Source organism: Anastrepha ludens, chromosome 5, assembly GCF_028408465.1.
Source record: "Anastrepha ludens isolate Willacy chromosome 5, idAnaLude1.1, whole genome shotgun sequence".
NCBI classification, from domain to species: Eukaryota; Metazoa; Arthropoda; class Insecta; order Diptera; family Tephritidae; genus Anastrepha; species Anastrepha ludens.
In genome coordinates, this window is record NC_071501.1 from 29,551,611 (window position 1) to 29,602,624 (window position 51,014).

The window sequence follows — 51,014 nt, forward strand, 5'->3', positions numbered from 1 at the left end:
AATGATAGTTGTCTAGATCAATACCATCCAATTCCGGCCATAAAAAATCGTTAATCATCTCTCGATAGTGCAATCCATTCCAAAATAACACCTGTTATTGGAAAACCCTTTATATTACTTATCGCCTTTTACCACATATAAGAAAACATATCTGAAACTTACCATATTCAACGACTCTCCGCGCTATGCATTACGGGAGGCTGTCGTCAACCTAACACCTAACAATGATGTCTATGCAGAAAATCGGGCTGCAAACTCAGCTGTGAGACTACAAACAACCGATTAGTTTACCTCTAGTGCCTTCGTACATAGCTCTATTACTGGGAATGTGATGGCCAGTTCAGCGTATATGCTTACAGTTACGAGTTTTGGAAAATACCGTTATCGCAGACGATGGATGGCACAAAGGCTTAGTTCCGAGAAGTAACAGCATCAATGCCTTTACTGATGGATCAAAAATGGAAGAGGGGGTTAGCGCTGGCATATATTGTGCGGAACTAAGCTTCAAAAAGTCATTTAAACTCCCTAACTATTGTACTGTGTTTCAGGCTGAGATATTTACTGTAAAGAAGCGATAAAATCATACTGTGTAGTATCCAAAAATGCCCATGAATGCAGGGTAGCAATTAACAAGCTCGCTCATAATCGCAGGTTTTGTGTGCATTGGGTTCCGGGGCATAAAGGCATAAATGGAAATGATACAGTGGATGGAACAGCTAAAGAAGGCGCAAGACTTGCAGGGGATCAAATAAGTCAGGTACTTAAACCCCTATGCACAATTCAAACAGAACTAGAGGGGCACATGTTTAGGGAGACGAAAGGCAGACGGTTTAGTCTAACCAACTGCAAAGTTGCCAAGATCGTGTGTAAACACGCGTAAGATGACAGGTATACTAAATTGGTTATACCGTCCTATAGAAGGAACAGTAGAAGTCTAGTTGGTGTACTAATAGGGCACTGCCTAGCTGCAGCTCATGCTTACAAGCTGAATCTAAATCTTAACCATGCTGGCAGGAAATATAATGAGCCGCGCACAAGTGAAAAACCCCGAAGCTCTTTTATGTCCCTTTCCGGTTCTATCGAAAACTAGACTATGATAACTGCGCGCTCTCTGTTTTGGTGAACTAGAATTTATCTCTGAACAGTAGCTTGAGCGAAACCTAAAATTCAGGAACAGCACGCGCATCTTAAAATATGAATATTTTCGCTAAAAAAGAGACTCTAATCTGGTATCGCTATAGACCGAAATAGTTTCGGCATGGCTTCGGCCAGCCAGTATAACCTCACTTAGTTTAACTTCTTGGTTAAATCCGGATGCCTAGCGGAAGGTTTTAAAAAGAGTGTCCAACGGAGGATTAAAATTTTAGGTTTACTTATGTTTCAGCCATTATGCGAGGTGTGTTCAAAAATTAAGCGGAATTTTCAAATTTCGCGGGGTGCGTACCACCTTCCGCTCGATTATTATTTTTGAAGTGAAACTTCTTAGGCGTCGATGGACGAGCGAGAATGGAAAGTAAAATTTCAAGGACATGCAACGTTTTAGGCATTTTTCCTGAGTTTTTCCTTGTTGTTGCTAACTTCTAGTAAGAAATAACACTGCTTACTTTTGGGCGCTTTTTTGTTGGTACTTGTGGGAAATATATTTTTGGTGCCTACTTTTTGGCGTTATATTTCCTTGGTGCCTACTGTTTGGGACGTTTTTTGGTCCCAATTTTTTTGGCTTTTTTTTGGTGCCTACTTTTTGCCTCCTATTTCCGTTTGCCGGCTAGTGCTTGTGCGGAGTAGTGCGCGTTGTTGCCACGCTTTGTGTCCGACGTTAACCTACACCGGTCGACCCTTCACCGTTTTTTGTAAATTTTGTCAATTTGTATTCTCAGCAAATGTTGTGAATTCATTTAGATATATATTGTATTATTTCTCCCTCTCTCTCTCTCTCTCTCATTCTCTCTCGGGTCTCTCTCTCTTTCTTTGTCTGCCTTGAAAGTTTCACTTGTGTTATGTGCACTACGCTAAACGCACTTTTTTTTAAAGACAAGTGTTTTGCGTGTTCGGCATTTTTCTGCTATCGAAAAAAGTGGATCATAAAAGTTGCATCAAATTTTGTGTACAAAATGGAATTAAATGCTCAAAAATACTTGAAATGTTGACCGTAGCATACGGTGAGAGTACTCTGAGTGAAAAAAATGTTTAGAAGTGGTACAGTGGAGAAGAATTACGAGAGGATGGGAATTACAACGCTCTCGACGCCCCAGCACATCAACCACTGATGAAAATGTTGAGAAAGTGAAGGAAATTATTATGCAGAATTGTCGAATCACTATTAGAGAAGTTGCGGAGGATTTCGGCATATCGGCTGGCAATCTTTTCGGAAATTTCGGGCGTGCAGCGTTTGGCAGCGTAAGCTCGTTTCAAAATTGCTGAATTTCGAGCAAAACTGACGTCGCATGAGCATCGCTGAGGAATTGTTGAATGACGTCAACGATGATCCAGAGTTGCTTAAAAGGGTCATATTTGGTGACAAAATATGGGTTTATGGTTATGACATCGAAACCAAAGTCGAATCGTCCCAATGGAAGTGTACTGGGGAGCCAAGACCTAAACAAGCACGTCAACTTCGATCAAATGTCAAGGTTTTGCTCACTGTTTTCTTCGATTACCATGGCGTAGTGCATCAGGAGTTCTTACCATAAGTATTTCCTTGAAGTTATACACCGTTTGCGTGAAGCAATACGAAAAGAACGCCCGGAATTGTGGAAAAAATGCATGGCTTTCGCATCATGATATTGCACCTGCTCACTCATCTTTACTTATGAGAGATATTTGGCTAGAAACAACACTGTTAACATGCCACACATCCACCGTGTTCACCAGGTTTGGTCCCCTGAAACTTTTGCCTGCTCCCAATATTGAAGAGACCTATGAAAGGACGCATTTTCAGGAGATAAAAACCGAATCGCTGAGAAAGCTCAGGGATATACAGGGTTTGATTGAAAAGGAATGACCCTTCTCCAAGCGATCAATCGAATCGGCTGGTGGGGCAAATTGATCATTGGACCTTCCCCTTCCCAATTCGCTGGCAACAGCGGTGCAGTCAACATCGCTCCGCGCGTGAAAGCTGTTTTAAAAGTGTGTTAGGATTTTGCAGTGGCGAAAATGCAGCGATCGTTGGAGCAACGTTACTCGATCAAATTTTGCGGAAAGCTAAACAAAACGTGTACCGAAACCATTGGGCTTTTCAAGGAGGCTTACGGGGATCAATCTCTGTCCAGTGCCCAGGTAAAACGATGGCACAAGTTGTTCAAAGAAGGCCGGGAGGACGTCGAAGACGAACAGCGATCATCTTTTTCGACTCTAGCGGAAAAACCGCGTCATCTGGATTCGGCCCGACCTCGTCAACAATTGGACCCTTCATCACGACAATGCGCCGGCGCACACCGCCTTCCTCTGCATCTCTGCATTGGCCAAGATGGGGTTTCCGGTGCTTCCCCACCCTCCCTGCAGCCCAGACCTGTCCCCTCCGGACTTCTTCTTGTTCTCGCGCCTGAAAAGAAAGCTGAAGGGGGGGCGTTTCGACTCCATCGAGGCGATCCAAAAAACTGTGACAGGCCGAATTGAACGCGATTTCGGGGGATGAGTTTAAGAAATGTTTCCTGCAGTGGAAGCACCGCTACCAGCGGTGTATTGACGCGCAAGGGTTCTATTCTGAGCAATATTAGTTGTATAAGCCAAAAGGTTTAATAAAACTGCTTAAAAAAAATAAGGCTCATTACTTTTCAATCAAACCCTGTACCAAAAAGTGCATATCAGAACTGCTTCGAGGATTGGAAAAAATGCTGGCACAAGTGTATTATATCTGAGGGAGACTAATGAATAAGTTAGTGCGGTTTTACAACAGATGGCGTAACTTGATTATTATTCCATCGATCCACATTTCCAAACATTCATTGGAGAGCTACTGTCGTAAGGCACAAACGTCAGTATAAGTTTTTTATTTGAAGCGTAAACAACAATATTTTTACCACACTTGAAAATGTCGAATTTCGTGCCAAATAATGTGTTTTTGCGGGGAATTCTTCTTCATTATTTTAATATGAAGAAAAAAGCAGCCGAAAGTCATCGTATCTTGGTGGAAGTTTATGGTGAGCATGCTCTATCTGAGCGAACGTGCCAGAAGTGGTTTGCACGCTTTAAAAGTGGTGATTTTGGCTTGGAAGACGAAGAACGCGAGGGTGCGCCGCCAAAGTTCATGGATACCGAATTGGAGGAATTGCTCGATCAAGATCCGGCTCAAACGCAAGAAGAGGTTGCAAAAACTTTGGGAGTTGATCAATCAACCATTTCCAAACGTTTAAAAGCCATGGGAATGATCCGAAAGGTAGGCCATTGGGTGCCGTATGAATTGAAGCCAAGAGACGTTGAACGCCGTTTTATGGCATGCGAACAACTGCTTCAACGGCACAAAAGAAAGGGTTTTTTGCATCGAATTGTGACTGGCGATGAAAAGTGGGTCCATTACGACAATCCAAAACGTCGGGCAACGTATGGATACCCTGGCCATGCTTCAACATCGACGTCGGCGCAGAATATTCATGGCCTGAAGGTTATGCTGTGTATCTGGTGGGACCAGCTGGGTGTTGTGTATTATGAGCTACTGAAACCGAATGAAACGATTACGGGGGATGTCTACCGACGACAATTGATGCGTTTGAACCGAGCACTGCGAGAAAAACGGCCGCAATACGCCGATAGACACGACAAAGTTATTTTGCAACATGACAATGCTCGGCCACATGTTGCATAAGTGGTCAAAACATACTTAGAAACGCTCAAATGGGATGTCCTACCCCACCCGCCGTATAGTCCAGACCTTGCGCCATCCGATTACTATCTCTTCCGATCGATGCAACATGGCCTGGCTGACCAGCACTTCCGTAATTACGATGAAGTCAAAAAATGGATCGATTCGTGGATTGCGGCAAAACCGACCGAATTTTTCACAAAGGGAATCCGTGAATTGCCAGAAAGATGGGAAAAAGTAGTAGTAAGCGATGGACAATATTTTGAATATTAAATTTGTAACCATTTTACGTCAATAAAGTTTCAAATTTCGAAAAAAAACCGCACGAACTTATTCATAGTCCTAGTTTGAAGCAGATAAAATAAAAATTGATAAATAAATAAATATTTTTTGAGAAAATTGAGAAAATTCACCTTATTTTTTGAACACACCTCGTACAAGTTTTTTTAGAATATTAAAATTCAATTCATGTATTATAAATGTATTCTCTAACGTTTTAAATAACCCAAGACCACTTATGGCGCCATGGTTCCACCACCACTTCCAAACATTCATCTCGCCTCCAATTTACTTTTCTGTTGTTTCTGTTTTTTTTTTAATAACAATCAAAATAGGAAAAGATGTCAGTTTACATAAATATATAAGCTACATATATTAAGTGATAAATTTATAAACAAAATTAGATTATGAAAGACGTGACATGCTTGCACGCGCTGTTAAGTGTTTCTACCGGTGACCGGTTTATCCAAAAATACCCGTTATGCCATTACGAATTCTTATCTCACGTGCAATGTAACAGGCAAAGAGTACACCGAAGAACTGGAAAATAAGAGAAAAATAGCATTACAAAATAATTTATTTGAAAATATTTGCAAAGTTTCCATTCGGCAACGAACCTGAATGATGGCGAGGATAATACCGCACGCGCCCAAGCTCACTGCATGTGCCTCTATGAAATTGGAGAATTTGCTCAAACAACCGTCTGAATGACGATATGTATTCTCATTGCTGTTTGTACAATTGAATGCGCCGACCACACCATTGGGAATATTACAACAAGACAGAGGCAACTCATTGCCAAATGTGACATTCCAATTCGTGAAGTTAGTTACACCGCAGCAGTCATACTAATTTGAAGTTGCGCATAGATATGTATGTTATTTACATTTATTTGCATGTTTGGAATTTAAATCAAATTCTAAAAAAATTACTCAAATCATACTTACATTCCGTTGCACATAATCCCATGTGATTGTATATGCATTTGTGGGATCAGATTTGTTGTACAACTTCAGTGAGCCTTCCAAACTGCCTTCAATCAGACTTTCAGCATCTGAGCGCAATACATAACCACAAATACCGGCAGCTAATTCGAGAATGAAAATTAATCCCAACAAGCCGGAGAATATAAGAACTAGCGTGTAGTTCTCCTTGAGTGCACCCCAACAGCCGAAGATCGAGATGAGAATGACGAAGACGCCGATTACGATAAGGAAGCTGGGAACTGAGAAGAATCGAGCGGAAAGCACTGAGTCATAGTCATTGAATACAGCGGCCACGCCTACACCGACAGCGATCAATATAATGCCAGTAATCTGAAAAGAAGAAAGAATGATAAAGAAAATTTAAGAAAATTTCAAATTATTGTCAAAAGACTAAACAAAAATATATATATTATTAAAAAAAAAAAAATGTTTCTTCAATGTATTGGGCTGGGAAATAAGTTAATAGCGTTTTAATAGTCTCTTTTTTTTAAAACGATTTGTTGGCTGTTTGGCAAAGCGTAAGTATTCATTCGATAAAACTCTTTCTGCTCTACAAAACTATGTTGAAATTGAAATTGAAATTTGAAAAGGTCGAGCCAAGGAACACCAAGAGATTTGGTGGCTCCTAAAACACTCAAGTTAAAAAGCCAATTGTATTTAGAGCTTTGGAAATAGGTTAGATAGTCAAGGAGGGAAGGAGAAAGAGATAGGAAAGAATAGGGACAGAGATAGAGATAGTTAGTCCTGTGAGAAGTTTCCAGATTCTTTGGCAAATCTGTAAATATCCTCCAGTTTTAGAGAACGAATATTACTCATTCTCACGACATCGGAACCCAAAACTCGTAGCCGTGCTCTAGCAAAGGCAGGACACTCACAGAGAAAGTGCTCAGTGCTATCTGTCTCCTCCAAGCACGACAGGCACATTGGGTCCTCAATGATTCCAATTTTGGTCATATGCTGATCCCATGGGTTGTGTCCTGTAATGCTACCGACCATCAACCGAATGTCTTTCCTTCTTAGTTTTAGTAGAAAGTTTGACAGTTTTCTGTTCGGGCTTGTCACAAAGCATTTTGTAGTTCTGCAGCGTTCTAGACCGGACCATCGCAGCCCGGGATATTTGCGACGTGTATGGAAAAAGTGTCATAGGCGAGTCTACCGCACGGAAATAGTTTGCAAACTTCAAAAATGGCGACTTTGACGTCGATGACACGTCCCGCAGCGGAAGGCCTTCTGAATTGAATTGAAGAATGTCTTAAATCACTTTTGAAGAAGAACGGTCGACAAACAAGTCGTGAATTGGCGAAAGAAATGAACTGCGATCATAAAGCGATTTTCAATCACCTTTATTCAATGGGATTTACCGAAAAATTGGAAGCTTGGGTGCCTCACGAGCTCAACGTAAAAAACAAAGAAAGTCGCCTTGAAATTGCTTCTCAGCATCTCGCCCGCCATCGAGCAACACGCGACCGAATCGTCACGGGAGATGAGAAATGGTGCCTATACATCAATATGAAGCATAGAAAGAAATAGGTGGCTCCAGGAGATAAGCCAAAGCCGAGAGTCAAGTTGGATCTTCATCCAAAGAAGATCATGATATTTGTGTCGGGCGGGATTGGGAAGGTATGGTGCACTGGGAAATGCTCGAAAAGAATGCCACGGTCAACAAGGAACTCTAAATGGGCGAACTATACCGCGTGAATGAAGCTATTCCACTGAAAAGACCAGATGGGCATGGTCAAACCATATTCCTTCATGACAACGCCAGACCCCATGTAGCACAAGTGCTCGAATGGGAGGTCCTTCAGCATCCGCTGTATTGCACCGATTACCATCTTTTCCGCTCCCTGTCAAACCATACGGAGGGCGTTTTCTTTGATAACCAAGAGGTCCGCTGGCTCAACAACTTCTTCCACGCCAGAGCAGGCGATTTTTGGCGGAACTGCATCAACAAATTGGTCGAGAGGTGGGAAGAGATTGTAAACAGCAACGGCGAATATATAATTCATTAACTTATTTATATAATTATTGTTTTTGTTTAATTCAAAGTCTTCGGTATAAACGCAACTTATACATATTCCTCAGTCTAATATGTAACTTAAGGTTAGTATAGGTATATGGATGATCTGATCTGAATAGATCTTTCATAGACGAAAAGGCTCCGCAGTGTTGCCAATGTTGTTGGACTCGTATTAAACACAGTTTGTGGTATAGGTATGCGTTGGCGAGCTTTACTATTTAATATCTTTTAGAGTTAAAAAGTATACCGATCCCAGGCAGTTGTAACGACGTCTGCTTATAGCAGAACAATGACAAAGGAGGTGTTCAAACGTACCCCTTTCTTCTTCGCATAAGTCATTACACATGTCGTTAGGGACCAATCCCATTTTAGCTGCGTGATATGGAGTGAGGCAATGACCCGTCAGTACTCCGACTAATATCTTATATTCCTTCCTTGGGAGTGATCAAAACAGGTTGGTTTTTCTTGTGTTGCAAGTTCGTAGCATTATTCTGGTATTCCTGTGCAAGGTCGAGGCTTGCCATATAGACTGTGCTTCCAGAGTTAGTTCCTCGTCTAGTTCTGCCTTCAAAACTGAGAGTAAGGAATATATAAGTAAAAATCATTTTGTCATATTTTCTACTGTTTGTAATCTAAAAGTGCAACTGAACATTTGCTGGAGTCTGATATCGTTCTATAGAATATTCCAAATATTATTTGAATCAAATCTTATTTTGACACTGAAAGCGTTAGCGGATTTCAAAGTGGTTTGAGTGTTGGGAGTACTGAAGAGCACTTTTATCTCGACGGCTAAACGAAATTCCGGCACGTCATTTGCAGAGAGTGATAGTTCGTTGTGCATTTCGAAGTGGTGGCATCATTGGTCTAATGGTCCCAAAATGTTACCCAAAATGCCTGTACGATAACAAAGCCATGATATCCAACTTTTTGTGTGGGGAATTCGATGCTGTCTTTGAACCCAACAAAATGGTTAGACATGCCGCATAGTCCATTAAATAATATAACCTTTGCGCTTAAGTCAGAGAAAAGAGAAACGGTGCAAACCTTTAAAGTGCGAATCGAAACCCAAAACCGTCAAGCCATTTATGAAAGAAAGTCAGAAGCAGTCAGGTTAGGTTAGGTTGTGGAGGTAGTCGATCTGGACGAACGACTCACTTAGACCATACAGGTCTATTGTGATACCACTGTGCGAGACGGGAGCCTGATTTAGTTTTCTTCGTGGAACTAGTTTGTGACACTTTTGACAGGATTGGTCCCATTTTCTAGAAAACCTGCTCTGATGGTAAAGGAGGGCGGCCATCGTAGCCGAATGGTTTGATGCGTGATTACCATTCGGAGTTCAGAGAGAACGTAGGTTCGAATCTCGGTGAAAGTATTACTGCCATGAAAAAGCTTCTCATACAAAATATATGCGTTTCGGAGTCGGCTTGAAACTGTAGGTCCCTCCATTGGTGGAACAGCATCAAGACGTATGCCACAAATTGGAGGAGGAGCTCGGCCAAACACCCGAAAATGGATGTACGCACCAATTGTATGGAAGTGCTCAACTGTTTCTTGCTCTTCTTCATCTCCACAGTCAACAAAAATATATATACTCGTAGAATATAAATAATCGAATATTTAGTATACTTAATAAATTTGTTGCATTAAAGTTTGCTCTTTTCTTTTGTTAATTTCAAATAAAATACTTTTATGCTACTCCATTCGTAGGCGCGCGCTCGCTCATTGTTTGCATAACATCTACAAATCCAATAATAAAATATGGAAATTACAAAATTGCCAAATTTACGTATCGAAGCGTATAAAAACGTTCCTCATGAACAAGCACACCTTGATAGGTGTAGCGATTCTTCGCGCGCATTTTCGACCGGGCTGTTCTTCGTCTCGCAAGCCAAATACCTGCTGCAGGTATTTATAAAAAACTATTGCCCACCTTTTCTTCAGCTACACTTATCTTTTTTGCAGCTACACTAACCCTGTATAATATAAAGCATATTTTACTTTGATACTTCCAAAAGGGCTTGATTGACGTAAGGGAAAAAATATATATTACACTCCTGTTTACATACGTACATGGGTGAAGTGCAGATCAGATAGTGAATTTTATTTGGGATTGTGATGCGTTTAACTTCAAAGGCAATAACGATACTGATTTATTGAGAAACTATGTATATTACTGGCATTTATTTTTCCTGCATTCATTTGTCAGCAGAAAAAATTGCCAACAACCAACATAATTTTTGAGCCACTTGAGACTTGCATATTAATGTATTAAAATTTAATGGACTATAAAGCTGCATAAATGAAATTTTTCCAGAAACTCTGATTAAATTTTTTTTAAATTTTTTGATTTTTTATAAATTTTGTACAAAGCTTGCAACTTTGCGTTATATGGTTTTTGTTGTAGTATAAACTATAGTTTTATAAAAAAATTATCTAAATTGAAAATAAAATAAATAAATAGTCAAAACTTGTCAATATGTGGTGTAAACTTTTTTTTGACGCTGACTGTATACTTATTTCATACATGATTTCAAGTCGCCATGCTCATCAGTTTGGGCGCTATAGAAAGTTACTTGGGAGCATATTTGGCCAACCTGTTTTACTCAAAATAGGCATCCTGCTTCTCTGAATGAATATTCGCTGCTATCTTAAGATATGTAAGATACGAGCTTTGCCAGAAGAGACAAGCCACAATTTACTCGGTACTAGGGCACAAGGGAATAGGGGAAAAGATGAAGTTGACGAGTTTGCTAAGGTAGGTACTCGCTTGCCTAGGTTGAGTACATCGAACATATAAGTAGAGGTATGGCCAAGATCAGACCGTTAACTTCAGCAATGTTGCAATGATACTGGTAGCATTGCGACGCGTCATCGAGGAGGTCATCAAAAGACTGCGAAGTCACGTGAAATGGTTCAAAAAGTGAAGAAGCGACTTGAGTGAAGTTCCCGACGAAGTGCCAATCAAATGGCGAAAGAACTGAAAATATCTGACTGTAGCATCCGCCGCATACTGAAAAATGATCTCAAAGTCAAGCCTTACAAGATCCAAAAGGCGTATTATCTCACACAAAAGCAGCAAAAAGTCAGACAGTCAGACTTGAGAGGGCGAAGGAGTTGCTTCGCTTGGCCGAACATTGTGTTTTCTGACGAGAAAATGTTTCAAATTGAGCATTTCGTAAACTACCAAAACGATAGGGTTTATTTGACCGAACGTTCATACGAGAATTTGAGTCATCGATTGGCCACCAGGAGGCAGCACCCGCCACAGGTAAAGGTTTGGCCCGCTGCAACCGCAGATGGGCGCTCTCCAATCGTTTTCATCGAGCCTGCCATCAAGGTAATTGCAAAATATTATCGGGAAAGTATTCTGGAGGTTGCTTTGAAGGCAGACAAACATTTTGGTGGCTGACTATGGACATTGTAACACGACTCCGCACCGTCTCACAAACCTCGAGTGAACCAAGAATGGCTAAGAAACAACGTTCCGAACTTCATGACGTCCATACAATGGCCCTTAAATTTCCCAGGCGAGAATCCGGTGGATTATTCTCTTTGGGCCATTTTGGAGAGCAAGGTCCGAACTAAAAGATTCACTAGTCTCTAGGCGCTAAAAAAATCCATTGCCCGCGAGTGGCCCAAAATACCTGCAAGTAACATTCGGGCAGCGTGCGATTCGTCTCTGAACCGTCTCAAGGCCATAGTCAAGGCAAAAGGTGGTCATATCAAGCAAAAGTAAATTGTTGCTTAATTTTGTATTATTTTCAAACTTTTTTATTTCTGAATTGAATAGAAGTAATTTTCCAAACGAAATTTATGGCCTTTTTAATTGGTTACACTTCAAGTGGTGGAGCCTGTAATAAAAATAATAATTTCGAAAAACTTCCTACTGAAATTTGCTGTAACATATTTGTATACAAGTAAAAATTTGACATAGTGTCAAACAAATAATTACAGATAAATAACATTTCTTTCCAGCCATTGGTAAGTATTAATAACAGCGATTAATTTCATTTTATTTTTGCGATAAGCTATCAGTGAATACATATTTTGTTCTTGTATCGAGTGGTTAGCTGTAGGGAATTGCAATTGCTTTTGAAAGGTAGTATTACTGATTACGTAGGGGATGTATTTCTAAAAGTGCAATATCAATGCAAATTCTTTATGAATAGTTCGTGGACTTTACACCTAAAAAAACGACATAAAAAAACGACCTATAAATAGAATTTCTTTGAAAGAAATTTATAATTCTTTTAAGTGAGTCAGCAAACTATGAAATAGTTATAATAGGGTTTGAAGTAGCAGTTTTGATAATATATGATATTCAAGGGTGGTCTGGGCGTATGAGTAATATTTGAAAAAAAAAAATATTTGTCTAATTGTTCTTTCTAAAGAAAGCGTAAGACAGATGGAGGTCTGTCTTATCGTGTGCCATTTCAAAAGCACTGTGGCCTCAATACGATATAAACAGAACTCTTAAGGTGATGGGAACCCCCCGCCATTAAATTTCCAAACTCATTGCGGTGATCACGGCTCACTGGGTGATCGACGCTCATGCGGAGAAGCTTGGAATTCCGTACAATCCCCATTGCAGAAGCTGTGGGGATCCTGCAGAGAAAGAGACTGTTGAACACTTTCTCTGCAAATATCAGGCTCTGACGGCTAGGCGCTTGAGATTCCTCAGCGTACTCTTTGGGGATGCCTTGAAGAAATTCTCCAGACTAGATCCCTTTTCTCTCCTCCGCTACATCAACAGCACTGGATGGCTGTAGACGGTTTTATCTCCTCTCTAAATCCTATCACAGGTAGTGGTCCACATTATGGTATCAAAACGGCACGTAAGTGCTACTTGTATTGTACCTGGGGTACTCTTGCCATCTTACCTACCTACCTACCTACCTAATTGTTTGTTTCTGAATATAATGGAGAAGTAACACCATCGGATTTGGGAAGAGGGCTTTTTTTGGCTTAAATAGTTGTTTGGGGTGTTAAAAAACAATATCCAGTCTTAAATGGATGTATATATGTATATACAGTCAACGCCAAAAGAAAGTCTACACCATATGTTGACAAGTTTTGAGTTTTTATTTACTTATGTATTTCTAATATACACATTCATAAATTTATTCTATGCGAAGAAATTCTAACCATTTTCCCATACACTCAAAATAAATTGCCAAAGGTAAAAGCTTTTTTCGAGCGTTAGAGTCGAATGACTCCTTTACTTATACTGAACTGGATTTAACGATTGTTTGGGTAACTATTTTAGCATCTAAAAGTTACTTTATCGAACTGACATCAGACAGAATTGTTATTTACCAGTCATTTACCAGTAAATATTATTAAAATTCACCCTACTTATATCGTAATTCGCTGTACTGTGTTTCACTTTTCATGATCCATTCAGAAAAGCACTATTTGAGAGGGATAATTCTATTTTTATTTTTTGTTTTTAATATTTAATAGCTCAGACAATACGACCAAAAGGTATATACAAAAAATTGAAAAAAAGTTCGTAGAATTTCATGTCAGAAATGCCACATATATTATTTTTTAATAAAATATACCTACTAAAACAGATGAAAAATACATTCACGGAAGATGGATATGCCATAAAGATCATATTCAATAGCCATTTTATTCATTATTATAAAGTATTTGATTGCATTTTTTAGTTCGAATACATTTTTCGCTTATACCATGATAAATTTCACATTAATGGCAAAATGATAATGTAAGAAATTTTAAAAAATAAATTCTTCTTCTAACCGCTTACGATATTATGGCCGATTTTAACAAAGCGCGTCAGTCGTTTCTTTCTCGTGATAACCGGCGCCAGTTGGACACACCAAGTGAAGCCAAGTCCTTCTCCACCTGATCTTTCCAACGCAAAGGAGGCCTTTCTCTTACTCTACTACAACCAGCTGGTACCGCATCAAATATTTCAGAGCCGATGCGTTTGTATCCTTTCGGACGACATGACCCAACCAGCGTAGCCGCTGGATCTTTGCTAAATTACTTAGATAAAAATTTAGAGCTGGGTTGCCAAATATTTTTGTAATAAAAAATAATAACAAAAACAAAAAGTGGGAGAAAGTTAAACAGAAGTGTGTAAAAGAACGCGTCTTTAAAAAATTAAAAACCGAATCATTTAAAATAGATTTTTACAAGATGCTTTCAGTCAATAAACTTTGCTATCATAAACATTTTTAATGTATAATTTTATGTAATTTTGTGCTTAAATAATAAATAAGCTTTAAGCCTTAAGATGTATAAAAGCATAATAAGGAAAATAATAAAAGGTTTTCCAATAACAGGTGTTATCGAGAGAAGATTAACGATTTTTTGTGGCCAGAATTGGATGGTATTGAACTGGATAACGTTTATTTTCAACAAGATGGCGCTACGTGCCACACAAGCAACGAAACCATTGATTTTTTACGGGAAAAGTTTCCGGACTGTGTTATTTCTCGAAGAGGTGATCATAATTGGCCACCGAAATCTTGTGATTTAACACGTTGAGACTTTTTTCTTTGGGGCCACATGAAAGAGAAGGTCCACGCCAACAGCCCAGTGTCGATTCAAGACCTCAAAGATGAAATTCGTGAGGCTATCGAGGGCATAGGGCAGCCGCTTTGCAATTCGGTTATGGAAAATTTCATGAAAAGGATATTGTCCTGTAAGCGTGGTCTTGGTGGTCATTTGCCTGATGTTATTTTCCACCATTAACGGCATACCTTCCTTTTATAATGAAATAAACATCCGATCATTTATATTAAAAAATATCATTTTTCTTTGAATATTGAAATAGCATCTCTGTTTGGAAAATCCTTAAACAGATTTATTGTCTAAGAAGAATGCATAACAGGGTTGCCACAAATTTATTTATAAAAACGATGTAGTACTTTAAAAAAGTAAAAAACTCAAAATAAAATGGGCAAACACGAAATTTATTTAAAACCTTACTGGTAAAATAACTCAAAATAGCGTTGCCACATATTTTTTATTACAAATATTTTCAAAACAAATGATTTTTGGAGAAATATTTGCAAAATGCTCCACGCGGAAAATTTAAACAAAAAAACTATTTTCAGCTTTAAACATAATAAGGTTGCCACATATTTTTAATGTATTTTGTAGCAATTATTTAGACAAAAAGTGCAAGAAAATGTGATAATAAGAAAGAAAAATTAATGCAGATTAAAAACAAAAAAGTGAAAAAATAATTAATATAAAAAATCGATTATGGGCTTCCATTTTTTCATATGAAAAATATATATGACTCGTTTCGAAACGAAATATTTTAATGAAAAAAAAAAAGTTATTCACATTAAAAGAATACACGAATAAACGAATGTAAATTGAAAGAAAGTCGAAAATAAATTGAAAATATTTTATAGTTAGAGTGAGACATTTCTTAGTTTTTTTGATTAAAAACAATATTTCCGAAAACATTTTCGTAATATTAAAAACAGATATAGATTAGGTTAGGTTACAGTGGCTGGCCGAAGCCCCGCAGAGACCATTTTGGAGCCAAACAGCTATAAAATACGAATGAAAACATAATGAGAAAATATTGCATAACAGAGTTGCCACATATATGTTAACATAAGAGCAGCAATTGCACAGATAAAAAATTTAGGAAAATAAGACAGATAAAAGTAATTCAAACGAAAAATGTAGTTTGACAATAATTTAATACATATAGCGTTGCCAGAAAGGTTTTACTATTCTTTTTTTTGAAGTTATGAAAAGTATAAAAAAATGTGTTTAAAAGGATTCCCCATATTTTTAATTAAAAAAAAAAAGATATTGAAAAAAGACGTATGTACACGAGAGTGGAATAGTACGAATATAAAGTGAAGGGAAGTTAGAAATAACTTTGAAGCCAATTTACAATAAAATTGAAATAACTTGCAATTTTTAATTTAAGTAAGATTTCGGAAATAATTTATGCAATAAAAGAATTGTGTATATAAAAATTTCAAAAAAAAAAAAAATAAACCTTAGAAAAGATTACATAATAGGGTTGCCACAAATTCCTTTTAAAGAAGGAGCAATACATGATTGTGAATTGTAGTTTATTAAAAAATGTTGTTTTAAAAAATAATTTGGAATAGGGTTGCCACATTTTTTTATTTTAGTACACATATGCTTGAACGCTTTTTTGACACAATCTCGGTGTATAATTTTGTAAACAAATTTTAAGCTCTTAATTCCTAAGAACAGCGTTACCTCGATAAATTGAAAATAAAAATAAATAAGAAATTATAAAACAAAAACAAAATAAATGAAAAATAATAATAAATAACAAATTTCAAAAATAGCCATCAAAATTTCAAATTTCGCGACAGAAATCTTAAAAAAAAAATTTCAGTAAGCAGTTTTATTACTCATTGAATTTCGAGTAAGTGCAATTTGTTTTTTGGTTTTGTTTGTTTCTTGCACACGATGATGAAATTTGTCGAGTTTTTCTAATTTTGTAAAAGTCTCAAATTCATATTTACATATATGGGTTTTGTTAGACAATAAGCTATACTTTTATAAAAAATATAATAAACATTAAAAAAGAAAGAAGGAAAGTAGTCAAAAGGTGGTGGTGCTTTATTTTTTTCGCGGGCTGTACATGCAATGAACTTTTCGACCTGTGATAATAATAAATAACAAATTTCAAAAATTGCCATTAAAATTTCAAACTTTTTGATAGAAATCTTTAAAAAAAGTTTCAGTAAACAGTTTTATTGCTCATTGAATTTCGAGTAAGTGGAATTAGTTTTTTTTTCTTGTTTCTTGCGCACGATGATGAAATTGGTCGAGTTTTTTTAATTTTTGAAAAGGTCTCTTATTTATATTTACATATATGGGTTTTGTTAGACAATAAGCTATACTTTTATAAAAAAAAAACAATGAAAATTCAAAAAGAAAAAAAAGAAGAAAAGTAGTCAAAAGTTTATGATGGTGCTTTATTTTTTACGCAAGCTGTACATGCAATGAACTTTTCGACGTGTGATAAGAGCCGAAAATATTTCAATCAGTAGCATATACGCATTTGTCAGGGCACAAGTCTCAGACTTTTGGTATATGCCAATTTCAATTTTCCACTTAAATTTTTTTTCTTTTGAACTTACCAGAAATACGAAATTGAATAAGAAGAGCACATATTTGATTGTATTCGCACTACCCGTCAATAGTGACATTTTTGTAGTTTACTCTGCAACTTTGGGTTTACTGCAAAATAAAGGTAGGAAATCCACAAGTTAAAAACCAAATAATATTATACACACATGACATACATATAAATATATATATTTTTTTATCACTAATCACTCTCGTGCTGACGCGTATGCTATTTTTCGTCTGTTCGAACCGTACCTGTTATTGTTAAATACTAACAAAACTCTTGTTTGGCATATTTCGTTTAAGCAAGAATTATTTTCTTTTGCTTATCCACAATTTTTGTTTTTTTTATGAACTTGAAACAAAGCAAACAACATTTATTCTCTATAGGCTTATCGTAATTGAATGTCAATGTATATGTAAGTACCTGTGTGTGTGCATAAGCTGTATCTGTAATCGATAACCGAAACTATGCACAGGTGCACACCACGCATTATCCTCTCTCGCGCCATACCTGTATCCCTAGCCCTCTCGCTCTTTCTCTCTCCCTCTCTATTTGTGGGCCAGGGTGGGGAAAATAAAATAGCCTAAACTACTCGTAGTTATATTTTTTATTGTTATTACTATCTATGGTATTATTCAGCAGTTTATTGCCACGGTTGCGAGTGGTCTCCAAATGGTCAATGATTATCAGTACAGAGATTATCAGTTACCACTTGATTAGATAGCAGCAAGAGGTCATAAAATTGAATGTTGTAAAACTTGCAATTTAGTCTGAATGCAGCAGGAAACTTTGTAAATGCTATGTTTAGAAAAACAAAATGTGTGCACAATTGTGAAATAAATTTAACTTTGACAAAAGAGGGTTCCTGCGACGTGCACAAAGGGTTGTAAATCAGCAATTGCCTCGATTAGCCTAATAGCAACAGGGCTCGAGTAAACTAAAGAAAGTAAGTATCCGTTACTAAAACTTACTTGCACATAAAAAGTGCTGAAGAATTATGAAAAAAGACAAATTATGAGGGTACATTTTTTTTCTTTTCTGAGGCTTTGAAATTAATTTGGCGAAAGTCATAAAGCAGAAAAGTCATTAAATTTTTTAAACATCGCATAGTAATTATAATGGATGCTTTCTATTTCAATTCAACCGGGATATTCGGGACATGTTCTTCGATTTCGATGTAACTCAAATATATTGCTCTCTGGTCAGAATAATGAGACACCTATTTTTTTGTTCGCCCGAAAAAAAAATTTTTTAAGATTTATCGGCAATTTTGTTTTTCGGCTCAAAATATTTTTTTTAATTGCTCATAACTTAGTCAAAAATGAACCGACTTTAATGATTCTGGATTCAAAATGATCGCCATTCCTTGCACGAGCGCTTTCATGTACAAACAATAGCAAAAAAATAGTTCAACATTTTGTATTTTGCAAAAAAACAAGAAGTGCGAAATTTTTTCGAAATTCAATATTTCAAAAAGTTAATTTTTTTAGCTTTTTCCAAATCTAGAGAACATCTCAAGCTTCAATTGAGCTGAATGCCCAGTAGCTAAAATCGGTTGTTTTTGAGTAATGCATTTTTGAGTAAAAAACCTGTTTGTTGCCGATAAATCGTGAAAAAAAATTTTTTCGGGGGAACAAAAAAATAGGTGTCTCATTATTCTGACCAGAGAGCAACATATTTGAGTTACATCGAAATCGAAGAACATGTCCCGAGTAGTCCGATTGAATTGAAATGGAAAGCATCAATGGCCAAAAAAGAGAGAAAAATGTCTCGGCAAATGTGAGAAATTCCTACTTAATTTTTTTTGTTCAGGCAAAAAGGCTGTAAGATCCAATTAACAATTTTTTCCTTGCAGAACTTAATTAGTTTTGCCCAAATCTGTTTGTATTGCAAAAGAATCTCCAATGTAAGCGCGTAGGAATTTACCAGTGGAGGACTCGCGATATATCGCACCCTAAATATAAAAGGGGCACAACTCAAAATTTTCCATACTCGAGCTTGACTTGTTTACAGTAGCACAGAAAACAAACTATGTGACATATCACGCTGAAATTTACCATGTAAGCTTATAACAGTCCTACCAAAAAACAAAAAATTTATTTTTGCCATATGTCATCCGCGGACCGTTTTATTGATAACGTCTCGTTCATATTTGAGCAAAAGGTACATTTTGAGTTGTGACCCTTTTGTATTGAGGGTGCTATATGTACGGGTGGGTGGTCGAACTACATATGCACCGTGCGCTCTTCGTGAGTTTATATGTACAATTACTTATAAGTATATCTGTGGCCTTATCACTGAATCTAAAAATGTTCTTGTTTCTTAACACTGTCAAAATGACTGCATTATGAAAGAATAACTAATGTGTAAAGAAATTTGTTTAAAGTTAATTTTTAATATTTTTTTATATTATTTAAGGTTATTAGTACATATTAACAATAAAAAAAATTTACTTCACTTTTTTTTTTTTTTATTATTCCTACATTAATCATACATCTGTCATACTGACATCTAGTACATTTTTTGACAATTAGTTAGGAAAATTATTAAATATATTTCATCATGGCCAGTGCCAAGACGAATACAGCGTTTACTTTTTAGGAAAAGAATTACATTTTATATATACAATTATTTTATAATTTATTAATTTTACGAGAATTAATGTTTAATTTAATAGGTCAATTGGTCGGTTTCTCTTCAGACGCCGTAAAGTTCTTCTTTCAAGTTGTGAGAGTGTATTGACTTCTCTATTTTTCTTCTTCTTCTTAATTGGCGCTATAACCGCTTACGCGATTTTGGCCGAGTTTAACCAAGCGCGCCAGTCGTTTCTTTCTCGTGCTAACCGGCGCCAGTTGGACACACCAAGTGAAGCCAAGTCCTTCTCCACCTGATCTTTCCAACGCAGAGGAGGCCGCCCTCTTCCTCTGCTACCACCAGCTGGTACCGCATCGAATACTTTCAAAGCCGGAGCGTTTGTATCCATTCGGACGACATGACCCAACCAACGTAGCCGCTGGATCTTTATTCGCTGCGCTATGTCTATGTCGTCGTAAAGCTCATACAGCTCATCGTTCCATCGTCTGCGATATTCGCTGTTGCCAACGTGCAAAGGTCCAAAAATCTTACGCAGAATCTTTCTCTCGAACACTCCAAGCGTCGCTTCATCGGATGTTGTCATCGTCCAAGCTTCTGCGCCATACGTTAGGACGGGCATGATGAGAGTCTTGTAGAGTGTTAGTTTTGTTCGTCGAGAGAGGACTTTACTACTCAATTGCCTACTTAGTCCAAAGTAGCACTTGTTGGCAAGAGAGATTCTACGTTGGATTTCAAGGCTGACATTGTTATCGGTGTTAATGCTGGTTCCTAAATAGACGAAGTCTTTTACAACCTCAAAATTATAACTGTCAACAGTGACGTGGGTGCCGATACGCGAGTGCGCCGACTGTTTGTTTGAAGACAGGAGGTACTTCGTTTTGTCCTCGTTCACCACCAGACCCATTCGCTTTGCCTCTTTATCCAGTTTGGAGAAGGCAGAACTAACAGCGCGGTTGTTAAGGCCGATGATGTCAATATCATCGGCATACGCCAGCAATTGTACGCTCTTATAAAAAATTGTGCCTGAGCGATTGAGTTCTGCGGCTCGCACGATGCTCTCCAACATCAGGTTAAAGAAGTCACACGACAGCGAGTCACCCTGTCTGAAACCTCGTTTGGTATCAAACGGCTCGGAGAGGTCCTTCCCAATTCTGACGGCGCTGCTGGTGTTGAGCAACGTCATCTTACATAGCCGTATTAGTTTTGCGGGGATACCAAATTCAGACATCGCGGCATACAGGTAACTCCTTTCCGTACTGTCGAATGCAGCTCTGAAGTCGACGAAAAGATGGTGTGTGTCGATTCTCCTTTCATGGGTCTTTTCCAAGATTTGGCGTATTGAGAATATTTGGTCGATGGTAGACTTTCCAGGTCTGAAGTCACACTGATAAGGTCCAATCAGTTGGTTGACGGTGGGCTTCAGCCTTTCACACAATACGCTCGCTAGAACCTTATAGGCGATATTTAGAAGACTAATCCCGCGGTAATTGGCACAAATTGCAGGATCGCCCTTCTTATGGATTGGGCAGAGCACACTTAAATTCCAATCGGCAGGCATGCTTTCATCCGACCATATTTTGCATAGGAGCTGATGCATGCACCTTACCAGCTCCTCGCCGCCATGTTTGAATAGCTCAGCCGGCAGTCCGTCGGCGCCCGCGGCTTTGTTGTTCTTTAGCCGCGTTATCGCTATTCTCACCTCGTCATGATCGGGTAGCGGAACGACAATTCCGTCGTCAACGATTGGGGTATCGGGATCTTCACTTTCTCGGTGACATGCGCAGCTGTCACTGTTTAATAGGTTCGAGAAGTGTTCCCTCCATAATTTAAGATTGCTCTGTACGTCGGTCACCAGTTCGCCGTCTTTGTTCTTACAGGAAAACGCCCCGGTCTTAAAACCTTCTGTAAGCCGCCGAACTTTCTGGTAGAATTTTCGGGCGTTGTTCCTGTTGGCCAGCATCTCAAGCTCTTCGCACTCACGTATTTCGGCCTCTCGTTCCTTCTGTCGGATAATACGTCTCTCTTCCTTTTTCAGCTCTCTGTAGCGATCCCACATGGCTCGCGCTGCGCCCGATCGCAGCGTGGCTCTATAGGCGGCATCCTTTCTTTCTGCGGCAGCATGACATTCCTCGTCGTACCAATTGTTTTTTCGGGCTCGCCGGAATCCGATTTCTTCTTCGGCGGCGGTACGTAGAGAACGAGAAATGTTGCTCCATTGTTCGTGGATGCCGGTTTGTTGGGCAGTACTCTCTGAGAGCAGGAGTGAGAGTCGAGTGGCGAATCTTCTGGCTGTCTGTTGTGATTGCAGCTTTTCGAGGTCGAACATTCTTTGCGTAGGTAGATGCACGTTTTTTGCTGCACAGAGGCGCGTGCGCAGTTTGGCTGCAACAAGGTAGTGATCCGAGTCAATGTTGGGTCCTCGGATCGTACGTACATCTAATACACTAGTAGCGTGTCTTCCATCTATCACAACATGATCGATCTGGTTTCGCGTTTTTCGATCAGGGGACAGCCAGGTAGCTTGGTGTATCTTTTTATGCTGGAATCTGGTGCTGCAGACTACCATGTTTCGGGCCCCGGCGAAGTCGATCAGCCTCTGTCCGTTACCGGAGGTTTCGTTGTGTAGGCTGAATTTTCCGACTGTGGGACCAAAAATTCCCTCCTTGTCCACCCTGGCGTTGAAGTCGCCAAGCCCGATTTTTATATCGTGGCGGGGGCAGCGCTCATAGGAACGTTCCAGGCGCTCATAGAAAGAATCTTTGGTCGCATCGTCCTTCTCTTCCGTCGGGGCGTGGGCGCAAATTAGCGATATGTTAAAAAAAACGGGCTTTGATGCGGATTGTTGCGAGACGCTCGTCCACCGGAGTGAACGACAGTACTTGGCGACGAAGTCTCTCTCCCACAACAAATCCGACACCGAATTTGCGCTCCTTTACATGGCAGCTGTAGTAGACGTCGCAAGGTCCAGTGGTTTTCTTTCCTTGCCCCGTACATCGCATCTCTTGGATGGCAGTGATGTCAGCCTTTACTCTCACGAGGACATCAACCAGCCGGGCAGAGGCACCCTCCCCATTAAGGGACCGGACATTCCAGGTGCATGCCCTCAAATCATAGTCCTTAGTTCGTTTGCAGGGGTCGTTATCAGTATAGGGAGGTCTCATCCGAGGCTTTTTTAAAGTTTTCATTGGGGGCGATTTTTAAGTGGCGGGTTCAAACCCAACGCACAACCAGCTATCCTGGAATGTTTCGCCTTCTCACTTTAGCTCACTCCCGAACGGGTGTTCGGAAGCTACCCAGAGGATACGTGGGCTAATCCCGGCCGTTGTGAGCTGCTTGAACCATATGTAGAAGAATCGTCCTGGCCACTCCCAAGTGAATGGCGATCAGTAACTTTCCCCACTTGCGTGGACTTCTACACATGGAACCATCCATTCTCTATTTTTGTGCTGGTTTATTTCGTTAAAATACCTTGTTGATATCGCTTTTATTTCTTCGTCGATTAATGGTATATTGAACGTAGTATGGATGTCATTATTTTTTGTGTACCTGTCGGTCATTGTTATTATACGTATGATTTTTGATTGTTGTCGCTGTACTTTGTTTATGTGAGTTCTTTTTGCAGTTCCCCACACTTGAAGTCCGTAGGTCCAGATTGGTTTAATGACCGCCTTGTATACTAAAAGTTTGTTGGAAATATTGAGCTTAGAATTTCTGCCTATTAGCCTATGCAATTTTCGAAATTTTTCCTTTATTTGTTTTATTTTCTTTTTGATATGATCTTTCCAATTAAGTTTTGAGTCCAGATGGATTCCAAGATATTTTGCAGATGTTTCAATTTGTATATTTTTATTGTTGAGCTTAATCGGCATAGCAGCAATCTCTGTTCTTGTCGTAAATATTACTTGTACAGATTTGTCCTCGCTTACTTTTAAACTCCATTTGTCAAACCCCTTCTTTACATTGTTGGTGTACATCTGTAATTTTGTTGTTGCGGTTGAGAGGTTTTTGTCAGATGACAATAAAATTGTGTCGTCTGCGAATGTTGCTATAGTAGAATTAGTTTCGTCTGGTAGTGGTATGTCAGAGGTGAATAAGACATATAACAGTGGCCCTAGAACGCTGCCTTGAGGAACTCCTGCTGCTATTGGATGTATATGTGAGTATTTGTCATTGTATTTAATGTAGAAGCATCAGTCAGTAAGGTAGCTCTTGATAATTAAATAATAGTCGAATGGTAATATTGTCCTAATTTTATGCAAGAGGCCTTTGTGCCAAACTTTGTCAAAAGCTTTTGCTACGTCCAAAAATACTGCAACGCAGTATCGTTTATTTTCCATGTCTGAAATTATTTTTTGTGTAACTCGATGTATTTGTTGGATAGTTGAGTGTTTTTTCCGAAAACCGAATTGATGATTTGGAATGATGTTTTTCGTGTCAAGTATTGGGGTAATTCTGTCATGTAAAAGTTTTTCTGCAATTTTAGATAGAGTAGGAAGTAGGCTTATAGGTCGATATGAAGTTAAAGCTGTTGGGTTTCACTTGAAAAAAAAAATAATTTATTAATTTTTATTTGTACATTTTATGCAAATTAAGGTGGAAATCTTTTAATGTGTACACCTTCCGCAAACATATTTTTGACATTTTGCATCTATATTATTTGTTTTGTTTTTATGGCAAAGTCGTATTTGACAAATTTTGCGTTTTTTGGAATGGGTTGCATTTGATGTGCAACGTCATCTTGATCTTTGATCTTTTGGGTCTTTACGTTCTGATCAATTTTTCTGTATTCAGTGGAAAACTGTTCTGCCAATTGAAACAAGAACTATTTTCGTTGTATTTGTATTCCTGTTGTTTCTTTGTAAAGGATCCAAGGATTTATTGCAGCCAAATCTAAAATATTGAAAAATGTTTGGAGGGGCCATCTACGAGAACTAGATTTTACTGTGTATTTTCTGGCCATTTGTAACTTTTTTTATTACTTTTATCAAATTTCACAAATTTATGCTTAAAACTTAGAACAGCTACTCTTTTATTTAGTTTGCTTTTATATAGTGTAAGAACCCAATTCTCTGATATATAGAGTAGAGTGGAAAAACGAGACATCTTATCCTTCCTTTGTTTGGCTGCTTTGGGCAGTTCTTTTTTGTTTGCTCTAATAGTTCCAACTAGAGTTGTTTTTTTGGTCAATAATTTTGTCGCGAGAAAATAAGGGAAACCATTTAAAATATATTTGCTACTAACATCTGATGCAAGCCAGAATTTGATGCCAAATTTGTTGGGTTTATTAGGCATATACTGGGCAAACCTGCACCTGGCTTTTGACGGAAATAATTGCTCGTCAACTGTTATATTTTGCTCTGGTTGATAGCAAGCTTGACTATTTTCAATGAACTTGTCCCATATTTCCGAAACCAAGGCAAATTTATTTGTTTGTAGGCGTCTACTTCTTTCGCTTCTTCTATCAAACCGAATAAATCGTAGGATTTGCTTGAACTTTTCTCTGACCATAGTTTTTCTAAAAAATTCGGGACCCCACTTTCCTGACCATAAATAACTTAGTTTTAAATTTTTTGCTTCGTAAGCTCCACGAGCATATAAAATCCCAATAAATGCACTTTTTTCGGTAATGATGTTGTCCAATCGTTCCTCGAATTTCGGCGACCCTCTTCTTCTGTGCACTTTTTTATATGTTTGATAATATAGTTATCTATTATCAACGAGAATGCACTGATAGGATTATCTGCCATAATGTTCCTTTTTGCGTAGCCTGTTGGGTCTTTCACTCCCTTGAAAAATACAAGTAGATGGGAACCTTCCAGGAATACCACCTTCGTCAAATTTTGACCATACAGTACCATCGGCAGCTCTTTCGGTCTCCTGAAAGATATTTTCAGTTCCTTCATCAGAGTCTGCACTATTTAGCACCTTACACCTTTTCCTGGGCAGCCTACGCCTATTGATGGCACTTTTATTTTCATCATTGGTGATCGACTCTTCATCACTATCTTCAGTGTCAGATGTTTCACTTTGAATGTAATTCGCTTCATCTTCAGATGATAGTTCAGAATTTGTTGCATCTGACTCTATATCGGAGCACAGTCAAAATGTTGAAGTGCTATATTTTTTCACGAGCTGCATGTCAAGGACATAGTCGAGTTGCTCTACAAAAATTTTCTTAGAAAAAAATTAAGTTTACAAACAAATACCCTTTTGGTCTGAATAATTTATGATGAAGTACACCACAGGCAAGCCATTGTGGCTGGTTAACATTAAAAATTAAAAGCACTTGAAAATCAATAAAATAGCATGACCGTAAAAACACTATAGGATGCTTCAATAGGGATATAGCAGATTTTTTTCAGATTTTTTGAACAGCGGAAACGAATAACTTTTGCCGTTGCAAATGTTGCAGGTACTTCAATATTAAGCTAAATTCAGCTGGGCCACAATGACTCGTAGTTCTCAATGAAAGGTAAGTGAAAGGCTTGTGAAAGGCGTGGCATCGACTGAGTTGGCTTATTTTAAGGCCCTCGCCTCATTAGAAATTATGTTTTTTGGGTGTTTCTTTGAAAGCGTGTGAAACAGAAACGAAAAAATATTTTTCATTTTTGTCTCCAGTACTTTATTTTCTGATTCATTAGTAAAAAAACAAAATTTTTTTTGTTTTGACCATACGAGGTTCAGTCAAAAAGTTGGCAGCCTTCGAAATATGGTCTGCCCATGGACCATGGATACAGATATAGACCGGTCTGCTGAACAGATTTTGATGAAATAAAATGTAATTGACGTGGAATTTGTGTCGTTATCTTGTGAACTACGATCATTTGCAAGAAACATTTTTTAGTATTTTTTTCGGACTTTTAAGTCAAAAAAGAGGGTAAAAAAACAATTTTTCATCTTTGAACGCCCGCCATTTTGTCAAATATGTTTTTTTTTAGAGATCGTGATATTTGGTAATATAAAACCAAATAGCTAATACAGACACCCTAAAAAACACTATAACGTGTGAACTACGATCATTTTGAAGGAACAATTTTTTAGTATTTTTTTCGGACCTTTAAAGTAAAAAAAAGAGTGAAAAAGGGTAAAAAACGGTTTTCCATCTTCAAACGTCCGCCATTTTGTCAACTTTTTTATTTTATAAGTTAATAGTTCACACTATAACGACATTCATACTAAATAAAAACCTTGTTGCTTTTTGATTTCAGATACCATTTTTAGAAGACCGAAAAATTTTTGAACGAGCCTCGTATGGCAAACAATTTTTTTTGTTTTTTGAGAATGAATCATAAAATAAAATACTAAAAATAAAAATTAAAGAAAATTTTTTCGTATCCGTTTTACACGCGTTTAAAGAAACACCTAAAAAACACCATTTCAAATGAGGTGAGGGGCTTAAGCCGCATTTGCGATATCTTCGATACATTCACCAGTTTGTTGATTCACTATAAATTAATAACTAATATTCAATAGAGAATATGTGGACTCAAATTTATACACTAAAGCTTTCACAGCTGACGTGTCGAATGTCGCAATTATTGCGATCGAAATTGCAGTAAATGTTTTTGAAATTGCGAGGAAAGGCATCAGAAATTCGATAGTTATTTTTAATAATTTTTTAGTGGCTGATTTGATCCCACTATCATAATAAAAATTTAAATCCTGAATGAAATTTTGACAGAAACAGCTCACAAACAAATCAAGGGCGCATTTATTTTTAAAACAAATCAAAATTATTAAGCTGCTATTGACACACCCTTCATGCATGGGCGGTTGGTAACAAATGCTATTTAATTGACACCAAACTGAAGCACAACACAGCTGTGTACAGTTATGTATGTGAAAAGTTGTATGAAAAGTTACCACTATTCCATCATGCGACCAATTTTAAGTGTAACTTCGCGGAATGGACAGCAATCGATAAAACTCATTAGCTTGCACGTATACCCATGGACATTTGTACATGTAAAATCATGGGTGTTCATAATGTTGTTTTTACAGGTAACTGTCGTGAATCATGCAATGAAAATTACTTATTTGCACACTCTCGCATACAAATGCACATGTATGCGTATGCAATAACACATACTTAAGCACACTTGTACTCACGCACTGTTATAAAAAGCTGAAGTGGTTACAATATTTGGAATATTTTTCATGCTAAATTTTTTAACTGTCTTATATCATCAAACTGAGAAGCGCAAAGAAATAAGAAACGAGAGATTATCTAAATGGCAAAGACGTTGGGATCTAACAACCACAGGGAGATGGATACATAGACTCATTGGAAATGTGCAGGCATGGGCCGATAGAAAACATGGTAATGTCGACTTTTATATGACGCAGTTCCTGACAGGACATGGTTGTTTCAGAGAATATCCCCACAAGTACGGCCATGATGATGGAGTTATATCTTCATTTTGTACCAAAGCAAATGAAAATGTGGATCATACATGGTATTCTTTTTGAAATTTGAAAAGGTCAAGCCAAGAAGGACCAGGAGATTTGTTGGCTCCTAAAACACTCAGGCTAAAAATTCCATTGTATTTAAAGCTCTGGAAAGAGGGTAGATGGTCAAGGAGGGAAGTAGAAAAGTATCAGAGAAAGATATAGGAAAAAATAGAGATAAAGATAGAGATAGTTAGTCCTGTGAGAATTTTCCAGATTCTTTGGCAAATCAGTAAATATCCTCCAGTTTTAGAGAACGAATATTACTCATCCACGCGTCATCGGAAACCAAACTCGTAGCCGTGCTCTAGCAAAGGCAGGACATTCACACAGAAAGTGCTCAGTGCTATCCGCCTTCTCTAAGCACGACAGGCACATTGGGTTCTCAATGATTCCAATGGTGCTCATATGCCGACCCCATGGATTGTGTCCTGTAATGATACCGACCATCAACCGAACGTTTTTCCTTCCAAGTATTAGTAGAAAGTTTGACAGTTTTCTTTTCGGACTTGTCACAAAACACTTAGCAGTTCTGCATCGTTCTAGACCGGACCATCGCTCTTTACGCAGATTGCATACATAATCGCTGATCCAATTCATGATTCCTGCGGAACTCATTCCGATTATTGGCTCTGGTCCTTGTGGGGGAACCGCTGATCCACGGTTGGCCAATTCATCGGGAATTTCGTTTCCTTGAACACCGGAGTGTCCTGGAACCCATATAGGTGCAAGCTTGTTTTGTCTTGCAACATAATTAAGCTTCTTCTTACATTCTTTCATGTCGATTATACATTCGGCTACTTTCAGGATGGGAAAATTTTCCGTTTAGAAAACAGTTTCCATTTCGCCCATAGCATAGTGATACTTATAACTATCGTTTAAGTACCATCCGGCTCTTGACCCTATTTCATTCTTGGACCCATTGGTAAAGAAAATATCCGTCAAACCTCCCTGCATGCATTCTGGGTTGCTCCATTGCTCACGCAATCTGACATCAAATTTCCTTCCAAATGAAAATGTGGGTATCAGGTCGTCTTTAAGTGCCAAAAACAGTGGATACTGCTCAGATAGCAACTTAAATATTTCCTGTGTACCGAAGTTCCGTCTTCGTGCCAGAAACCATATTTATGGAGTCTACACATTGCTTTTATTGCTTCCTGTTGTATCTTAAGATCCAGGGGGAGCAAATCAAGCATAGCATTTAGGGCATCACCAGAGGTTGTACTCATGGCACCCTTGATGCACAAACATACACTTCTTTGCAGCCTGTATAGTTCCCGGATTGTGTACTTAACCATGTTCCGTCGCCACCAGACCACAGAGGTGTAAGTGATGATTGGTCTGATAAGTGCTGTGTATATCCATAGGACCACAGCAGGTTTCAAACCTAGGTTTTACCAAGAGAAGGCGAAAAAGCGAACGCATAGCACTAGGTAGCTGAAGTTCTGTAGCCAATCGTCTATACTCTTCCTGCAATGTAGTAACTAACGATTGGGCCGTAGCATTAATTTTCGATTGATTTATTTGGGTGCAGGCAAGCTGACGATACCGGACAGGAGAGAATGTTAACTCTGGGCAAACCACTGTTCGAGAATCTCGAGCAACTGTCTGGCACCCTAAGGTTCTTGAAACGCACATACTGGATACAGTCGTGCCGTAAATAACCCTGAAACAAGTTAGCAACGAGGATGTGGCAACAAAATGGTGCGGAAGCGCTAGTTGGACTTTGGAAGAATAACCGCTTTAACCAACCAACCTATTGCGAATATTGCAAATTTATGAAGTGACTTAAATACGTGAGCACATGTGTACATATATATTGTATATAAATAGGTTTTTTTATGTATGCAACTAACCAACTGCCATCTTACCCTAAAGCTCTTCGTATATGGTAATTTCCCTTTAAACAGGACACCTGCCACAAAAGTTTCACAAGCCAGTTTATGTACATCAAAAAAAGCATACAAAAATATACTATAATGGCAATAAAATTAAATCTCTTGATAATATAGGGCAAAGTAGCATGATAACTGTTCATAACTGCTTTTTATAAGTACCCTGCAGGGAAAAATATTAATTGTGAAATGGGAAACGAGCTACTACCACTTTACTTTTCAGCTCAATTAGTTCGTGTTCTATTTTTTATCCAGGCTAGCAAATGCTATTTGTAACACTCCGATGCCTTACGAAATGTCAATTGTCCGGTCATACAACAGCAAAACACCAGTTAAAATATCCCATTAGCGAAAAAGCGTCCGTTCAATATGTTGGATTATCCAGCTCTAATGTACTCAATTCTTTTTATATTTTCAACAGTTTTGTGTAAACAATATGTCAGTCATTAAAAAAGTGCTTATAAGCTACCTTGGTATAATCACGAGTTGAAAAGGTTGAACATTCTAAGAAGTAAATATTTCAAAACGCATAAAAAAACGGCGTCCAGTCCTTCTTGGCCTATTAACAAAAATATTAGAATAAACTTAACCGTTTATAGGTATTCCTTTAAAAAAAATTACATATTTAATGTTGAACCGAAAATAAGATCTAATCCAACGATTTTTTGTTAGTTTATTAAGTCGAAGTCGAATCAGGTTCGGGCATACTTTCTGCAGTTTTCTTTCAAGATAAATTTGTTCGTTGTCCTCCTGTTGTCACAAGTCTGTTTTCGAAGTTTTTTAGTTTAAATATTAGCTGTAATTAATATTAAAAAATGTCACGCATTAGTTTTCCCTTTGAAACTTATTTTCAAACTTTTTGAAAGTACAGCATAGATGGCGCAATTTCTGAGCCTTTTATAGCAACCTCTGGGGTTCCTCAGGGAAATATTTGAAACAACCGCCAGGTGATGCTCTAAGTCAACTGATTTGAGTTATGTTTTTTTGTTAGGCTAGCACATCTGTGATTAAAAGTTATGCGGTCTTGAGTACGCGCGAGTTTTCGAATTTCTGCAGTTTTTAAACTGGATTTGAATTTGCAAAAGAGAGTTTGTATTCAATTTTGCGTTAAACATGGATTCAATGGTGTGAAAACCTTAGAAATATTGGAAACCTTAGAAATCCCATCAACCTTAGCAGGTTTCATAATGGTAACGACGCTTCAGTGATACTTGAGGAGTGCCAGACTAATCCTTCTAACCAACAGGCGAATCTAATTAGAAGTAGATATTCAAGTATTTGATGCCACTTTATCGACAAAAATAGTGGTAAAATACCTAGGAGTGCAAACACAAGGCTAGCTTACTGGGCGCTGCTAACGTAAGCTCATGGCAAACCTTGGAGGTCCAACGCAGAACAAGCGAAAACTTTTAATGGACACGCTGAACTCGATTCTCTTATACGGATGCGAAATATGGGCAGATTCGCTAAAAGTGCAATGCTGGCGAAAAACTCTGCAATCTGTGCAATGCACCTGATCTGGTTTCTTCATACAGAACAGTATCTGAAGCAGCGGTGTTAGCTATCAGCGGAACCATCCCTATAGATATTCTAGCAAAAGAGCGCAAACGGAGATAGGAGGCAAAAAAACACAGGAATCCCAGTACCACACTTCTCCGATATTAGAGTTCAAACGCTCTCACTTTGGCAGGCACGGTGGAACTCTGAACGGTATGGTAGATGGACAGCGAGACTAATCTAAAAAGTGGGTAGAGGTTAACTTTTACCTCACACAGTTTTTGCCCGGAGATGGGTCCTTTCGCAAGTATTTGTGGCGAATGGGAAAAGTGAGCCTACCAAACTGCATATATGGAGATACTGAGTATGATGATGCGGAGCACACCTTTTTTTAAAAACGAGAGGTGGAACATACAAAGAGAGAACAGCTCTGCAACGAGCTATTGGTGTATTTACACCTGAAGAAATAATTGAGAAAATGATTATAGACGAACAAAAATGGAATGCCGTCGCAAATTTTGTGGAGGATATTATCCGAAAAAAGAAGCGGCAAATGGAAATTTACGTTGAAGAGCATTGAGCATAGGTTTCTCAAAACAGGCGACCCTGGACGCAGGGTGAGTATGTAAGTGTCCTTCTTAGGACGCCATCTTGGCCATCTTCCTCGAAGCAATACGGAAGCAGTCCCGGGGTGGAGGAAAAATCCAAGAGAAGAGAAGGGGTATTTTTAGTGGAATCACCACACACGTAGTAGCGATGGTTACTATAAGGCGGGCTATGTAAAATTTGCTTTTTGAATCGGCTATAAAAAAAAAACTAATATATATATTAATATTTAATAATATTTTTTCAAACTTTTTTTTTTATTTTGAAGATTGAACATTGTCATTTATGAATGACAAATAATATCGTTCAAATGACAGCCACGACTGGCTTTACAGTAGGCCATACGATTAACCCAATTTTTAAGCACATTTTCGATTGTTTGGGCTCCAATTTCATGAATGGCAACTTCGATTTCGTGTTTTAAAGCATCAGTCATCCCTGGAGGGTTCGCATAGCATTTGTCCTTAACGGCTCCCCACAAAAAATAGTCCAACGGGCTTAAATCACAGCTCCGAGGCGGCCAATTGATATCGGAATTTCGGCTGATTATTCGGTTTTCAAAAACGGTAACCAAAAGTTCGAGTGTAACTTTGGCAGTGTGACAAGTTGCACCGTCCTGATGAAACCAAATGTCGTCCATGTCACCCTCTTCAATTTTTGGAAATAAAAACTCGTTGAGCAAGTCACGGTAACGCTCGCCATTTACTGTAACCGCGGAAGAAGAAGAAGACTCACCACTTTGGAAATACGTTTTCAATATTTCCCAATTTCGTTCAAGCGTATAGCGTCCCATTTCGTAAATGTCACACATTTAAGTAAATTATGAACACATTTGACATGTCATTTGTGTTACCATTCTCAAAAAATAGGTGGTTCAAAAAGCAAACGCTATTTGGCCCACCCTGTATATGGTGCGAAGGCATTTTTAACCCGACCTCACCGCCGAAAAAAAAACAAAAGGAGTGCCAGACTGGCGCTTCAACCTTTTCACCTACCTGCCTACCAATCACAAACAAGTATGACTTCTTCAATTAAATACTATGTAGTACTGAACTGGAATGCTACCATACTAGTTTGGCTTTTTCCTGCATGGTATTTACCCAAAAAAACAAATAAGTACAGTAGCCCTGTACTCTTATCATTACCAGCGATGCCATAAATTAAGAACAGCGAAGTCCGAAAAACAAAGCAAAAACCAAACAATATATAGGAGCTGATATAGTTATTTTTCTGATTACACTACGCAACTTATGGAACTTATCCAAATCAATTCAACTTGCAAAATATGCCAGCGAGTTCCAGGCAGAACTATTAGCAATCAAAGAAACATGCAAATCACTAAAATACTTCAAAGAAATTGGTGTAAGAGTAGCTATCTTTTCAGACAGTCAAGCTGTTGTCAAAGCCTTAGATTCGAATTCCATTTCATTTCATTTCAGGGGAATTAAAATTGCTTGGTCATTGGATTCAAATTATTCTGATATGGGTTCCAGGTCACAGCAATATAGAGCGGAATTAAATAGCACAGAAGCTAGCAAGAAAAAGTTCTACTCTCGACTTAACAGAGGCGGTGGCAGTTGGTACCCCATTCTTCACAATAAAAACATCCATTGCTTCACACTACTATTCTTTTGCAGAAGGAAGGTGGAAGCAATTAGCTAAATGCACTACTACATGAAAAACATGGCCCTCGTACAACATCCAGAGAACGAATTACATATGAGGATGCTCTCACCCAAATTTTTCACGTATCACTACAACCCTTACAGGTCATTAGAAGGTACGGGATCATGCAGCCAGACTTAACCTTGCTTTCAATCCCATTTGCAGAAGCTGTCAAGCGGAGGTGGTAAAAGAAAGTCTTTTTCGCTATTTATGTGAATGTCCAGTTCAAGCTAAAGCAAGACTTCGCTCTTTCAGCCATTTGTTTTCTTATAAGTTCGAAACATTTCGCTTATCTGGGTTCCACAGGCCCACATTATGGTATCAAAACGGCACGTAGGTGCTACTTGAAGTGTACCTGTGGTACTCTTGCCATCTAACCTACCTACCTAAGGTCGAAATTACAACTCACCATCGTAACTTGCTCACTCCCTTGGAATTCCTCGAATGGGAAGACGGCACAAAATCAAAGTAAAACGAGGCCCATTTCGATCTAAATAACCGTTATTATGTGTGACTATTATTAACAAATTGTTAAAGGAAGTTTTCTGTTTTCTGTCCAGAACTGCGCTGAAAGAGAATACCTTGCACTTCTATGTACGCAATTTCAATAAGATGGAACAGGTTGGCATACATATTCAGACCAGTTATTGGCCAGCTGTAGCGAAAAATCACGATTATTGTCTGAAGAATTCTTATTCATAGTAATAGAAGCATATTTGTTCTGCATACATGTTCTAACTGATAATTTTTCAACTGGTCCGATTCTAGCCACTCTCGAACTAGTCCATCAATTACCAGTTCATAAGCTCAAATGTTTGTTGAGTAGTTTGTTTGGCTTTTTACTGTATACATTGCTAGTAAGAAACAATAAATCTCATTTGTTTTTATTTTTCATACGGCAATAATCAATAAACAAAAAAATTAATTAAATTTCTCTCTCTGACTCTCAGTTTTTCTTATCACATAAGATTGTGAAATTGAGTAATTATTTCATTCAAATTGTTTTTTTTTGTATTAGAGATTTTAATTAGTACGTAGATGTTCAGAGCCATATTTATGTGTGTAGTGTACAAATTTATACCCGTGTGTACTAGAATGGTAAAGAAAATGAGCTAAAAAAATTCTAGTCTACATTTTGAATATACCGAAAATACATGACAAGTCTAATACCACTTAACGATTGTCTAAAGCAGTACGCTTAGCATGGTAAGTACAATGGACTTAATCATATCTGTTTGCTTCTATTGTTAGCGCGCTCTGTAACAACTGAGATATCTAATCGGTATGTAATTAGTTTGCGCTTAAAATAGGTGACATCAGCCATTAATCCAGGGAATTTTCCGCATAAGAACGGCCTGGGAGAAGAGATAGCATATTTTTATAGAAATTGAAGTATGTGTGTTTTCGAGATGTTGGTGTGCATTTTGTTTTTATGATTTAATAATTTTTATATGATGATTAAATGTGCACTGTAACTGGGAAACAAGCTTGAGACAAACGTAATTAACCTGAAAAACAGATTTCTATGCTGATTTATCACAAGAATGTGCAAAGGGTTGAGACTTTGACCCCAACCCTAAACACCATTTTCGGGACCTTGTTATCTTTTTTATGTTGTAAATTTTAATCACATACATATGTGTGTATTAATAAATCATTAGATGGCTTTTACCTACCATCTAACCTAGCCTACCTTATGCGAAAACTAAGTAGGCCGTTTTATTATAGATGGCATACTTCCTGTATTTTTTTTTATAATGATAAGGCCTGAGAGTATAGATCAGATACCGTTTGCTATATTTAATGTCTGCGCATGCAGTTGGGTATCAATACGCAAAGCAATTTTGAAATGCTGTAAGCACTCGCAACGGCATTGTCGTCGTTTTTGATTTATGTAGATAAGAAAGGTATTCGATGTTTCACGACGACAAACCGAGCTACCGAACTGTTATCAGAAAACTGGGGAGCGTGTGCTCTCCCTCTCATGTATTAGTACGATACATACAGCAGTAATTGTTGCTGGTTGCTTTGGTATGGTGTTCTTATTAGACATAGGAGACTTCATAGAAACTGAGAACTGGTATTAACATGAGAGGTATATTTATTTTGAAATGTAGAAGAGAGTCACTTCAGACGACAAATAGTACTAAATAATAACGCAAGTAGTAGTTAAGAGAGCAGTGAAGTTCTTTACTAACGAAAAGAAAGCACATTATTGGAAATCAATTTGATATGATAATAATACTGTTAGACATAATTGTTAAGCTTTGTTCCTGTATGTCGAGTTTTGGTTTATTTTTCTCAGCTACTAAAGAAAAAAGTAGCCCTAACTAATAAATAAAAATTTATTCTGCAAAGTGCGGGCATTTGTAAATGATTTTTTTTGATACACTTTGATACAGTGATAGCTGCTTGTGGAATGAGAAATCTGAGATCAAATGCAGTAACTATCTAAGTGTAATAGAAAATCATGTCATTGAGAAAATCACTGCAAATATCTATAAATTACAGAAGTACAGTAGAGTGATTCCGCGTCAAGTATTTTGGATAATGCTATAAATTTTTCTGAAAACTGTTTTAATTGCCGGCTTGAGTATAATAAGAAGTGAGTTAAAGAGATTAAAAAAAGAAATAATAGTTCTGAGATTTCTTTAATGTTGAATTTTCTAGTAGAGACTTTTTGAAGTGAAATATCAGATTTTTTTTTATACAACATTTTTTAAATTGTTTAGGATAAAATATACTTTTTACAAATATTTATTAGGAAAAAATAATTTGTTTTTTGTTAAAGATTTTTGAGAGAAAAAATTTACTCTGTTAAAACTTTTTGAAAAAACACAAAACAAAAAAACAGTTTTATGTATTCGCCTGCTTGAGTATAATAAGGAGTGAGTTATAGAGATTAAAAAAAATTAATAATTCCGAGATTTATTCAATGTTGAATTTTCTAGTAGAGACTTCTTTACAGTGAAATATCAGACTGTTTTTTTATACAACATTTTCTAAATTGTTTAGCATAAAATATACTTTTTACAAATATTTATTAGGAAAAAAATGTTGTGTTTTTGTTAAGGATTTTTGAGAGAAAAAAATTTATTTTTTTCAAATTTTTTGAAAACAAAAATTTTCTGTAAATTGTTTAATTTGTTGGCTTGAGTATAATAAAAAGTGAGTTAAAGAAAAAATAAAAATAATACTAATCTTGATATTTCTTCAATGTTGAATTTTCTAGTAGAGACTTTTTAAAGTGAAATATGGGATTTGTTTTTATTTTTATACATTTTTTTCTAAAATGTTTAGGATACAATATACTTTTTACAAATATTTGTTAGGAAAAAAGAATTTCTGTTTTTTGTTAAAGATTTTTGAGACAAAAAATTTACTCTGTTAAAACTTTTTGAAAAAAACAAAACAAAAATTTCAGAAAAAAGTTTTATTCACCGGCTTGAGTATAATAAGGAGTGAGTTAAAGAGATTAAAAAAAAGTAATAATAGTTCTGTGATTTCTTCAAGGTTGAATTTTCTAGTAGAGACTTCTTTAAAGTGAAATATCAGACTGTTCTTTTTTATGCAACATTTTGTAAATTGTTTAGGATAAAATATACTTTTTACAAATATTTATTAGGAAAAAAGAGTTTCTGTTTTTTGTTAAAGATTTTTGAGAGAAAAAAATTTATTTTGTTAAAAGTTTTTGAAAAAAAAAATTCTGAAAATTGTTTTATTTGCCGGCTTTTAGTGTAATAAAAAGTGAGTTAAAGAGATTAAAAAAAATTAGTAATTCTGAGATTTCTTCGATGTTGAATTTTCTAGTAGATATTTCTTTAAAGTGAGATATCATTAGATGTCTTTTGAGTTTTTTATATAATTTTTTCTAAATTGTTAAGGATTAAATATACTTTTCACAAATATTTATTTGGAAAAAATAATTTGTTTTTTGTTAAACATTTTGAGAGAAAAAAGTATTTCATTAAAATTAAAAAAAAAATGTATTTTGTTCTTTTTTTTTCGAAAAATACTCAACAGCTCTGAATAAGGAACACTGCACTGATGTTAAATGCTCGCAGTGGAAATTGAAACCATGATCCAAGAATGATAGAATACAAGATTGTGCCCGTCAGAGAGGCTTAATGCCACACTGGCACAATTGAGCGAGAGAAAAGTGAAAATGCGAGCAAGAATGCAAGAAGAAGAAGAAATAAATACGGGATAATTGCAAAAATGAGATGCCAAACACACAGCGATTCTTTCGAATTGCTGAGAGTAAAGTAGCGGTACACCGATCGGCGCCGCCTTATTACTCTCTCTATCATGCTCCAGATCTAAAACAAGCATAAACACCCTCGGCTACCAATACTCAGGTATCAATTCGGCTCCAATTGGTTATTGCTTTCCCCACGCAGTGAGAGTATACATGTAGAGAGCAAGCAGGCCGAGAATCGCACTTTCTTGTCTTCATACATTTTCTCTTACACGTTTTCTAAATTTGGTATTAAAGGGTTTGGTAATTATTTCGATTCTATTTTAATTCAAAACATTTGTTAAAATATTATCCTGAAAAATATGCAGCGCATATTGAACTGCACCGCTTTATATGTATTTGTGTATTTGTAGGCAGCCAAGGTTGTGAAATAATTTTTATGGTGCTTGAAGAAGAGAGATAAACTTCGCTTAGATAAGCATTAATTAAAACTTTGCCATGCGATAAACAATATCAGCCATATACACCGTGGTAATGTGTGGGAAATTTTTTTTTTTCTAGATTTTGATCAAATTTATAGGCAATATTTTCTCATATAAATATCACAGGTAAAAAATGTTATGTGTTTATTTTCGTTTTGAGATTAAATTATTTGAACTTTTACGGCTTGCATTAAATTTTTTTTAATTCAATATTTTGGTTTTTGAAATTATTGCGCATGCATATATGTTTTCATATTAGAATGACTTAAAGAAACTAATTTTTTTTATTGATTTCTTCTTTTAAAAAAAATATTCATAGTTATTTGTTTTACTATTTGTAATTTACTCACTCCACGAACGCTTTGAAAATTACTCTACGAAAAATCCACTTTACCTTAATTTGGTATAAAATATTTACCGATCGATATTATTTAATCTACTATTTTAATTTCCCTTCACAAATGTCCAAAAATTATGTTTTATTAAAAAAAAAAATTACTCAAGTAAACTTGTTTTTTTTTACATACAGCCATGGCCATATAAATAGCACATTTAGACTCTGAAAGCAAAGAGTTGAACATGTTTTTAAATTATTATTTTTTATTGTGAAAAAAAGCAACATAAAAAATAAAAAACTTATTTACTTCCACTTTAACACAAAAAACAGGTCAAAATGAATTTCAGTTCTGATTTAATTTGCGAGACCGTTGATAACGTACGAAACCTCCTGAACACATAAATAGCGCATCCCAACAAATTCGAAATAAAAGCAAAAATAGTAAACAAATGAGATAGTTAAGTAATTATATTGTTTTACCAGATTAGAATTCTGTACTATATCCACTTCAAGCCGTCGCTCCATGCTTTCTAAAGGGTGGTTAAGTTTCAAGGGGCGGTGTTGATTTTGAATAAAATACAATTGTTTTAGGAAATTATTACCATTTCTCTTTTTAGTGATAATACTGATATGGCTCAATTACGCGTAGAACAAAATATCAGCCAAATAGCCGCCACGGTCTCGGCGGCACACCTCCATCCGATGGTCCAAATTTTCAATGACGCTGAGGCATAATTGAGGTTCTATGCTGTTAATGTACCGAATTATCTCATCCTTTAGCTCTTGAATTGTTGCTGCCTTATCGACGTACACCTTTTCTATCAAATAACCCTAAAGAAAGAAGTCCAACGGTGTCAAATTACATGATCTTGGCGGCCAATTGACATCGCCGCGACGTGAGATTATTCGGCCATCAAATTTTTCGCGCAAAAGAGCCATTGTTTCGTTAGCTGTGTGACAAGTGGCACCGTCTTGTTGAAACCAGATACCGTCCACATCCATATCTTCTAATTCGGGCCATAAAACGTTCGTTATCATCTCACGATAGCGAACACTATTCACAGTAACTACCTGACCGGCCTCATTTTGGAAAAAATACGGCCCAATGATGCCGCCGGCCCATAAACTGCACCAAACAATCACTCAAATGCGGCAATTCTGCGTGTTGACGAATCCATTGAGGTGAAAACGTGTCTAATCACTGAAGATGCTTTTCTTTGAAAATTGGTCATTCACTGTTGCCATTTCCTGCCACCATTCTGGCTATTGACTTGATTGTGTATCTTTCCATGGTTCAAATTGAATCAATCTGGAATTGAAAAATGTCAAATGAAATGCAGAAAAACACTTGACGTTTAGGTGTGGTTTACATTAAACATCGGCCCTTGAAATTAAACCACCCTTTACAAGCGTGTGGTATCTTTCCTTTGGAATCGAGTACCAAGCCTCCTCAACTCCGGCCCACAAATCATCAAAATTTTAAAAATTTTTGTTAGTGATATTGATCTTAACGCCATTCCACAAATTCTACTCGATTGAGATCAGCGCTCTGCGCCGGCCAGTCCAGTACATTAATTTTTTCTCTTCTGAGCCATTGCTTCGCTGTCTTGCAGTATGTTTTGGATCATTGTCGTGCATAAATGCTCAATTTAATGGCATAAACTCAAACACAAATGGCTCCATTTTATTCTGGAGCATATCCAGATACTGAAATATATCCATTTTACCAACCACGCAAACAATCGGCCCAACACCACGCCAGGAAAAAGATCCCCAAGCCGTGATGCTTCCGCCGCCGTGTTTAATCGTCTTTTTTGTGAACCTAGGATTTAGCGTTCGATTTGTTGGACGACGTATCATCCTATTTAAAAAAAAAAAAAAGAAAAAAAAAAACAAGTCGACCATCCCATTTATTTTGGTGTCGTCGGTCCAAAGTACGTTTTCCCAAAACTGAATAGATTTGCCTTTGTGGGCTTTTGCAAAGGCAAGTCGGTGTTTGATATGTCTTTTTGAGAGGAGTGGTTTTTTCTTCTTATGCGGCCAACTATCTGGGCTTCTTTAAGGCGCCTTCCTACCAGCTTTCTGGACACCTGTAGACCAGATTCTTGGTTTATTTCAAGCATTAGTTGCCGTGCCGACTTAGGAGGATCTGCTTTTTGCTCTTGCGTATTATGGCTCCATCCACATTAACATCAATTTTTCACGGCTTTGGTTTTCTTTCCATTTTTTTGCTTAGATAGGATGAACTTTTCTTAACTAAATTAAAAGCATTATAAAACATTTTCCCAGAGCACATAATCATTTCATCATCGTAACTTAACTGTGAATGGTGAGCGCTACCGTGAAATGATATCCAACTTTTTGTTTTGCCCAAAACGCAAGAACTTGACTTGCATGACCTAAGGTTTCAGCAAGACGGTGCCAAATGCCAAACAGCACGCGTAACAATGGACTTGTGTTCGAGGCGAGTTCGGTGAACATTTTATTTCACGTTCGGGACTGTCAATTGGCCAACCAGATCGTGCGATATAACGCCTTTCGATTATTTTTTGTGGGGCTATGTTAAAGCTCATGTCCATTCAGACAAGCCTGCTTCAATTAACGCATTGAAAGACAACATTAAAGCATTTATATGTGAGATACCGGCCGAAACATTGGAAAGAGTATGCCAAAATTGGACTAATCGAACCATTTGAAGCGCATTTCGCTTAAATGTAAGCTTAATAATGGTAATAAATGTAAACAAACAAATTTATTTGATCAAATCAGAGTTCGTACTAAAAACTTAACTTAACACATAAGGTTCACATTTGCCCTATTTATCTGTCCATGGCTGTATATGTCAACGTATTAATAAATAGCCAATAAAATTCATGATGCTGGAGCATCTGCATTCAATTGTGTCCTGTACACTAAAAAAATAAAAACAAAAAATTGTTTTTTTTTTTACTGGATCTCGACACAATTTCTTGGTACATATTTTTCAAAATTAATTTTTCATATATATATTTGTATAAGTTTTGGTGTCGGGATTAAAGTCGTTGAATCTGTATAGCTGCAATGAGTTTTTTATTATTTTAAAAATATGTAATTTTAATTCAATTCGCATTAATCTTAAAAATTTCGTTTTAATTCAATTCAATAATTCAATTCATTTTAATTCAATTTTCATTGTTAAGCGCCAATTTTTTCACTTTCATATATTTTCTTTTGAAGTTCATGGAAAATAATTTTGTTTTTTTATGCCAAGTTTGGAGAAGAAAAATCACATTTAGCATACGAGCCAGCTCGCGCTCTCTTATTCTCTTTAATCAAACTCACTTGAAAATATGAAAACTTAAGTTTTTTGCGAAATTCTTGATATATAAGTATGTATGTATATGTAAATAAGTAAATGTATTTTTCTACTTCAAGTAAGTAGTTCCGCGCGTAAGAATCGTTTTAACTGTAATAAATTCTAAAACACAACTGACTGAATTTTTTATTTCAGCTAAGATAATTGCTGGTTAGCACCCACTAATGTCCGCGCCCACCCTTTCGCTGCTCACACCATTGCAGCACGCTGGGAGAGGCTCATTCATGTATGGGAGCATAGAGTGGCGGAGGTGAAAAAAATGATATACAATGTTAAATTACTACGAAAGCTCTGCGGTGAAGGAGTACAGTGTTTTGTCACTGATGGAAGCATTCGTGTGTTATTGAATATTTCAGCATGTATGTGCACGTGGAAATAAATTCATATATTCATACCATAAATACAAACAGTGTAGCAAAAAACTGTGTAAATAATGTTTCTTGTTTGTTAATATATTTATATTTCGATTGCACAGTTTTTAAGCCCAATGAATTTTAATTTTTGTATAATAAAGAGTAAGTTTGTGGCTTAAAATACTCTTTGATTTTTGATAACTTTTTTCCCTGACGGTGTTCCGTATTTAAAGGGTGGTTAAATTTTAAGGGCTGATGTTGAATATAAACCACACCTAAACGTCAAGTTTTTCTTTTTGCATTTCATTTGACATTTTTCAATTCCAGACTAACCCAATTTGAACCATTGAAAGATACACAATCGAGCAACGCGTTAAAGTTATTCAGGCTTATTATGAAAACGGGAGTTCAAATCAAAATGCATATCGCGCACTTCGTGAAGTAAATTCAGTGATGAGGCACATCTTCACCTCAGTGGACTCGTCCATAAGCAGAATTGCCGCATTTGGGCGAATGATAATCCAAGAGTGATTGCCGAAAAACCAATGCACCCACAAAGAGTGACTGTTTGGTGCGGTTTATGGGCCGGTGCCATCATTGAGCCGCATTTTTTCTAAAATGAGGCCGGTCAGGCAGTTACTGTGAATAGTGTTCGCTATCGTGAGATGATAATGAATTTTTTATGGCCCGAATTGGAAGATATGGATGTGGACGATATGTGGTTTTAACAGCACGGTGCCATTTGTCACACAGCTGGCGAAACAACGGCTCTTTTACGCGAAAAATTTGATGGCCGAATAATCTCACGTCGCGGCGATGTCAATTGGCCGCCAAGATCATGTGATTTGACACCGTTGAACTTCTTTCTTTGGGGTTATTTGAAAGAAAAGGTGTACGTCGATAAGCCAGCAACAATTCAAGAGCTAAAGGATGAGATAATTCGGCACTTTAACGGCATAGAACCTCAATTATGCCTCAGCGTCATCGAAAATTTGGACCATCGGATGAAGGTGTGCCGCCGAGGCCATTTGGGCAATATTTTGTTGCATACGTAATTGAACTATACCAATATTATCATAATAAAGAGAAATGACAATAGTTTCCTAAAAAAATTGTATTTTATTCAAAAATCAATACCGGCCCTTGAAACTTAACCATCCTTTATATGTACATATATACAAATATACATATTTATGATTAGATGTTTGGCTGTGTTCCTCGTCCTATTTGTGGTTTGTTATTTTTTCAGACCTTTAACCGACTCTCAGCAAATTTGAAAGAATCAGCTGATTGGCTGACATCCCGTGGGTCATACAGCGGTTTTTTAAGGGCAAACTGAGGTTATGTTGGTAATATACGAAAAAAATCAAAACACTTTCCCCTCATGTTGCTCCGTTACCATCTGAATAACTACTGATCGGTCGAGTGTGTAAATATGGTGAAATAAATCAGAAGGTGTGGCCATGATCACATCGTTAATCGGCTCTCAGCAAATTTAAAGAACCAACTGATTGGCTGATGTAACAGGGGTCATGATAGCGGTTTGTTTGCGAGTTTGTGATTGAGTTTGTGTTGGTAATATACGAAAAAAGTCAACACACTTACCCCTCATGTTGCCTCGCTGTCATCTGAATAACGACTGATTGGTCAAGAGTGTGATCGTGGTGAAACGAGTTCAGAAGGTGTGACCAAGACCAGACCGTTAACCGGCTCTCGGCAAATCAACTGATTGGCTGATGTAACTCGGGTCATGATTGCGGTTTGTTCGCGAAAAAAATTAACATACTTTCCCCTCATGTTGCTTCGTTGCCGTCTGAATAATAACTGATTTGCGGAGGATAATAATATACCTATGTATGTGAAATGAGCGTTCAGAATTCTGCTGTCGAATCCGCGGTGACGGGGCAGTCGAAGTTACTCTCACTACTTTGCTTTTCCTCATAGCAGATGCCCATAACCTGGGAATCTATGATACTTGGATCAAGGCGAATCTATTAAACTTAGTATCGGTCAATGCGCATTCACTAAAGTTGATGGCACTAGACCAACAACATTGTTCTGTACGTTTGATTGCCAAAGCAAAGCATTATGAGACTAGAAAACAAATAATGAATTTGCCGTGTCCATGCCCCTGTCAGCACAAAATGAAGCAAGGCGATTTCATTCTCGGTTTTCTACTTTTCCGTGCCAATTAAACGTAGAAAACGTTGTTGTTGGTCTAGTGCGACCACTCTAGTGTCAGCCTTGCCTTGGATTATATACGTACATGTCTGAAAATAAAGCGCTTTACATCAAACACATTTTTACCGTGCAGTTGCTTTTTTCTTGAGTGAGTTTTTCAAGAATGAAATCACAAAAAATTGTCACAGGAAACATCTCAAAACTCAGTTGAGCTACATTCAACTGTAACGTCAGCTAAAAATAGAGCTGATTAAGTAGGTTCTTATAAAAGATGACAGAAATCAGCAGTTAACAGATCAACTTTCCTTAAATAACTAAATAAGCTAATCTTGATGCAAATGTTGCTTATATTTAAGGCAATAAACTTCTTTTTATTCAAAGGGAATTTATGTTTTATTTTTTATTTTCTTTTCTTCAGAAAGGTAAGCTTCTTAGATTTTACGTTAAAAGTAAATCGCGTACATTTTACAACTATTCAATCTTACGATTATTTCTAATAAACAAATTGTGATTTTTATTAAATCCCAAGTATTTAATTTTATTTTGCCCTTTTTTTTGAAATATTTGATTTGAAAATTGTTTGCTATATCGTATATTTAATGCAAGCCTAGTGCGGTGTTCAGATTTTTTTCTAATTTTGTTAAAATTTACAAAATTAACATTTCTATATACATATATATATATACATAATTGGCGCGTACATCCTTTCTGGGTGTTTGGCCGAGCTCCTCCTCCTATTTGCGTCGTGCGTCTTGATGTTGCTCCACAAGTGAAGGTACCTACAGTTTCAAGCTGACTCCGAACGGCAGATATTTTTTTTATGAGAAGCTCTTTTATGGCAGAAATACACTCGGAGGTTTGCCATTGCCTGCCGAGGGGCGACCGCTATTAGAAAATTTTTAATGTTTTTGTTTTTTACTTTTCTAGGGCTAATAGTTTTTTGCTATTAAGACAAAACTTGCAATTACCACAAAATTTCTAAAGAATTTCATTTGCTGTGGTATATGAAATATATATACATACATTTTTGTCGCACTGTATGCGTTCATATGTAGTTTATAGTTCTTGTTGTAAAGCTATTTGATATTAAAAAACACGCTTTCAGCACACTTTGGTGCTGCCATGTGCCACATTGTTGGTTTACTCTCTTTTGTAGTTATCAGTACGTATCCGTTATTTAAGGTTTGATAACTGGTGTTTTTATTTGTTTTTTTTTTCTTTGTTTTTGTTACTTAGTTAAGAAAGTGTACGTGGTATTGGCTAAGCGGGTGAGTGACTGGTGTTCACTGGCTCCGCAATGTTAATTATTCGAAATAACGTTTTTGATTTCACTGCCACTCTCACTCTCTCTCTCCCTCTCTCTATCGCGCTGTTGAAAATTTAAAGTTTTTGTAACGAAATTTTAAAAATTTTCAAAGAATTTATATATACATTTGTGTGTTTTATATATATTTTGTAAAATGTTTTAAATCAGATGCCATAAGTGGCGCTTGCATTTCATCATTGAGACATTATTGAGTTGTCGCTGTTTATCTGAAGTTAGCGAAGTGATCCGAAGTTAGCTGCTCAAGAACTTTATGTTGGAGCGCAGTTAGCTAGAGAGTCATAAGTTACGTAGCATTTTTTGTATCGTGATTTACTACTTTGATTCTATATCTATGGTTTTTAATCAGAATTTCTAGAAAGATTTCTTGTGTGTAGGTTTATAACTTCTTGAATTTTAGTGTAATAAATTTAAGAGCTGAATCTCTGGGCCTGGTGTGGCAGTATACTTGCTTTGGGTGTAAACGTTCAGTTATACCAAATATCGATGGTAAACGTTCACAGCTTTTGGTGGTGCACGTGTATGCAAATACACGTACGGCCATTAAAATATATACCCCTCACGCTCATACGGAAAACGGAAGTTTTTTTTTAAATTATTGTTAATTAATTATAAATTAATATAACAAACATAAATAGTAATTAAAGGATCTTTTAAAATTTAAACAAGTGACTATAGTAACAAAACGGATATATTTATGTGGTCATTAAAATAAGTATGAAATACAGTGAAACTTCTCTTAACGGACACCTCTATTAGATGCACATTTCCCTTGGGCGGACGTTTTTTTCTATACCAAGTTTTAAGTATAAATTTCGGAACAAATTACTTTCTCTTAAGCGGGCACTCTCTCAGTTGTATGCGAACAGTTATTTTTCATAAAATTTACACAAAAACCTTCTATTGAGCGGACGCGAACTCCTCATAAGCGAACAAAATATTTATAAAATGTGAGTGAGCAATTATAATATGTTATAATTGACGCTCACCCCCATTTAGGTTGATTGGCCTTTGCTCTCTCTGTACTTAAATGATTTAAACGATTTACCACCTGGAGGAATTAAAGTGCCCAATCTTCATATGAAACTGTTTATGCATGTCGACGAATTAGTGCTTTTTGCCGAGTCTTCGAGTGAATTGAAGGATATGATGGATGCAATTCATGATTATAGCATTCAATGGGGCCTTAAAATCAGAGTTTCTGCTTCTTATAATTGGAAGTTTAGGAACGAAAATATCGGGATTGTTAACGAATATAAATATCTGGGCGTGGTGTTTACACACAAACTCTCTTAGGTGAAACACTTAAGTCTGAAGCTTGGTGAAGTATTGGCCCTTCTTAGTGGTACCAAATGGTATCCATTATCTTGGATAAAAAACCACATTGTCCTCAGCAAATGGTAACATCACTTTTCTTGTATGTGAATGTGTCCTCGTAAATAATTTTGTCCATTTTCTTAGTTATGAGGTGAATAGATCCTACTCCATGTTCAGAGAATCATGCCCAAATCATTGTGCTGCCGTCTACGTGCTTACCTGTTTTTTGACATGACGCCGTATAGTTGCCGCTGATACTACGTTGTTGATTTCAGCTGCAATGGCCTCTAATGACTTAAAAGTATCCCTTTTGGCAAGAGTCACAATTAAATTATTAGTAGTGCAAGTCGTTTTCTTTATTCCACCCCGTCGTTCTGTGGAATTTTGTGGTTTGTAGAAGACCCATAACCCAACACGCCCGTTAAGATCTAAACGGCCGGATCTAAAATGGATACCGGTTTAGGATCAGGGTTATATTGCGAAGAGCTTTTTAGCAGTGAATCCTTTAAACTACCGGATCCCTGTGGTGCTTTTCAAGCGAAATAAACGCCATTCACGAAATATAATATAAGCAAAAGATATCTGAATTCTATCAGATAGCCTACATTGCAAATAACATCAAGGTTGTCTTAAATTGTTGCCAAATAATATCGTATTATCTTATGTTGGGTTCTAGGCCACAGAGATATACTAGGGAACTGTAGGGCCGACCAACTTGCAAGAGAAGGTACCTGTATGCCAAACATAAATCATTTTATAGGGGTACCTCTCGCAACTTGTAAGTGTATTGTTATGGACGCACTAATAAATTCTGTAAATCAAAGATTGATTAGTGCCAATACCTGTGAAATTGCCAGACAAACATATCCAAGGCTAAATCTATGTCCGTCCAAGAAGAGTATAAAATTGAGTAGACTTCAAATTAGGACCTTAGTAGGGGCCCTCATAGGACATTGTAGTTGTAGTAATGAGGAGGAGTACATCTTTTTTGCACGTAACCGGTTCTAGCCCCACGCAGGAACCGATATTTTAGGCATCTTAATGAATTTGAATGATCTTTGACTTTAGGTATCAACAATCTTTTACCCTTTGTCCAAAGCTCAGGATGGTTCAATATGGAAAAGAAAATGTAGCCCAGCCCATGCAGCTTACATCAAACCCTTTTCATGGTCTAAGTGACATTGCTGTCCCTATGTGCGATGCGGCTGCTAAACCTAACCTAACCTAACCTAACCTAACCTAACCTAAACGCATTTACAACACAATTTTTGGACCATTCAAGTTACTTAGCGAAAAATTTGTATAATTTTTTTCTCGAAGATTAACAATTAATTTATTCGCTACTTACGTTATATTCTACACATTATGAAAAATAATTAAATTTTTCCGAGCAGCACAAAGAAATCGATGTATAGAGGCAGCGTAACTATTTTAATGACCAGATGTGTACTTATATATATGTGTACATATGTGGCGTAAATATGTATGAATTTAGATAAGAAATTAGAAATTAGGCTTCTTCAAAGAACTTAGCAGTTGAACATCTTTGAAATATCTTAAAAAGTGATAGCAACAGAAATTCATTCGTACACTCCAAGAGCAAAAATATGTTGAAGAAATAGTGATTTAAGTACAGAAACGAGCTTTTTAGGAGAGTAAACTGGTATAGAATAGTGTGGAAGAGGAGAATCGATCAGATAGCAAGAAAATGCAATGTGGCTGAAGTTTTTTTTTCTTTTGCTCCTAACCTGACCCTGGCTTCTCGATGTTTACTTGCACATTTGTCTCTAAATCTATATAAAATGCAGGTATGAACAGCGCTGTCGATTCTCCTACACTCTTAGCAAAAGTGGTGTTCAATGCTCGTTTTTGGAATCTTCGACGTGTTCAATTTTTTACGTGGGTTTTTTAAAGTCAATTACGCTAAATTTGCTTCCTCGGCAAACCGACAACGAACAGATAAGCAGAAAGTTATTATAAAACAAAATTGGATGATTCATTTTGCGCCACCTTGTGTGGGGGAAGAAAAAAAAATTAAAAAGAACAGAATAAAATAAAATAAAATAAAAAATAAATAAAATAAAATTAAATAAAAAAAAAATTTAATAATATAAAATAAAATGAAATAAAATAAAATAAAATAAAATAAATTAAATTAAAATAAAATAAAATAAAATAAAATAAAATAAAGAAATAAAATAAAATAAAATAAAATAAAATAAAATTAAATTAAATTAAGATAAATAAAATAAAATAAAATAAAATTAAATTAAATTAAATAAAATAAAATAAAATAAAATAAAATAAAATAAAATAAAATAAAATAAAATAAAATAAAATAAAATAAAATAAAATAAAATAAAATAAAATAAAATAAAATAAAATAAAATAAAATAAAATAAAATAAAATAAAATAAAATAAAATAAAATAAAATAAAATAAAATAAAATAAAATAAAATAAAATAAAATAAAATAAAATAAAATAAAACAAAATAAAATAAAATAAAATAAAATAAAATAAAATAAAATAAAATAAAAAAACAAATAAATAAAAAAATAATATAAAATAAAATTAAATTAAATTAAGTGAAATAAAATAAAAATTAAACAAAATAAAAGTATTTTGGTATTAAGTCTGTAGTGGTATGGTGAGTTATTTCATACCATAGTTTACCTCTTCATCACCTCTTTCAGCATTTGTCTCAATATTATCCCTGTACGGTTCAATGTCTTCCTCTTTATTACTTTTCGCGTGGCTGTCAAAAAGAAGCCGCCTTAGCTCTTTTCGGCTTTAGAAATTTTTCTGAGGTTATTTAAATTCTAAATTTCCTACGATTGCCTTGAGTTGGCAAGAAGAAAAAACTTTCACTTTTCCAAACCTACGAAATACTTTCTCTGCAACATTTTTTCACCTCTCAAACAGGGCCTAAACACACTCAGGGCTCCAGTACATTCAGTACACAGATCCAGTTATTTTCATTGGAGATAGAAAATAGGCAGAGCTGATTTGGTCCATGAAATCAATAAAAAAAGGATATTTATATAAAAGTCGAAAAGGTCACAAAAAACAAAAATTATTTCCCAAAAACTTTTAATAAAAAACATATAAATTTTTTCAAAAAAAATTGTTTTCTGATAATATATTATATCGTAAAAATAAGTTTTTAAAAAAATATTTAAAAATATTAAATCTTAAAACTATATTTCACCATTTTTGTAAATATATTATATTCCTAAAAATGTAAAAGAATTATAAATATGCTTAAAAAACATCCCTTTAAGAAGCTTTAAACCAAGCTCTTTTAAACCAAAAAATATAATTTTATAAATATTAAAAAATGTTTTCATTTAAATATATTTCATTTAAAAAATATATTAAAAGATTTAAAAAAATATTTGAATATTAAATCTTAAAACTATTGCATTCGAAAAATAAATTACAAAAAAATTGTTAAATACAGTATATTCCTAAAAAATTAAAAAAAGTTTAAATATGCTAAAAAACTGCAAATTTAAAACCAAAAAATATGGTTTTTTTAAAAAAATGTATTTTTTTTAA

General features: G+C 36.4%; 1 protein-coding gene across 2 annotated transcripts; it reads right to left on the reverse strand.

The window, feature by feature from the left end:
* Positions 1–5,423: 5,423 nt before the first annotated feature.
* LOC128864401 (CD63 antigen) lies at positions 5,424–42,391 on the reverse strand. Of its 2 annotated transcripts, none has more exons than XM_054104036.1 (5): positions 42,246–42,391; positions 17,209–17,308; positions 6,025–6,393; positions 5,695–5,925; positions 5,424–5,617 (listed from the first exon to the last, which is right to left on the reverse strand). In XM_054104036.1, exons 2-5 carry the CDS (start codon positions 17,275–17,277, stop codon positions 5,540–5,542), a joined length of 747 nt encoding a protein of 248 aa, XP_053960011.1. In that variant the 5' UTR covers positions 17,278–17,308; positions 42,246–42,391; the 3' UTR covers positions 5,424–5,539. The 2 variants fall into 2 exon arrangements, with proteins under 2 accessions (XP_053960011.1, XP_053960012.1); XM_054104037.1 differs by lacking the exon at positions 42,246–42,391 and adding an exon at positions 17,374–17,395.
* Between the last annotated feature and the right edge of the window lie 8,623 nt (positions 42,392–51,014).

Coding starts and splice junctions, on each gene's coding strand:
- LOC128864401 (XM_054104036.1), bottom strand. CDS start 17,277: ATGTCACTATTGACGGGTAGTGCGAATACAATCAAATATGTGCTCTTC. Junction 6,394..17,208: donor TATTCAATTTCGTATTTCTG/GTAAGTTCAAAA, acceptor TCTTCTTTTCAG/ATTACTGGCATTATATTGAT. Junction 5,618..5,694: donor TTATCCTCGCCATCATTCAG/GTTCGTTGCCGA, acceptor CTTATTTTCCAG/TTCTTCGGTGTACTCTTTGC.